This window comes from Uloborus diversus, chromosome 1, assembly GCF_026930045.1.
Source record: "Uloborus diversus isolate 005 chromosome 1, Udiv.v.3.1, whole genome shotgun sequence".
In the NCBI taxonomy this organism is placed as follows: Eukaryota; Metazoa; Arthropoda; class Arachnida; order Araneae; family Uloboridae; genus Uloborus; species Uloborus diversus.
In genome coordinates this window covers 102,814,158-102,886,246 of record NC_072731.1, presented here as the reverse complement: position 1 = coordinate 102,886,246, position 72,089 = coordinate 102,814,158, and the positions used below count along the sequence as shown (strand labels likewise).

At 33.3% G+C, this 72,089-nt stretch overlaps 1 protein-coding gene across 1 annotated transcript; it reads left to right on the top strand.

The window, feature by feature from the left end:
* The first annotated feature begins 36,702 nt into the window (after positions 1 to 36,702).
* LOC129234150 (uncharacterized) lies at positions 36,703 to 63,515 on the top strand. Its single transcript, XM_054868053.1, has 8 exons — positions 36,703 to 36,824; positions 54,224 to 54,431; positions 59,999 to 60,216; positions 60,313 to 60,460; positions 60,573 to 60,719; positions 61,338 to 61,469; positions 61,590 to 61,757; positions 63,223 to 63,515. The coding sequence occupies exons 1-8, from the start codon at positions 36,703 to 36,705 to the stop codon at positions 63,511 to 63,513; spliced, it is 1,434 nt and encodes a 477-aa protein (XP_054724028.1). The 3' UTR covers positions 63,514 to 63,515.
* The last annotated feature ends 8,574 nt before the right edge of the window (positions 63,516 to 72,089 follow it).

The window sequence follows — 72,089 nt, the reverse complement described above, 5'->3', positions numbered from 1 at the left end:
TCATGTGAGGGAACTTATAATGAAACTTTACTCATCAATCGAAATTATAAGCGAAAATATCACATTTTTAGCAATTAATATAATCATACAATTAACTTTGAATTTAAGAAAATTAAAAACTCTTATACACTTAGTAACACATAGGTCGAAATGGTTTACGATCAGGTGAGTGTCTTTTATCAATTGAGAGAACAACATAGTTGAGAAAGAGCGCTCACATTTCATATTAGAATTTATAAGTCTTTAAGGTATTTCTCCAATATTGAATTCAGTATTAATACGTATGAATTTCAACATGTGAATGTGACTGTATATTATTTTTCAACCCATTAACTTGTTTAAGGTTCACTATCATAATTTTCAACTTTTTCTTAACATATGTTGAAATATTTTACGTGTGTCAATCTATTGAAATATCACAAAAATCATATTCTCACTCAAACTTTATTACAATACCATACAGTGAAACAAACAAAATACAGCCATTCTAAAGCTTGCTTACAAGAAAACGCATGTAGAAATATATGAAAGATTAATTTCAAAGCACAAATCATCAACTATATACAACGCAAAGCAATAAAACAAGTTTAACTGCCTTAAAGGATAACAGATACATTTTGAAGGATAGAGGTAATTCATTTATAAAACTTATTAATTTACTACTTAGCTAAAGGTGCGTATTTCGCAGTCTGAACTTCCACATTGACAATATGATCCAACGTCCACCCAGATCCAAGTTGTATAAACACCTCTAAGGCGTTTTCAACCTGACCAATAGCATCATTCAAATGTTCTAAGATAGTGTCCTTAACAAGTTCTATTCGCATTACACTTCTAAAATAAGAAGTAATCAAATTATCATCATCATCATTATCATTATCACCAACATGACGACTCAGCACTGCCTTCATTACTATGCACCATTTAATGCTTCGTTTTTCATCTATTTCATCCTCCAATATTTGAATAATTTGGGGTCTTAACTCATCAAAACACATTTTTATGTCTTGAGAATTTTGAGGAGCAGGTGTTACAAACTCCGTAGCAAAAACACCGAATGCAGTTTGTCGAGTAGGTTTTAATCTCTTTGGGACATGAGTTTTCACTGTAACTTGCTTCACTGCACTATGCATAACACGAACGTGATGCAAAAGGGTAGATTTACTAGCAAGCACTTTTCCGCACTGATCACATGTATAGCTTCGTCCATGTATCAGGATATGCCTTTTCAAACTATCCTCTCGTTTAAACTTTCTGTCACATTTCGAACATGCAAAGGTGGTAGTAGAATTATGAATCTTCAAATGACGATTCAAAGCAGATTTCCACTTGAATGACTTTCCACATTCTTGACATATGAATGAGGGACCATGCTCCTTAATATGTAGATTCAAATGCTTTCTTTCATCGAATAGCATGTCGCACTTTTCACATCTATAAGACTTCTTTCTAGAATGTATCTTTTGATGACTTCTCAAAGTAGACTCACGCCCAAAGGAAGCATTACATTTCATACAACAAAATGGTTTCATTCCTGAATGAGTCTTAAGATGTTGATTCAAATTTGAATTTGAACTAAATTGCTTCCCACATGAAGCACATACCTGTAAAAGATATAAAGGAAAAATAAATCAAAAATTATCAGAAACTTTTTTTTATTTAAGTCAATTCTATCATTGAAAATAGCATTTAAAACACTAGCACATATGAAGTTTCGTGCTATATACTTTCTCAACATCATTTCATCATCTAAATTTAAACTCAAATGAAATGTAAATAAATACATAAAACGTGAAAACAAAACTCCTGTTTACATCATATTCAATTCTTTTAATAAGACAAGAATCCGAAAGTTGAAATTTTATAAAAGTTCATTTAAAAATACAGCACACAATATCGTTTACTGTTCCGCTACCAAAATTCAGCATGTACAATTTTTCCACTAAACTAACAAGCTTCTTTAGAATATTAAAGTAAGATGCTTATCAAATAAGCGCAAACCTTCAAGTAAGCACATTCTATGAAAATATTAATCAATTTTCATGAAATGAATATTTCGTACTCACACTTTTGAAATAGAAAAATTGATGAAATCTTTACCCAAAATCATTTATTATATTATTTTCATACTGCTTGAGCCCTCAAATATTTCAACAAAAGAATTATCACATAACACACTCAAAAATAAATACTTACATGTGATGATAAAACATCTTCACGACTCACACCACCATCAACAATATTCGAGTTTTCCCTATGATTTTCCATTAGAAAAGCTCTAAAGAAATTCGAAACACCAAGTTAAAATTTTCAACTGTTCGAAAAAGTTTTTCGATAGAAGTTAACTTCAGCACAGAAAACCTCCCGTCACGATCGGAATGGAATCCAAACCACCAAATGATCTTTCGAAGTAACCACATCAAATTTATACTTTCGAAGGATGCGTTAAACAAAAAGGTGAAATTATCAACCAATGAGAATGCTAAATGAAATGGATGAGAGAACCAATGAGCTTAATGCATCTGTTTGAATACAATCCTTTCACAACAGTAAAAAATAAAACAAAATTAATAAATAAATATGGATTGAATTTATCTGTATTCTGTCAATGTGGAAGTTCAGACTGCGAAATACGCACCTTTAGCTAAGTAGTAAATTAATAAGTTTTATAAATGAATTACCTCTATCCTTCAAAATGTATCTGTTATCCTTTAAGGCAGTTAAACTTGTTTTATTGCTTTGCGTTGTATATAGTTGATGATTTGTGCTTTGAAATTAATCTTTCATATATTTCTACATGCGTTTTCTTGTAAGCAAGCTTTAGAATGGCTGTATTTTGTTTGTTTCACTGTATGGTATTGTAATAAAGTTTGAGTGAGAATATGATTTTTGTGATATTTCAATAGATTGACACACGTAAAATATTTCAACATATGTTAAGAAAAAGTTGAAAATTATGATAGTGAACCTTAAACAAGTTAATGGGTTGAAAAATAATATACAGTCACATTCACATGTTGAAATTCATACGTATTAATACTGAATTCAATATTGGAGAAATACCTTAAAGACTTATAAATTCTAATATGAAATGTGAGCGCTCTTTCTCAACTATGTTGTTCTCTCAATTGATAAAAGACACTCACCTGATCGTAAACCATTTCGACCTATGTGTTACTAAGTGTATAAGAGTTTTTAATTTTCTTAAATTCAAAGTTAATTGTATGATTATATTAATTGCTAAAAATGTGATATTTTCGCTTATAATTTCGATTGATGAGTAAAGTTTCATTATAAGTTCCCTCACATGATTGAACAATAACATGATAATTGGATATTTGAAAGCTTGAGTGAATGATTTATAAGTATCTTAAACATTACTATTATTTGTAATGCATGTGTGCTAATTAATACTGAGAGCGCAAAGAGTAAATGGATTAACAATAGTTGTTATTAATACAAAAAGTAAAGTGATTGCTAGTTTTAAAATTAATTAAATCATTCTGTTTGAAGATTCAGTTGATTAAATTTATTTTTGTAAATTTGAAAAAAAAAAAAAAAAAAAAAAAAAAAAATAGTTTTGTGAAAAAAGGTTGAAAAGAAAAAAAAAATAATATGTTATAAAAATATTATTTTTTGTTTTGAAAAAAATATTTTTGCGGAAAAAATTATTTTTGTAAGATTAAAAATTTATTTTTATATGATTGAAAAAAAAAATTGATTTTTTTTAATTAGTGGAAATACATTACAAGTTTGAGAAATTAATTCTTAAAAACATTTTATATAATTGAAGAAAAAAAAATATTTGATTTCATTTTCTAAGTAGAAAAATATTACAAGTTTGAAAAAATATTGTTTTGAAACAAAAAAAAAAAAAAGAAATATTCTTACAAGTTGAAATTTTTTTTATATGTTAAGACCTGCAATTATTCATTCAAGGTTGATTGCTACACCATGTACATATGTATAACTTGAATAATGCATTCGTTTTAATATGACAAAATACATTCGAAAATTTCTAAGGAAATTGAATTCGCTGTTGTAAAAATAAAATCACTAGAAATATTTTTTGGAAATGTGAAAATCGCTATGTTTTTGGAAGAATAAATAATTGTAATGCTTAATTGGTGAAAACTATTAAAAGAATAAGAACGCACTGAAAATAATCTCCACAGTGAAATAATCATTGGAAAACAACTCAGTTGAAAAAAGTAATAACTATGGTCTTTTTGAAAATGTAAAATGTTATGGTGGAATGATTGCGAATAGAAAAAATTAAGTCTTTAAGTGTGTGTGTGTGTGTCTGTGTGTGCATGAGAAACGAATAGAATAGAATAACTTTGTAGACAGTTCAAGTTCGGGAAAAAATAAAAAAAATAAATAAATCGTCGACAGTGGTTTTGAAATTAATTAGGAAATTAGTTTCAAATAAAGATTTAAATCGATGTATCTTCTTTAATTAAGTTTTTGGGCGATAAGATTATTACAAATGGTTTTGTTGTGATATCTAACATTTTATCAGCGATAAAAGAGGTCACATGTGTTTACAGCCGTTAGTATTGAGTTGAAATCTTACCACGTGAATTCCATGACTCACTATGATAAGATAAAATCTGAGATAAGCCTATGTTTCATCTTTCATTATCCATTGTGCTTTCGATGTGGATGGACGCTTAGCGAAGAGAGTGTTGGTTGCAGTCAGAACATTCTAGGAAGGCATGGAAATGAAGTTTGGATAATATTACATTTTATGCCGTTGTTAAATTTAAAATCGACGCATATTTTGTAATATTATTCATTATCTTCAATAATGCATCAATGCATAAGTATTGGAGGAGTCTTTTCCTACAAAGGTTGGATTTTTGACTTTAAAATATTTTTTTCTTCGTATGATAAATTTACTATTGTTTCCGGGTTTTTTTTTTTTTTTTTTCACGAAGATTGTGTGTGTCTGTTCCTATCTGTTTATGTTGATCATGAACTAGCATTAAATTAATACGAAGTTTAATGAAAATTCTTTAAAAGGAGCAAATATAGTACTTGTGATAGGTCTTAAATTGTGTTAAGCCAACTTTTTATTTTATTTTGTTGGGGATTTTCTATGAGTGTGTATATTCCTGAAATGATTTGAAATTTTGTAAAAATATCTTTTGTAAGTCTTGGTTGTGATGTGGGAGTGTTTTGTTGGAAGCTTCTTCAGTTATACAAAATTGAAGCCGACTTGAATGAAATTTGCGACTTTGAATTTATTTGCATGCGAATGAAAAATTAATAAATAAAACTGAAATTTATAAATTGTATTGAAAACTCTGTTAATGAAATTAGTTGGCTGTAAAGTAATAATTTAGAAAAAACTTGTTAACTTTCGTCTTGGAAAATAACTATATTGAAAGAGTTGTATTTTGAATATAATAGCGGGAACATTTTTCATCACTTTGGTAAATGAATGATAAATAGTAAAACGCGTGAGAATATGTTAAAGTAAAATAAAATATTATTGGGAAAATGAAATAGTCAAAGTGATTCAAATTCATGAAAATTTTGTTTTATTCTAACAAGAGTGCTTGTATGAAAAAAAATAATAAAGTAAAATACTATGCGATGAAATGACTAAGTTAAATACTAATCAAAAAATAATTATTGGAGTTGATTAAATAAAATGTGATAAATTAAATGAATCTCTTGAAAAGCATATGTAGTGATGAAATGTAACTTGAGTGCGAAATTTGCTTACTGGAAAAAAATTAATTAAGTTGATTTGTTGGGAATTCCAAATATTATCAATAATTCACGTTTATTTTGATATATTTGGCATTAATTAAATCCCCATTTTCTTTTATCTTGCAAAGTCACGAATGCTAATTTCAATGTATGTAACGTATTTCCCGATCTTAGACACGTGCGTGCCTTTCGTCATGAAATGACGAAGTTCCTTATCCATTTGATTGGCCGCCGTTCTAACATCGGGAAATGCGCATTTCATATGCAAACGACTCTGGCTGACTATATATGTTGCTTCTGTAGCTCAGTTGCTCTCTCTCTCTCTCTCTGTTAAGGCGCCGTATTTCAGTTTCATAGTCAGCCAAGTCGGCTGCTAGCCGTTATGCTCTCGAATAGGCATTTTATTACTGTAAACTTTATCAGCAAACCTTAAGTTTAAATAACTGTGACTTCAATTGCATAAATGATTCTTCATTTGTCATAATGCAAATTACAAATAATGGTTTTGCCTGTTTTACAAATCTATCTAATGCTTCGAGAGAACTTACTTTAACAATATCATATTTCATATGTAAATAGTTCGCCAAGGATACCACTGTATAATATCACCAAGGAGGAAATAAAGCCATAATTTCAAATACAAGTATTATTTTCTGAAAAAGGACTCCAGTTACACTCTGCAACTAAAGATGCACTAATTAAATTAGTCATCGGTGCGATAACTTCATTGACAAAACCTCATCGAACAACAGGGTTATGGGCCCAGCACGCTTCCACTGCGTTTTCCAGTTGGAGTTTATGAATGAAACTGGCACTTCCTGGTGATTTATAAAATTTCTCAGACGGCGGGCCCTGAAAATTCAAAATGGAAATCAGAAAACTGAATCGGGACAACTACGCCACGTGGACCGAAGATATGAAGGCAGTCCTGATGTCCAAGAACTGTTGGAGACTAATTTCCGGAAGCGAAGTAGAGCCAGCAAAAGATTCTGCCTTACTTCAAGATTTCCGTAAAAGAAGCGATAAGGCGTACAGCCTGATTTATTTAAATGTAAGTTCGGAGTACAAACCACTAATCAGTGATGTAGAAATACCGAAAGAAGCTTGGAAGAAATTAGAAATTCATTTTAGACCTGATTCAAGAGCGAGAGTAATCGGCCTCACAGACGAGTTTTTTTCATGCCGAATCGACGAAGGTGAAGAAATCAATATTTACGCTTCAAGATTGAGAAAAATAATGAAACAACTTCAAGATGCCGGTAAACCAGTTTCGAGTTACTATGAAGCTTTTCAACTTATCAGATACTTGCCTGCTGAATTCGAAGGAATAGTTCAGTCTATATACCGATGGGAAGACGCAGATTTCACATTCGACAAAATTCTCGAGGAACTTTTAGCCGAAGAATCCCGGTTGCAACAAGTTCAGAGAGACCGCAGTGAATATTCAAGTTCTGCATTAGCCGCCTCCCGTAGGACTTTAAATAGTACGAAAGTCAAACAGTGCAAGTACTGCCATAAAATTGGGCACACAGAGTCAAAGTGTTTTAAAAAGAAGAGGTCAAAAGAAAATAACTTCATATGTTCTGCATCAGTAGCTGAAGAGGATCTAAAATTGTGCTGGGCTGTGGATTCGGCATCTACAAATCACTTTTGCAACAACAAGAGACTGTTTCAAGATTTCCAACCTGTAAAAGAAAGTAGCATGGCAACCGCTCTTCAAGGATCCAGCTGCAAAATCGAGGGAAAAGGAACAGTGATCATGATCCTGAAAAACAAAGGTAACACAGAAAGAGTGACATTGAATAATGTTTTGTATTCTCCCAAATTGCGCAGAAATTTAATTTCAGCTTCATTAATTGACCGTGCTGGCGATTCTTTTTATTGTAAAGATGGTAAATTTATTGTGAAATCTAAATGTAATAGTCGAATCGTTCTTACAGCTAAATTGAAAGAGGGTCTTTATATTGTTAATCCTATATATCCTCATTTTAATGCTAACTGTGCACTGAATTCCCAAAATGATAAAAGTAATGAATGCATAAATGCAATTTCAAACCTTAAAAATGATGTTCGTAAATCTGAGACTTCGGTGAGAAAAAGGAAAAATAAGAAGTTCACGAAAAACGATGTAGATTCAAATCCTGACACCAGTAACTTTAACGAGAGTTCGCAATCTAGTCAATCCGGTGATATTAAAAATTCTACTGTTTCTAAAAATGTTTTTACAAATGTTAAATTTAATGGTAATTTAAAAATGTGGCATGAAAGATTTTGTCACATAAACACGAAATACATTGTTAACACGAGTAAAAATAACGCTGTTATCGGACTAGAAAATCTTAAAAACGGTGATTTACATTGCGAGCCATGTAAAATTGCAAAGTCCAGACGAGTATCTTTTAAATCCTTAAACAAAGTAATGTCAGAAAAGGTTCTTGAGTTAATTTTTATGGACGTTGCTGGACCATTTCAAAATACTGCAATAGGGGGGTTTAGGTATTTTTTGTCAATCACCGACGATTTCTCGCGAAAAGTAACAGTTTTTCCCTTAAAAGAAAAGAGTCAAGTTTTTGAATGCTTTAAAAAATTTCAAATTAGAGAAGAAAGATATCTAAATTCAAAAATTATAAATATTCGTACGGATAATGGTATGGAATTCTGCAATTCAGAATTTGAAAAATATCTAGAAGAGCAGGGCATTCGACCACAGCGTACGAATACTTTTTCTCCTGAAGAAAATTCCCTAAGTGAACGTTTCAATTATACGGCGGTGGACGCGATAAAAACACTCTTAAAAGACAGTAACTTAGGAAATGGTTTTTGGGCGGAAGCCTTGTTATGTTTTACATATGTTTGGAATCGCATTTGTCACGGCAACCAAACATCTACCCCTTTTGAGCTTTACGGGGGTCGTAAACCCTCTGTCCATCATCTGAGGCGATTTGGATCGCAAGTTTTCCTGGGGATCCCAAAGCAATTGAGAAAAAAACCCGATATGAGAGCGAAAAAAGGGATTATGGTTGGCTATGCCCTCAAGACGAAAGGATACCGAATTTGGCTACCTAATGAAAGAAAAATAGTTGAATCTATTAATGTACGTTTCGCTAAAGAGTCAAATAGAGGTGGGGCAGTACTGGACCCTAATTATGTTCTAGACTCATCAGAATCGGACAATGAATCCGAAAATGATATTTATTTTGAAGGCCAGAACCTTGATATCACTCCTGCACCAGGTCCTGAATTAGGAGAATCGAGTTCTGCAAGTTCGAGCCAGATTCTGCATCCCCCAAAAATTGTCTGGGTCAGAAAAGCCGTCACTCGTCCTGATAAATCCCGTACGGACATTTATTATTCTATCGAAGGTTCAAATGCTAGGTTACGCTCACACAATGATGTGGAAAAATTCTGCATTTCACATAATATTGAGTATATAAAAGAAAATTTTAGTTTTTGCGGTAAAAATGACTTTTCTGGAATTGTTGATCCAATTGCGGCAGAATCTTCTCAATTATGACTGCAACCTCAGATTCCTAAGAACTTTAATGAAGCACTAAAGACTCCAGAAGCTAATAAATGGCTTGAGTCTATGTCTCAAGAGATGGAAATTATTAAGAAAAGAAATGTTTGGAAGTTAGTGCCGAAACCGGTCAATTCAAAAATAATTGGATGTCGTTGGGTTTTCACTGTAAAACAAAATGATAAAGGGGAGGCAGTTAGATACAAAAGTCGCCTCTGTGCCCAGGGAAATCGGCAAACCAGAGGGGTTGATTTTGACCAGGTTTTTAATCCAGTAATTAGTTTCTCATTAATCCGAATGTTCTTTTCAATTTTTGTATGTAAAATGAAATGGTTGCATAATCAGTTTGACGTAAAATGCGCATATTTATACGCTCCTTTAAAAGAAACCATTTATATATCGCAACCACAAGGGTTTAAGGATCCTCAAAAACCTGAATATGTTTGCAAATTAAATAGGGCACTATACGGATTACACCAATCAGGAAGGGAATGGTTTACTGAAATTCACAGTGTGCTACTGAATTTAGGTTTTCATAAATTATCTTGGGCAAATTGTGTATATACATTTGAAAATAATATTGTGTTAATTCTTTATGTTGATGATATTGTTGTGTTTTGTAAAAATGAACAATATTTAAATACTGTCACTTCAAAACTCCAATCTAAATTTGATATAAAAATGCTAGGAAAAACTCGCAAACTTCTAGGAGTTGAATTTGAAGAAAGCAACGGTAATTTGTTCATTCACCAACAGACATACATCAACAAAATATGTGATACTTATAAGAATTTCAATTTCCCAATTGTATCATTGCCTATAGGAGTTGGCACAGTTCTTTCAAAAACCCAATGTCCGGATTCAAAAGAAGAGATTGAAATGGTTTCTAAATTTCCCTATCGTAACATTTTGGGCTGTATTGCTTTTGTTGCGAGTAGAACACGGCCGGATTTAAGTTACGCCGTAAATATCTTGTCTCAATTTCAGTCGAATCCAGGACTTATACATTGGAATGTTCTACTTAAATTACTCGGGTATTTATGCTATACATGCTCGTTAAAACTCTGTTTATCGAATGTTTCCGATTTGAAAATTGAATGTTTCAGCGACGCTGACTTCGCTGCAAATCGCGATGACAGAATTTCAATCGGTGGAATGATTCTTTTTATCGACAAATCTCCCATAATTTGGAAAACATTCAAGCAAAAATGCGTCAGTTTATCCACTATGGAAGCAGAGTATGTGTCGTTAACCGAGGCAGCGAAAGAGCTTATCTGGATTGTTCACATTTTGAATGAAATTGTAAATTTAAAGTTAATCAACTTGAAACCTAAATTCAAATTACTCTGTGACAATCAAGCTGCAATTAACTTTTCAAATTCTTCGATAGAGAACTGTAGAACTAAGCATATTGATATAAAATTGCATTTCTTGAGAAATTTAATTGATAAAAATTTGTTTGATTTAAATTACGTTAATACGAAACAAAATTTTGCGGACCTTTTCACGAAACCTTTAAATAAAGTAAAATTAAATTCTTTTTTGAAAACCTTTTTGGTTTAAAAAAATTTCAAAGTCCAACAACACTTCAGTGTTTCTTGGCAAATTTTTCTACAAACAAAACTTTCTTAAACAAATGTAATTACTTTGTCTTTGAAAATGAAATTTGGTATATTTGTACTTGTTCATAAGTATTTTTGAATTGTATCTTTCATTTTCTCGTATGCCTACCGGACATGACTTTTTGGAGCAAAAAGGACTTTTGAAGCTTCAACCTATTTCCGATGTCATGCCAAGGATTTCACCATTTTTTAAAAGTTTAATTGCATTTGTAGAAAAAAAAAAATTTGTTTGTAATGTTTAGATACATTGTGCTTTGCAAGAGGCGGGCCCTGTTGGGAATTCCAAATATTATCAATAATTCACGTTTATTTTGATATATTTGGCATTAATTAAATCCCCATTTTCTTTTATCTTGCAAAGTCACGAATGCTAATTTCAATGTATGTAACGTATTTCCCGATCTTAGACACGTGCGTGCCTTTCGTCATGAAATGACGAAGTTCCTTATCCATTTGATTGGCCGCCGTTCTAACATCGGGAAATGCGCATTTCATATGCAAACGACTCTGGCTGACTATATATGTTGCTTCTGTAGCTCAGTTGCTCTCTCTCTCTCTCTCTGTTAAGGCGCCGTATTTCAGTTTCATAGTCAGCCAAGTCGGCTGCTAGCCGTTATGCTCTCGAATAGGCATTTTATTACTGTAAACTTTATCAGCAAACCTTAAGTTTAAATAACTGTGACTTCAATTGCATAAATGATTCTTCATTTGTCATAATGCAAATTACAAATAATGGTTTTGCCTGTTTTACAAATCTATCTAATGCTTCGAGAGAACTTACTTTAACAATATCATATTTCATATGTAAATAGTTCGCCAAGGATACCACTGTATAATATCACCAAGGAGGAAATAAAGCCATAATTTCAAATACAAGTATTATTTTCTGAAAAAGGACTCCAGTTACACTCTGCAACTAAAGATGCACTAATTAAATTAGTCATCGGTGCGATAACTTCATTGACAAAACCTCATCGAACAACATGATTTTTAAAATTCGTGAAAATTTCTTAATGATAAGTGTTTATTAATGCTAAGAGTAAATTGATTCCAAGTTTTGAAATGAATTTCAGTAGAAGTTATTTTTCGGTAAGTCTATTTTTAAAATTTGCTGACATGAAGTTTTGATACTCGACTTATAATTTTAACATTTCTTGGGTACTTCATTGATGTTTAACATTTTTGTGTTATGTGTTTTATTTTACCGTAGGTAAAAATAATTAAATAAAAGTGAAATTTATAAATTGTAATGAAAATTCTGTTAATGAAATTAGTTGGTTGTAAAGTAATATTTTGGAAAAGCTGTAATGAATGATAAATAGTAAAACGCAGTAAGTAAAATAGTAAAGTATGGTAAAGTAAAATAAAATAGTCAGAGGGGATTTAATTCATGAAAGTTTAAAAATTTGTTTTATTCCATCAAGAGTGTTTGCATGAAAAATAAATAAAGGAAAATATGATTAACTTAAATATCGATGATAAAAAATAATTATTAGAGTTAATTAAATGAAATGCGATAAATTAAATGAAACTCATGAAAAGCATATGTAGTGATAAAATATAACTTGAGTGGGAAATTTGGTTACAGTAAAAAATTATTTAAGAAGATAATTTTTTAAAATTCATGAAAATATTTGATAGTGATAAGTGTTAATTAATACGAAAAGTAAATTGATTGTAGATTTTCGAAAATTAAATGGATAAATGTATAAAAATAATAACGTATGTGATAATTTAAAATATTAACAATGAAAAAAGAATCAAAGACGATTAAATGAATCTAAATCGTAAATGAGTTGCTATTTTAGTAAACTCAAACTAGAGTGAAAAGCATTTTAGTAGGAACATGTTAAAATCTCTTGTGCTAAGAAAAATAAATAACTTTTAAGCATAATTTTGTAACTGGAATAAATGTATGATAAAATGATTAAGTTAAGTATTAATGAAAAAGTAATTATTAGAGTTAATTAAATGGAATGTGATAAATTCAATGAAACTCTTGAAACATATATGCAGTGTTGGAATGTAACTTGAGTGCGCAATTTGCTTACTGGAAAAAATTAATTAAGTTGATTTTTTTAAAATCTGAGAAAATTTGTTAATGATAAGTGTTAATTACTACTACGAGTAAATTGATTGCAAGTTTGACATGATTGCAAAAATTGAAGACATGATAACGTTTTGAAAAATTTGAAGGTTCGATTCCTGTCACTACTTGTGAAAAATTTCTAAGTTTAAAAATATCGGGAAAAAAAAAAAAAACGATAAAGTAAAAACAAGCGAGAAAATGATCAAACTCTAAAATATACTAAAAAAAAAAATCGAAATCACGAAAAAATAATCTAAGTCTGAAATGCTTGAAATTAGTTAAAGACTAAAAAGTTAAGAAAATAGTTAAAGACTGAAAATAATTGAAAAACGCTAAAATAGTGAAAAAAAAAAAAAATCAAAGTGCTAAATGACAGGAAAAAACGTTAAAGTTCAAAATGTGTGAAAGAATATTTAAGTTAATTATTTCTTTGAAAATTTAACAAGTAAGAAAAAATATTTTGTTGTATGAAAGTCAAAAAAATTAGTTAAGAAAATTATTTCTTCGAAATTTTTACAAGTTAGAAAAAATATTTGTAAATTTGACAAAGAAAAATGAAATTAGTTAAGAAAATTTAACAAGTTAGAAAAAATAAAAATGATAAAGTTTGAAATGCATGAAAAAGAAAATCAAAGTTTAAAATATATTTCAAGTCCACAAAGCATTGAACCAAATCTAAAATCTCGAATGGGTTGTATTTAAATAAATCTTTACTTAAGTGAAAACTTTGTTATTATGAAAAATAATAATAATGATGATAGTTTCAATTATGAGCTGAAATTCAGTTAATGATATGCCATGATTAGTACTAAAGAGTAAATTAACTGATGGTTTTAAAATTAATTTAATTGTAATATTCGTTGTCATGGTACAGATTCACATTAAGACTGAAAGAGTAATGAAAAATATAGCATAGTGGTTAGCATACGTTTTTGCTAACTCAAAGTTTGGGTGTTCGATTCCCAACTTCAACACTCTGTGAAAATAAAAATAATTAAATTCGTAGAAATAAAAAAAAAATAAAAATAAACCTCTCAATAGATGGCGCCATGAACGTTAAACACCGCATAAGTTAAAGCATAGCAACAGGTGTTGCCAACCGAAAACTAAAAACTCTGGTTGTCATGACAACAAGTGTTGCCATTCCAAAACCGAAACTCAAACAAGTGTTGCCATCCAAAAAGTAAAAACTTTGTGGATACCATGACAACAAGTTCAAAATATTCTAAGTCCGAAAACGCGGGAAAAATATCTAAAACGCGGGAAAAACCCTCGTCACCTTCTACGGGTTCTCGCGGCGGCCCCGGTCGTGGGGAGGGTCAACCCCAAGGTCGGGAGGGGGTGGGGAGGAGGCGGTGGGAGGAAGAGTGGGAGGGGGAGGCGGATTGCAGATGCATACCACCGACACCGCCTCCTGTTGCAGAACTCTCATAAGTACCCTACTATGGACATATCATAAAAAGCTATTTGTCATCTTTCTGTTGATACCAGCCATTCTATTAGATCTCCAAGTATAATGATATTTTTTATTTAAACTTTCTATATAATTAAATGCAAGCATTCTGGCTTAAACATAGGACAGGTCATATTGTACCTATTTGAAATGATTCTTTAAGGTACGAAGGAAGACATATTTGTCAGGACACACGTAGACTTCCATACTTGAATCCAAACTTAAATGGGGCGGATTATCCGCGAGCATTCACACTTTCAAAAAAACTGGTTATTAACTGAATGTAGGCAAACGCACACATTTGAACCTAACATGTATGCCTACAAAATTTCTTTTAAACATTTCTATTTCTTCCCCCCCCCCCCTCCCCTTTTTCACAGTTACAGAAACCAAACTAGTTGAAAACTCATTTTTAGATCTAGATCACTTACTGATTTGGATTTATACTATTTACTGATTTTTAAATTTATGCTACTTCGGACATAAACAAGTGACCAGACCATTCTCGGAATTCTATTCCTTCTATGCGCTTTTGGCATAACCTAGCTTGATCCTGATGTAGTTACAATAAACTCCCGATTATCTGCGGAATAGGGTGGCACGGTAACGATGGATAAACGAAAACCGAGGATAACCCGAATAATTGGTAAAAAACGATACTAGAGTATACAATAGCTAAAAAATACGAATAACACTCACACACACGTTTAAATTATAGCTAAAAAGATTGTTACATTTCATCTACTAATATTGAATGTAAAAAATGCATGTGAAAGCTAAATCAGAAGCACAATCAGAAGTTTCAAAACATTTAATGGGAGTTAAAGAAAAAACAATGTGAAAAGACCCGCGGATCATCCGACCGCCGATAATCAGGAGTTTACTGTAATGTGTTTTCACCATTTGCTTGCATATGTGCGTAAATTCAGTTTATAAGAATGAGTGATTCATTTTTTCTTCTTTTTGATATGCATTTTTTACATACACTGGTTTTGTTTTAGCTCTGTTACATATGTATACGAGTGTTAATAATCTTTTTAAGCAATTGCATATGCTAGGATCTTTTTTTTTTTAACTTAAGTTGCGAATTTGCCTATCTGTGCCACCCTATTCTGTGGAGAATCAGGAGTTCACTGTACATGGATAATACACAAGCAAAGAATAGAAACAAGTCTTTGTTAGGTACTTAAAAATTACTTTAAGTACCATATTTCTTCAATTTTGTGCAATAGTACAGAATTCAATTGAATTTGAATAAGCTTTAACTATTTTATGAGTAATCTTCAAAAAGAAAAAAAAAATTTTAGCATGAGTTATACCCAGGGTTGGCAAGTTTCTGCCAAGGTGGTTAAAACCACTGGTAGAAACCGGTTAAAACCGGCATGGCAAAAACCACTTTCTGCCAAATTTGCGGCAGAAACTGGCAATAACTCACAAAATGATAAATTAATTCAAGATATACAACAGAAAATGCATGGAAAAAATAATTAATGGTTAACCGAAGCACTGTAATTTTATTACAAAATTATCACAATTCAAATTCAAATGTTACATTGTTGGGACCCTAAAATTGCCTCTTCGAAAAGGTGGTTTCAAAAATCTAAACAGGTTCTCAATTTAATATGCACAAATGAGAAACTTTAGAATATTCTTGAAACAGAAGAGCTAGCAGACAATGCATCAAGGAAGCAAGCAATGTTTGTGAAACTTTCATCTATTGTACAACAGGTCCACCATGTAGTAACTGGGGTTGTGGTAAAAATTTGACTAGAAAAATAAGTTTTGAGTAATGGGCCAATTTGTTTTACAAAACTGTGGCATTAGGTACAAAATTCTAGGCAAGTAAAATTCTGGCACTTTCTTCTTAAAAGTACATGATAATTTCAATCACAAACAATTTAGAGGAAGCATATAAGTGAGCAAATTACAATCAGTAATGCCCGTTTAATTCTGTATGTCCCTCCTCTTTCCTGAGCAACTCCGTATGATTTTTTATCCTTTGTTAAATTAATCCAAATACTACGAGCCTCTGCAATTGAAAAGTTCCCTTTCTGAACTAAATCAAGGGCACTAGCATTGGATTTTATTTTTTTAAATGATGAAATGATGTTTAATTTTTTAGTTGACATAAACAAATATCATTTATTAATTACTTGAGTTATTGAAAGACACTTTTAAATTTTTGCCAGTTTCTGCCGGTTTTTACCGGTTATAACCAGTTTCTGCCACTGGCACGGCAAAAACTAGTTTCTGCCTTCAGAAAGCCAACCCTGGTTATACCTTTTGTTCATATTTATGTTTCATACTGAATACAATCATAGTTTACCTCTTCTTCTTTTTTTTTTTACTCTGATGGCATCGCGAAATTCACACTAGATGCTTCTCTGCCAAAAATTAACTAAAAAAGATAAGAATTTCTTATTTAATAGTTAGGACAGTTTAATATTTTAAATCGAAGTTAGTGAGTTATTTTATTGTTATTTATTCTCCACTTTCTTTTGTTCTGAATTCGAAGTATTAATTAGAAAAGCATTTCACTAAAACAGTGCAAACTTAACCTGTGGATTACTGTTTCACTGATGCAAGTTAAAATTTTAGGCATAAAAACATGAAAAGTATTAGAATACAGTTAACATTACTATAATATTAAACTAGTTACATCCAAGAACCATAAATAAAGCAGATCTAGCTTTGCTACTTTGGCAAATATGAGCAAAAATATTTTGCCAGTACAGTTTTTACTCTTTCTTTTCTATCTTTGGCTAAATGTGCCAAACCTAATTTAAAAAAATATATATTTGCCTCAATTTTTATTATTAAAAGAATTGACTTATAAAGAAATTTACAATGTTATATTGCAACATTTTGTAGTGGTGATTTAAAATAATTGCTTTTGTTACTAAATGTAAATTTTGCAATTTATAAATAAATATAATTAATAATAAAATTGATATCTAAAATTATTTATATACATTCTATTAAGATCATTCCAGCACCTATAACTAACAGAATTCAATTCAGCTTTCTTTGTAATTCTGTTTTTGCCAATTTTACCACTGTCTTGGAAAAAATACTTTTTTTTGCCTGCAAAACGATTCAGCCTTATGTATGTTTTCTCAATATTGCCCTTTGAAGTGCAATAATTTAAAATACAATTTTCTGAGTCAATTGCACTGTTTTTTTTTTTCATATATTCCCCCCCCCCCCCAATACCTGAACCTGACATTTAAATAGTATTCCTTTATAACTGCATGAATTAAATATACCGCATGTTTTTACAATGGACCTTGAGCAAAAGTGTGATTCTTCAAATTTTGAAACAAGGATGCATTTAACTGAACGCAATAGTGCCATTCCTCGGAAAACGGTCATTTTGTCCTCTACGAGACGCCTCTTGTATTTCATTAAAAATAATATTTTTAAAAAATTAATGAATAACTCCCTTCTATCCTCCTTGGCAGCAATAGCATTAAAAGAGGAAGGAAAGAAAAAAAAAATAGTGTAAAATTATACTAGAGTTGTACCTCCGTATTTCGAAGCAGCAAATTGTCGGGGGGAAAAATCGATATACCTTATAGAAGCGATCTTAGCTTATCCTCAATAGTTCCAAAAACATTAAAATTAAAGCTAAATTTCGTGAATGAAACTCAATTTCTAATTTATTTGAAAATCGGATTAAATGAAAGTAAGAATTTGGAAAAGAAGCACTTTTTTCAACCTTAGGATTACTCAAGCAGGGCCCCTTCAGTCCAATTGTTAAAATTGCTTTAACCAATAATCTAATAAGGCTAAAATTGTAAAGTTTGACTATAGCGGGACCCCAAAAAACTATTTGGCCTACAGGGTCTTCCATTACCTTAATTGGGCCCTGCCTTCAAGCCCGTACCTGCTGACCCCACAGTGTAGGTCTACGTCCTTAAGGGCCCAACGACCCAAGAAATTAAAGAAAAAAAAACTAGCTCTAAGACTTATTAATGTTTCAAATATACACTGCTGGCTTTGTTGCTGGGGAGCTCTAAATTTAGATTTGGGCCTGGGTCTCGTTAGACAGCCTACAGGGGCGGACTGGCCCTAAACTTTTAATGTGGAAAAAAAAATTCATGCCGGCCCTATCCAAAAAAGTTTGGCTGTAGTTTTCCAAACCTAAAAAGTTTCTAGTGTGTTTTTTCCAAAAATATAAAAGGTTCCTCCAGCACCCCCCTCACCTCTCTCTCTACCCCCCCCCCCCTGCTGAAATACCGAGATTTTTATTTTTTTTTTTTCAGAAATCCTTTTTTAACTTTTCATTTCAAGCAAACTAGTGGGCAGATTGATTTAAACCAAGCATACAGCAAACGCCCATTATATACAGATGATATTTCAAGGATCTAACTTTCTCAAAAATATTTGCAAGCTTAAATTACTCTACGCAATAAAAAAAAAACCTTTGTGAAAACTTGTGGCTTCTTTGAAAATCCGCATTTAAGAGTATTTCGTTTATGTAAAAGCGAATAAAAATCTTATTTTAAACAAAACGTAATACATTTGAGGCAGTGAGAAGCAAAAGGGTGTAAGTAGACATTTTCAAGTTTTGAGTAAAACTCGTATAAAGATTACATCCTAGGTAGGCTTTCATTGAATTTTTTCTAAATCATGCTGTACAGCGGCACATACCAGGGTTGCTATTACCAACTTTGCTATTACTATATCTTGCCCCAAGACAGAGGAGGGGTCCACCAACCATTTGTACTGGTTATCTCCAAATTTTCAATTTCTCCTCTTGCATCCCTTGCTTCTCACTACCTCATATTGCCATGAGCGGTACTATTTACCCTTTAGAAAAAACTCTTTTTTTTAAAAGTCTTTTCTTAAAATTGTATTGTACGTATTCAAACTAATGAATAATTCTCAGCAAATAATTAAAATTTATAGCTTGTTTCAGCTTTAAAATGCTATTTATTTCAATAGTTCTTGGGTAAATCATTATAAAGTTAGCCTAAAAGCATTGAAATTTCATTTTATAAAGTTTTTATTGTTATCATTATTTTTGAATCATTAGAACATCCAGTAAAGAACAACATATTTAGTCCTTAGCAGAAAATTGTAGCACGCGTAATTCTGATGTAAAACCTTTGTGTGGAAACAATCAGTAAACGTACTGTGTAACAAACAAACATTTGAAAAAAATATTGCAACACATGTTTTGAGGCGATAAGATAATCTTTTAATGCATAAGTTGTAATCTTATTGTTGTAAGTAATACGAGTCAGCAGTAAGAGGGGGCGGAAGTTAAATCAAAACACAATTTGGAAAACATTTTCAGGAAAATTTTAGTGCAATAAAAATAAAAAAAATAGGCAGAGAAGATCGGATGAGGAAATATTTCCGTCTTATACGCTTTAAATGATATCATATCTTAAATAATAAATAGAAACTTTGAATAAGTTGTAAACCAATGATCCATGTGTAATTAAATGTTAAGAGAGAAAAAATAATAAAAACCTTTAATGTTTACGTTTTAACAAATTTTTTTTTTGTGCAGACAACATTTTTTGCGTTAATGAATTGAGTGTCATTTGTCTAAATAACTATTTTAATGTTCCATAAAACTGTTAAATTTAAAAAAAAAGAATTAACAATGTTTTTTTCCTTTCCTTTATACTTGATTTTCTTCGTATAAAACAAAAAACTAATTCAAATTAAAATGCAACTTCAAGATCTAGATTACATACCTGTGATAAGTTGAAATTGAATTACTTGAATTACATACACAACAATCATAATTAGTAAAACTAATATATTTCCTTTCTTGAATTAATTTTTTTTACTGAAATGCATATATTGTGTCGAATGTGAAAGTATGCAAGCAATTGTAAATATAAATATTAAATTCTTAAATTTAAAATGCACCATAGAAACTAATATTAAACATAAAAAAATATATTCTTGATAATTAAATATAAAGCCAAACTAGGAGCCAAATTTAGCGTTTTTATTTCAAAAATTCGTTTGCAAAACAATGAAAACTTTTAGGTAGTGAAAAAAAAATGAAAAATTTCAAACACAAATACTTAAAAATTTTTTAGATACTTTAGAACAATTCTTGAACAACTAAGAATTTTATGGAAAGTAAGGCAACTTAGACCCGTTGAAGCTTTAAGCCATATACTTTTTTCTTTCTTTGTTTTGGTAATGGACATTGTCCTGCGCATATTCCACACGAGTGTCCTTTTTTTTTTTTAATGCACTAGTGTTTTATGAACATTAAAACACAAATACAGCAACTGGAAAATTTTAGAGCAAAAGTGAAGGTTGCTGGGAAAAGCTGACGTGCAATGGTCGGATTTGTTCTTTAGAAACAACTTTAATGCTCGAATTACAAATAATAATAAATTTTAAAAATCGCATTAAATCTATTAAACGCTGTAAACTCAAAATCTTTTGAAATATTTTCATTTTTAATTTTCATATCAATCAATGGTGTATTATTTTCCATTTTACATAAGAAGACATCCTAATGTACCTAATCTTATTAGTTTCAATTTTTATCATATATAGTATTGTAAATGGTAATTTATTTTTAAATGCCAAAACGAAATATACAACTTCAAAGACGTTTTTTAAATTAGTTTTGAAACTTTAAACTTCTTTATCGCAATCCGTAATTTTTACAGAATGAAAAAGTATTGACGAGAAAAAGTTCTTCTCATATAGCCGCACCTTTTATTTATTTATTTATTTTTTTTAATGCCTAGGTCTGAGATTGCATGTGGCTTTCAATTTATTCAGTGCGAAATGGTTCCTCATCCCTCTCATAGATGAGGGGGTGGGGGGATAAATTGGATTTCGTTTAATGTATTTCTGCTTTAAAAATCGGGAAGACATTATTTATAATGATAAATCACTGTAGTTGCTGGTATTGATTCAATTTATAAGTGCTGAGCCAGCTGAGCTTCTTTAGACTTACACTTTATTAATCTGTTGTAAGAATTCATTAAGATTGCTTATACGCAAAATAAAACACCAACTAATATAGGAAATTATGATTGGTTACTGTAGCGTAAACCCTTCCTCACTTTCTCTCTCTGTTTTTTTTTCTTTAACTAATTTGTTTATTTAACAGCAAAACTAAAATTTACTTCAGGAATGTTACTACGTCATAAAATTTAAAGCTAAATGTAAAAACAATCCGTGTTATATTCGTGAATTAAATAGATGTATCTAAAATTGTAAGACATTTTCTCTTTAAAAGTCAAAACAAATCACATAAAAGTTTATGGATAACTTTCAATACGAATTACAAATTCTATAGCATAATTGCTGATTGTCAAGTAAAATTTTAAGTTGATATTCATTTTAAAATTAAGTCTTAAAGAGAACGTTATGAAAAGGATATTTTGTTTTTATTTCTAATCAAGTGAAATATCCAGTATATTTTAAATCAGTGGTTTCCAACCTGAAGCGATTACCCCCAAAAGGTTGATTTGGTTACTTCAGGGGGCAATGAACATTCAAAACAAAAATTTAAATGATAATAATAATAATAAACATAAGTAATAAACATAAATCATTATATTTTTTCAATTTTTAAATTCTAATAATTTGTGTTTATTAATAATAATAAACATAAATCATAAGAATTTAAAAACTGAAACAAAACAGCAGATATTGAAAGTGAAAACGTATGCAAAATCGATGATCCAGAGTTTAGACAAAAAATCATGAGTTTAAAAAAGAAATGAATTAAGTTCAGGAGGGCCATGCACATTCTCATATCTTGGACAAGCAGACGAATTGTACTCAGGGCAGGTTCTGGATATCGGAACAAACCATTCTCTCTCTCTTCTTTTTTTTTTTCCTTCAAGTTTAAACTGCCGAAGTTTTTCATTCTTCCAAATCCTAAATTTTATACCAAAAAAAGGGAAAAATGTTCTGCTGTCTTTGAAAAGTACATTAGTAATCTTAGTTTATTATCTCGCTTCAAATATTAATTACTCTTGAAAAAAAAACATAAAAAATGTGTGTAACAATAATTGGTACAGTTTTTAGTCTTTAAATTAAAATTAAGTACAGTAAAACCTGTAAAGTTGACCACTCTTGTTAGTTGACCACCTGTCTATGTTGATCTCTTTTGTCAGGAACGGAATTAGTCCTATCTTATATAATGAAGGAAAACCTCTGTAACTTGACCACCTATCTATCTTGACCACTAATGTTCGCCAAATTTCGTTTGGAGTATTGTAAAAAACCCTTTGTATGTTTACCACTTTGTTTATTTTTAAAACTTTCTTCAGTAAATTATTTTATTATGAATTAATTTATTATTATTGTATTATTATTATTATTTGATAGCTTTCCAAGAATGTTTTTAATGCTTTGATGACGGACTAGCATTTTACTAACTAAACAGCAGCATACAGCTTATGCTGCTCTTTATTCTCCAAGCTTGTTTTTCATTTGTTGTTCTATTTGAGATAGTTCTTCGTACTTTATTCAATAAAAATAGGTGTCAGTAGAAAAGTACAAAGTGTTTTCTTTCAGTTGCAATAGGTTGTGGCAATACTGGAATTGTGCTAAGGCCCGGATCTGTACATTTTGGGCCCTCTGCAGCAAAATGGGTAGGGCATTTCCCTAGTGGCCAGTAGTGTCTATTTGTAAAGTTAATAAGTCTTAATGCTAGTTTTTTTTCTTTTTTTTCTTCTATTTCTAGGGCCATTAGTCCCATTGACATTTTAATTTTGCCTTCATGAACTGAGAGAGTCGAGGTTGTTGCTAAATGTGCTATAAGTGTTACATAAAATTGGCTTCAAAAGGGAAGTTAGTTGAACTTGAAATTAATAAAGAGTATGAAATATTCAAATGAATTGAAAAAGGAGAAAGCCAGAGAAAATTAGCTGGCACGTATGGAATTTCTGAAACTACGGTGTCTAATATAGTTTAAAACAAGGAAAAAACAAAACTATTTGAATAGTATTTTTAATTATGGTTTCACTTTCAATAATGTTAAACAATGAAAGTTAGTTGAACAGAAAGAGTAATAAGGGTGAATTCCTCGAAAAATGAATACAAGGTGCGAGAAATGACAAAAAATATTTCAAAAAATCATTACTGTCCTTTATAAGTTGACCATCGGTCTAAGTTGACCACCAAAGTACTGCACCGCGAGTGGTCAAGTTACACAGGTTTCACTGTATGCAAAAAATACCTAATATCGATTTTACGTTGTTCTAAAATTTGCTTTTTTCAAGGAAAAAGGTAAGGAGGGCGACAGATAAAAAAATGTTGGAAATCACTGTTTTAAATATTTATACTGTTTGTACTTTTGTGAATTTTATTTTTGCTAAACGAAAATAGATGAATTGGACGGTGTTATACAAAAATGAGTTATCCAACAAAAATTTTCAAAAAAATAATAAGTTATTCACATAGGTTGGCAGATAAACTGATACACTACGGGGATACAAAGTCGATTTAAGCCAAATTCTGAATTAATATTCCATCTATGTATATGAAGTTCAGCTTAGAACTCAATTTACTCAAAAGTACTGCTTGGTGGGTTGACCCATTTTTGTGTAAAATCGTCAAGTTGTTATAATTACAACCGATAGTTCAAGTTCTTATTAGTTAAAGTGCTGATGACAAAATAAATAAATAAATAAATAAATATATATATATATATATATATATATATATATATATATATATATATATATATAAAATAAAAAAACACATGATGATTAAAAATATTAAACTTACCTAAAAAAGATTCTTGTCACCGTTGGATTTAAAACACATGCAATCCCATTGAGCAGTCAACACGGTGTATAACAAATGACTCGTTTTTTTCCTCGGAGACGAAATTGGGGTGATCTCAAAATTATCTAATTGGTTGAGAAAGTCATGGATCTATCTTTTGCAAAGTGCTGGGAAACATAACAAAAAAAAGAAAAAAAAACGAAGGATGAAAAGGGGGGAAAAAAAGCTTTTTAGCAGACGTTTTGCTCCTATACATTCTATTCTTAGGATGGCGCCTTTCAATTATTTCATTAGAAAAAGGTTCAATGTAATCTTTTCCCAGACAGTCTCAGATCGTCTCAGATGGCCACAAAAAAAGATCGCCACCCCCAATAAAACTCCTTACCAGAATTCCAGGAAACATCAATCCCGAACAGATACGAGAGATACCCATGGACCCTGAAGGCTTCGCTTCGAACGAAGACCACCCAACAAAGACATTGTTTCGTTTTCCCTACGTAACAAGATACGGTAATACAGGCAAGGAGCGGCCGTCCTCCTCTCCCCTCCCCCTCCCCCACCCAAAAAGACCCAAAGAGCAATTCTGGCTTTCGCCCTCGACACAAGAACGGCCGGCCTAGTTAAGAACTTTTTTTTAAAAAATAAAATTGAGGAAAACGGTACGTACACATTGAATGCACAGAAAACGGCCCGAGTTAAGGACGGCCCATGTGGAATTTTCCACATCTCACACGTGGCCAGTCCGCCCCTGACAGCCTAACTTGCCTATTTTGTAGTTCTGAGGTTGGCCCTTGGCCAAGACATTTTATGAAGCTCCCATGCAGTCAAACCTTACACATTTAGGCTTTGGCTAAAACGATTTTAGCTATTTGGGGGCCCCGAAAAAGCAAGGGCCCTAGGCCACAGCATAGTTGGCCCATTCAGTAATCAGACCCTGATCCTCGCAAAAAGCATAAAAAAGCAGATCGAAAGCGTTACAAGGAAATCAAAACACTTTTATCATTTTTCGCTTTAAAGAAAAAAAAAATGCTTCGTTTGGGGGCCCTTCCCAGCGGGGGGTTCTCGCAATCGCCAACTTGCTGACCTGGCCAGTTCGGGCCTCATCCGACCCCACCCCCCTCAAAATATTGCATATGGGCGCCCATGCATCCTGTAAAATTATTTCCGGACAAAATAAATGAATCCATTTTATATAGTACTCTGTGTTTCTCAGGATGGAGGGAACTGGATTTAGATATATGTGGTTAAGTCTAACAAACACCATTTCAAAGAGGAAAATGCACTATGTCTATGATTTCATCTTCTATGAATGTTCACATATATTATAACAGTGTCACTTTGTGAAGTGTTGTGTAAGTAATTCCATGTAAGTAAGATTCCATTTGTATTTTATATAGTGTGCTTTGAGTATGTCATATTACATGGTTGGGGGCTTCTTTTTAATAAATGAATACAGTACACTCTCGATTATCTGTGTAATAGGGTGGCATGGTAAGAGTGGATAAGCAAATTCACGGATGATCTGCAAACTAGGTAAAAACAATGCCTGTGCATGCAATAGCTTAAAAATATCAATAACACTTGCATACATTTTAACTATATTGTTAAAAATAAGTGTATGTAAAAAATGCATGTAAAAGTTTTAAAAGCATTGCTCATTATTAAAAGCAGATTACACACATACATGAGCAAATCATGTGACCAGGTTACCTGCAACTGATGAAACTAGATTGCAAAAATCACACAGGGGAGGGAATGGAAAATTTTTATCAAGACTGATCCAGTTACTCATGTATATGCATCAGGGTTGTTTGGTTTAAACCACGTTGGTTTAAACCATGGTTTTAACCATGGTTTAAACCAATTGGTTTTTTTAAAAAAAACCATGTGGTTTTTTTTAAAAATGGTTTTTTTTTTAAAGCCAAAAAAAAATCCATTTTACAGGTTTACATTGATTTCCCCACACATATTGAAAAATGTAAAATTCCATTTATGCTAAGTTCCTAGCTAAGTTGCAGAGATAAATACTAAAATTGCAAAGTTGCTTTTTCAAAATGTATTACAAGCTTTAATCGAAAAAAAATATTAATATATTTTTTATTTCATATATGTGCTCTAAAGCAGATTTCAGTCAACTTCCATCATTATGCTTAATTTGCATGATTAGTTAAGATTTACTAAGATTGAATCTTTTATTGTAGATGCAATCCATTATATTGCTCACTCCTGTTGCAGGGGTGTGACATTTTTGCCCATTTATTTGCACTTTCCTGGAATTTTAACTTTGACTTGTAAGGTAATCAACAGTCTAACTTAATTGTTTGCACCTAAAAATTAAGATTTGTTCTGCAGGTGAACACAAATAATATTTTTTGAATCAAATTTAAAAAAAAAAAAGTTTATACTTAACATATTATGATACATAATAGTTCCTATTATAATGTAGGAAGATTAAAAGACAAATTTTTAAATTCCCAGAGCAAAATGCAAATGTATGTGTAAAAATTGATTGAGAAATATATAAATCTTCACATATAAACTACACTCTCCATTGGTGGTTTTTTTTTTTTTTTTTTTTTTGATTCTGTGTGCTCAAAAGATTTTGATTGGCTATACTTCTATGTTGCTTTATGACTATTGGGTGCAGATAATTCTTAGTATTTTTCCCCCCTTTTGTTCATTGGAATTGGGATTTTGGTATTTGCTTTGCCTTAGTTAACCTGTGCAGTTTACAAAAGTTACTTACTCATATTGTTTTAAAAAGAATGTCTAATTCTGGTAGAAAAAAAGACCTAAACTGGCTTTCATTTGATGAAATCAAAAATGAAGCCAGTATTTCGTATCATAAAGGGTCTATATATACATGCATACTAATATATTAATCAAGTCAAACATTTCAATCAATATTTCCCCGCAGAAAGCTATTTTAATTATTTAATTTAGTTACAAGATTTGTTCTAATCTCTTTAATTAATCAAGAAATTAGGTATAATGTGACTATTGAATAACTGTTAATTACATGGAACCTTAATTACCTTCCGAAAATTGTTTTTCTCGCAAATAGTATTTAAACCAAAAAAAAACCGGCTAAACCAAAAAAACCTGGTTTAAACCAAAAAACCGTTTTTTTTACCAACCCTGATATGCATAAGTACGCATCTATAATTCAGTAAGTAGTGTAGATCTAAAGCAGTAACTGGTGTACATTTAACACAGTAAGTAGTGAAGATTTAAAAAGTAGTTTTCATCCAGTTGTAGTTCAGTAATCTTGGAAGGTTTGACATTATTGGAAGATAGGGAAGAATGAAATAAGAATGTCTATACATAGGTTTTACGCTTGTTAAGCTGGAATGTAAGCATTTCTCTATATTCGGTTAAGATTTTTTATTATTAAAGTGTGAAAGACCGTGGATAATTCAGAGTTTACTGTAGCAATCAAAGCAATGTAGATATTTGGGTTTTCTAAAGAAATTTTTTGTTTCTAATATATATATTATGATATGGATTGTTTAGGTTATATCTTACTATAGTAAAACTGTCGGCAGGTCCAGGTGTACATTAAACGTTTTCAATTTGTCTATAAATGCTATACCATTATCAAAAGTATTCTTGTGTTTGTTTTTTGCTGCATATAGGAAGTTATTGAGATTTAAAAAAAACATCTTTGCCCAACAAAATTAATTTGTTAGCATATGCAGACCCAGACAACATAGACAAACACGAATGCTGTTCACAGAAAATGTACCGTAGTTACAGGTGACTGTTTTACAGTTTCAGTACATTTCCAACTGTAATTACTCAACATTCATTCAAAAAAAAAAAAAAAAAAAGCAGTTGCATTGTTATTATAGTTAAGGACCTTGGCTTTCGATTCCGACCCTAAAATAATTTGAAACTTGACCCACACCCCCTCCAGAGCAGGGTTTTTTTTTTTTTTTTTTTTTTTTTTTGTATTATTCTCCCCTTCTCATTGCGGGTAAGAATGGTACAGCACATATTTCAAGGTTTTCATATAGGTTTTGGTGGTTTGTGCCATACTCTACTTCTCTTATATTTTAACAGGAGAGTTGTAGATGTAAGTTTAAGTTATGCTGAACATTGAATTTTGGAGAGTCAGGTACATCATGAAATCGAGATAAAACAAAGGCTTTATTTTCTTCATAATTTTTGATACCAAATCTTATCTTTTTTTTTTCAGGCCACTGCCAAAACTTACTTCGCTTCTACATTGTTGAAACTTCCATTGTTGAAACTTCAAACTCACTTGCATCTACACCTGTGATTTTTCCTTCGTACTTTTTCCCCCGATAACCCAATGCACCCTCCAACATTTCAATTAATTACTGTACCACACTCACCCTCCAAAATGTAAACTTTACACATTTGTAACTGTAGAAGCATCAAAATATTTTAATTTTGAATGAAAATTGGAGGAAACTTTCTTTATGTAATATGAAAACGAAAGGTGTTTATGAAATTTTGATTCCTTCTGCACTAAAAGTCCACCAGCGTGAATTTCTGAGCTACCTACAAACACGTAGCACCAGTTGCTCACAACATAAAAAATTCACAATCACCAGGTTATTCGTCTGGCGGGCCGTTTTGACAGTAATAAGAACTCTCTCGTCACCAGAAAAGGTTGCACAATAGTTTCTATTGAAACTGAGCTAGCCCAGAATACACTACGCACTCTTATTACGTCAGAACTAAGGTTTGTATCATTCTCACCCACTTTTACGGTATTTAAAATTGCAGACATTTTCAATATTTTGAACCCTCCCCCTCCCCCCTTTTTTTACCCTAGTTTTCTTTTTATAGCATTTCTTGATTTTGCTAATAGCCTGGGAATACCTTTTGTTACGTGTGAAACTGACACATTTTAAAAACATTAATGATGATGTTTTCGCTACCATGCGAATCTCATAGTGTCACTCATCTTGTATATAAGTTAACATTTACTTTTGGGCAATATAGGATAGTAGGTGGAGAGTTTTTCTTTTCTTTTTGGTTTTCGTTTTGCAGAAAATTTTAAAGAAATTACTTGAGTTCACAAATAGTTTTCCATTCTATCTAAGTAGTACAGACGTATGATACAATTTTTTTTCAACCTCTAGCCTTCTCCTACTTATTACTGATTAGAATGTTGACATACAGAGGCGAATGATGCAATCTGTGCTGAAAAGTAGCACGTCAAAATTGGAACACATTTCCCAGGAGTTGAAGAATTTCAAAGCTCTCTCAGTCGAAAGTCGGTGATTCTTTTTAAGGTGTTTACGTCTTATTACTCACACAAAAAAATAATTCAACTTTCTTTGTGTGAATCTCGGTGTGATTTTCTGAAATTCATTCAGTTTTCAGTTTTAATTACAGTATGATAGTTCCTCACTGAGTACACAAAATTCTGTAAATATTTTTCATTTTCCCTAATGTTCAGTAAACAATGAACAATTTGTGTATAAAGTTTTCTGGACTCTGTTAACTTACTTCAAATTTTTTATACTTTATATGGCATTCAAGTTTATATTGTATACTATTTTTGGTCAATAAAAAAAACTTATTTGTATCTGATTTTGTTGCTGTCTCACAAAATATATTTAAGCATAATTTAAAACATCAGTGAAATTTGAAGTAAATTGTACAGACTTGCTTAAGTTTCAAGAAGGAAACTTTACTTTGCGATAAGTGTTACATAGTGTATTAACAAGCAGTGGCGTCGCTGCGGGGGGAGGAGGTCTACCCTGGTTGTTACCCGTCTGAGGGGGGGGTGACCCCCCAAAGTGGAATTGCAAGTTTTTGAAAAATATGAAGCTGAAATGCATTATTAAGACTACAAATTTGAAAATGTGCTGCAGAAAAACCCTCAGACCCCCCCCCCCACTTTCACTTGTTTTTTGTACATTAGCCAGCTTAGAGTGTCGTTTAACACAAATGTAGTTGTTTCTGAAAAATGCATGAGTTTTATCATTTCTTTTTCTTTTGAATTTGTATTGGGGAGGGCAGCCAAAATTACCGCCCCGGGTTTTACCCGTGCTAGGTACGCCATTGAACACAAGTACATGTTCAAAATTCATTTTAATAATATTAAAATCAATTTCGAACATGTAATCAACCTTTACACTTATCAGAATATTGAATACTCTGATAAGTGTAACGTTCTTCAAGTGTATTAAATAGTTCTTTGTCAACGATGGATATTTGGTACTCGGCCCAGAGTGCAACTCGATAGGACATAACTTAGTACTTATAAATGTTTAATTTACAGCTACACTGAATTGCCCTAGTCAAAATGTAGCCGATTGATGTATGTAGATGCTCGATTAATTGGCCTGTTACTTTCTGACCACGAGTTGTATGGAAAGGCAAACATCCGGTTTACAGGCGCAAATGGACACATCTATTGGTTTTTAGGGATGTCAGCATTTGCAGATATAAGTTAGCCTCTAAATTAAGCAGATTCTCATTCAAGTGAGCAGAACTCGCACATCAAATTTTTGCTTTCTCCCCCCCCCCCCATTCAGATAGGCTTGTCTTAACTAGACATTTGCAAGTTCCATATAATCCGTGGTTGGACTGTAGACCCAGTATTTTCCAATTACTCAGTATAGCACTACTTCAGTTCTTTTAATGCAATAATCCGAATTTTATGCTAGTCAAATGTCTTAAAAATAATAAAAAAATGATGATGTTTTCTGTAGTTTTGAAAATTGAATTTTGACACTAGCTGGGTTTTAATAGTTAAAATTTTATTTTGTCATTTTAATGACCTTGCTGGTTGCAATAGAATAACAACAAATCAAAAGGAAAACATAGTGAACTGAAACAAGTAAGACTGTTGACAAGTGCATCAGCCAAAACAAAAACACAAGAAATTTCGCAAAGTGTTCATTTTATTATGCAGATCAAGGATTCTTGACCGGTGGTTTAGCAGAGCAGTAACTGATCTACAGCAAAATTTAACTGGTCCTCAGAGGTTTTTTGTTCAGCCATGTTTAAAAAAAATATCAAGAAAGAAAGGGAAAAACATCTAGCGTCCAGCCCCTGGGATTGATATTCGAGTTTCGACCTCTTGAATTCAAATTTATGCTTTTCAGAGTTACAAATAACGTTTAGATCCTACTTCTTTGGTTTCTTGTTTCTACAAATGATTCCTATGGTAATCCTAATTACGAAGAACATAATTTAATTTTAAGGTGTAAAAATTCAAATTAATGCCAGATGTTGTGTGCTGGATTTTGGATGTCTAAAAAGGATTATGTGAAGTCAAGAGGGTCGGGTATAAATGAAATTGATTCTGGGGAATATGGACAGTGGTCGCCACAACCCAGGAGGAGCACTCATGCACGGATGTCGGAGTAACTCAAAACAGATAGAACACCGTTCAATGACCAAGTGAAAACTATTTTAGCAATTGCTTTTATGAAAAAAAGAAAAGAAAATACCCTATTTATAATCCTATGTGACATGTTTTACATTAATTTTGTGATTAATTTTCGTAGTTTTCTTCTTTTTTTAACATGGCAATGCTTATTACATATGTACACAGTCCAGTCACATTAATGTGACCATCTGTCAAAAGCCAGAATAACCAACTTTCGCAGAGCGGACTGCTGCGAGACGTGCATGAAGAGAGTCATTTAGGTCCCTGAAGGTGTTCTTTGGGATGTTGAGCCATGCCGACTCTAATGCCGTGGCCAGCTGCGCTAGATTATGCGGTTGAGGATCCATGGCGCGAACTCGATCGAGATGGTCCCACAGATGCTCGATTGGGTTTAAGTCAGGTGAGTTTGCTGGCCAGGGGAGGATGGTAAACTCATCCTGGTGCTCTTTGAACCACGCACGTACACTGTCAGCTGTATGGCACCTCGCATTGTCCTGCTGAAAGATGCCATCATCCTGAGGAAAAACAATGCGCATATAGGGGTGGACATGGTCCGCAAGGACAGATGCCTACTTGTATTGATCCATCGTGCCTTCCACAATGATCAGTGAACCCAGAGAATGCCAAGAAAACATTCCCCAGACCATAATGCTCCCGCCGCCAGTTTGGACCGTTCCGGCAATCCTTGCAGGGTGGTTCCTTTCAGAGGTTTCACGCCTTATACGCCAACGTCCATCTGTCCAATGGAGCATAAAACGCGATTCATCTGAAAACGCTACCTGTCGCCACTCAGTGGACGTCCAGCTGCTGTACTGGCGTGCAAATTCTAGCCTTCGTCGTCGATGAACAGCAGCCAGCATAAGTGCATGAACCAGGCGTCTGCTTTGGAGGCCCAGACGCAGCAATGTTTGCTGAATAGTAGTTTGGGAGACACTTTTGGTAGCCCCTTGGCTCATTTTGGTGGTCAGTTGCTCAACGGTAGCTCGTCGATCTGCCCGAACGTATCTCCGCAACCGTTGTTCGCCTCTGTCATCTATGGCCCGTGGTGCACCACATTTGCCACGTCGCTGATTTTGGACAGTCCCATTTTGCCATGCACGGTACACTTTTACCACAGCGGCACGCGAACAGTTCACTAACTCAGCCGTTTCGGAAATGCTTCCACTCTTGGCCGAAAGCCATTGATCATGCCCTTTTGGACGTCGGAGAAATCGCTTCGTTTCTGCATTACGCCAACGATTGAAATGTTTTCCGAAGCCCTCACGCACCCTTTATGTACGCTCAACTGCACTGTGCTGCCACCTGCCTTCTGTGATTGGTTATTTAACTCTGATGTGGAAAGTACGTGGTTGTCACATTAATGTGACTGGACTGTGTATAATTAATTATATCAGAATAATAACTCATGTTATTCTTAATATTTAATTGCTTTTTATCATAGTTCTTTAAAACCAGGGCTGTGGAAGGGAGGGTAAATGACCGACTCCGGCTCTTTTACCTCAAAATCAGTCCGACTCAAACTCTGACTTTGCAAACACAGACAGAGTTACAAACTTAGGGAGAAAATTCGTGCCTCTTGAAATTTCAAACCTTCAACTCCTTTACTCCAAAATCAATCCAACTCCACAGCCCTGTTTAAAACAAAGTAAAGTTTTATTAAAATATTTATCAATTTCTCTTCAGTTTTATTTTATAAAAAAGGACCCCCACCCCACCCCCAAATAATGCTTATCACTCTTCTTAACCCTTAAAGCGGTCAATTATTTTACCAGAAATGCTTCCAAAAAAAGCATATTTTTTATTGCACTTTAGCATATTTATTTCTCTTCCACAATTTTACTCATGAGTGAAAAATCAATGAATGTTTCATAAAATTGTAGAACATCAGAAGTGTCGTCAAATTGTACGTGCACAGAGGGAATACCAGAAATTTAAATCGAGGACACGAAACAGGTGGATTTTTCACATCAACCTCGGTAAAAATTCTTCCAGAAATCAAATCTTCATCAGAGTGAGCTCACTGCACGAGTCATCTTGGAAATAATCCCCGGGGGAAGTTATTGCGTACATAATTCACCAAAATGTTAAGAAAAGCGTGAGTTAAGCTATTAAATTTGCATCAATAATACAGGGATGCCCACCAAGGTGGGGTCATGGCGCAGACTGCATCATTAAAATTTTTAGGGAGGGGGTGTTTTGAGGGGTATTTTTCACTTTTTTGGAGGGGGGGTCTTAGCTATATTTAGGGGTGTAAGCCCTTGCTCTAAGGAGGGGTGGGCACTCCTAACTCATATGCTCTCAAATCTAAAAACTAGCCGAAAAAATTTTTTGTACTTTTTTTTTCGCTTTTAATTTTGTTGCTGCCGCTACAAATCCTATGTCTTTTCGTTTTGTTTTTTGCCCATCCCCAGCCACTTTTCAGTTTCAATCGCCGCCTCTGGGTAGGAGTGTCCACCGGAGGGGGGGGGGGGTGCGCCGTTGCTGTTAGGAAGGATGGGCACGCACCCCTAAACCATACCATCGCTTCAAATTTGATTTTTTTTAATCAGTTGATGTAAGGGTGACATCAGAATTTTCAGTCAAATTATGACAACACCATGTCGCTTACGATATCGTCACAATGAGCGCAAACGACATACGGAGATATCAGAGCTATGGGCAAAAAGATGACGCTTGCGTTATCGTTACAATGACGCGTAAACGATATAAAAAGACACCGAAACTATGGACAAAACGTTGACTCTTAAATTATTATTGAAATATCGTAACAAGACATCGTCGTTATATCGTGATCCGATAACGCAACCATATAGTATTGGTAATTTATATGATATCGGTGTACGTGTGCCACTAGGGTTATGTTTATTAGAAGTTTTAACAAAGAAAGGTTAGAGCCGGCCTTAGCAAATGCAGGGAGTTGTTCAATTGTTTTCTTTTTTTTTCCCTTTCTAACCTACATTGTCAAGGAAAAACGAAAAAAGTATGTTGAGTTAAATAATTCGTTTCAACATGCAATGACATTTATTACTGCAAAAATCTCAAATAATTGGCACCTCTAAAGTGAATGTGCTAATCGATATAGATGAATATTAAAGCATAACAGTCTCATTCGATGTTCTACATCAACTCTTACCAAATTTACTTAAAAAACACCACGAATTCGATCGACCTCATAGGTAGTCAGACTTACTGTCCCAAGCAATCCCAAATATGCTGCATCCAGGGCCCGATTAACTGAAAGCGAGGCCCAGGCCCGCAATGCTTTGGAGGACCCTTCTCCTATTCGGTCACTCTTTTGTTTATTATTTTCACAAAATACATGATTTTTTAATGCTCTGCAAAAGTTTTTAAAAAAACTCGGCGCCCCAGGCCTATAGTTGGCCTGTGCCTCAATTAGGCCCTGTGTGCTCTATACTTTTCACTCCAGAGTCGGTCTAAGGAAGATTAGGCGCCGAACACAATAGGCCCAATGTTCCCGGCACCCCAACATGCTCGGCGGCCAATGTTCCCGGTGCCCAATTGACGGCGCCCAATCTTCCTAGACCGGGTCCAGCACCTCCAGAGGTATCGTTTCACTTGGAGGACTTTGTGACCACGAGCATATTTAACGTCACCCAGTCACCATTAATGAAGACGGTGGATCTTCGACCAGAAGAAGATCGAACCCGGGACCAGACGCCTTACCGATCAGGCCACCACGGCTTTTGTGCTCTATACTGTATGATACATGACACTGTGTATGATCGAACATATTGTCCTGTTAAAAAAGTTACTCATGGGAGTTTTGCAGTGAGTGCCAACTCGTGCCTGCCTGAAGCCTGACATATTAGCAGGGTCGACGCCAGGGGGGGGGGCTACACACCTCCAGTTTTTCAGAAGTGGGGCCGCCGATTTCCTTTTAGCGATGCAACAAACGAAGGACAGGGGAAACTCTTCGTTGTTATAAAAAAATAAAAGTAGTAAATTTAAATGAACAATTTAAATAATAGTGACAAAAAGTATTTTTTCTGTAAAATTTGAATGGAAAATGTAATCTTAAACTACAATTTAGGAACATCCAGGATTCTTTTTTATTAAGTTTATCGAAGTAAGGGCCGCGGAAATGTGCGCTTCAAACATTTGTTAACGAAAAAAAAAAGTATTCAATATGCACTATTCACTAGGCCGCACAGTGGGAATGTCAGTCAACTCGGAAACTATGTGCCAGGCTCAAATTAAAGTATTGTGCATAAAGTAAAATTAGAGCATATTGGGAGGGAGGACCGGCGACAAAACTTGCACGCTTTGTGTCTCGGCGGACCGGACGCCATTTTGAATCCGTATGTGTTGGACGCTCAATGTATTGCTCCGACTTCATTTTACCACAAAGCCGGAAATAATCCAACTAGAGAGCTGGTTCTTTTTTCCTCTTAAAGTGCTTAATTAGAGCTTTAATTTGAGTGTTCATATGCCTAGCTCAATTAACCAATTCAAGTTCTAGATTTTTGCTAATTTATCAATACGAAAATGACATAGCAGTGTCGCTTCATAAGCATTGGAGCATCAAAGAAGCCATATAATCGTCTCTTTTCAGCAAATCATCAAACGAATTGCATTAAAGGGAGCCTGAACTGTAGCTTTTTGAAGATACGAAGAATTACTGGACAACCCAAGGGAAATCGGGAAACATCTTACATCAAAAAGAAATGTTGTCAACTTTGGTAAACGATTGCGCCATCACTGATTTCATCTCAAGATGCATTTCTCCTTTCAGTGATTCCCGATCATCGCCTTCAACGCTCTTGGACCCTCACGGAGTAAAGGAGTAAAAATTATATATATTTTCATTTATTAAACTTGTTTCTCCGTTAAAAACTCAGCATTTGGTTTTGAACTTCAATTTAAATATCTTTAGAACGCCATATTGTTGGCGATACTGTTGCTTTATAATAAGTCTAGAGTGATTTAGCTCTCGGTATTTCAAACGCCAATTTCTGAACCAGTTACATTGTTAAAATATTTTACTTGGCATAGTTATTACTTTTAATACCACGTGACCAGTGCTAAGTGTTATGACTAATTTTCGCTGCCATTTTATTTTACAACAATATTTCAAAAAACAATAATAATAAATAACTGTTAATTGATATTAGGCTTAACCAGTAAATAACACAATTTATACTCGATTTATAATAACTAGTGCTAATAATGGATGAAAATAATCGCGTCAAACCTCCTCTTGATCCAGTTATTTCAGATATTGAATCAGTACCTCAATCTTTGGGAAAAGTGAATGGCAAAGCTAAAATTATGAATACTCCAACAAAGAGGTATAATCTTAGAAATACTAGCTTTTCGTCAATTACTTCATCGGACCAAGTGATAGAGGTCCTGGAATCACAGAATGCTAACGATTTGATTGGTCCATTTTCAGAATACTTTCACAAAGATTGCCGTCCAACTGAGAATTATCTGTCGCCCGATAGTCCTAACGACGATTTAATCCAGTTTCTAAGAGAATTAATAACTGGAAAAGACCGGAGAAATAGGTTTTTTATGAGCCAAGAGCTACAGAAAACATCCCTCTTAGTTGTTGAATTAATAGAAAAAAGGCTTCATGAACAAGAAAAGTCTCGAGTAGGAATGAATGATAATATCGAACCTCTGTTGAACTCTCCAGTTTCAGTGCAAACAGAACCAGAAGGGAATCAAGATCCAAGATCATTCCCACGTTCTAAAACTGATTTCCCTATACTTGAACACACTAATGTGCATTCTAATCTGAATCACGATATTACAGTCCCGATGCAAAGGCCAAGTTACGCACAAGTAACTCACGTAGAAAAACACACACTGCTATTATATCCTGCGAGTACGAAACAAAACCCACGATCTACTGATTTGAGAAATACTTTAGAATCCAGCTACAACCCCTCAAAAGATGGAATTTCTATCAATCGAGTCAGGTTTATTGGTAAAGGAGCACTTGCCATTGATGTTCCGTCGATTCGTAATTTGAATTTTCTAAAGCAAAAAATCGTGGAACATCCAAAACTTTCTCAAGAAATTACAGTACGTATTCCATCAAAACGCAAACCTAAAATAATCATTTATGATTTGTCCAAAGATTCTGAATGGGAGGAAATTGCCTCAGCCTTTTCGCGTACTTATGGTCTAAAAACGGAAGATGATTTTCAATTCTCATTTAAACTTAGTGGAAAAAGAAATAGGGAGAATTGGGTGTTAGAAGTCACTCCTCAAGCATTTAATATTATAATGTCATCTCCAAAAATCAACATTTCGTGGAGAGTTCATTCTTTAAAAGAATTTATTGGAATAAAACGTTGTTACAAGTGCCAAGGTTATGGCCATATTGCCTCAAAATGCTTTTTAGAGGGCATATACTGTGGATTTTGCTCAGAATCCCATAATGTAAACGATTGTGATTCACACAACGCTAGCTGTATTAACTGCCATATTTATGATAAGAGGAACAAAACTAATAACAATATTGAACACCCACCTTCTTCCACTGATTGCCCTTATTACCAAAGGGCTGTTGCTCTCTATCGTAAAAATATTTGCTATGTCTAGTGAGATATCAAATTGTTCCTCTAACCCTTTGACTTTTAGAGATTTTTCATCATTTTCTCATGCTTCTTCAACGCTTCTTAACACTACAACTCAAACATCAATTAAATTGGTTCAAATCAATTTACAAAGAGCATATGCACCTACTTCCAGTTTAACTATGTTCGCAAATGAAGAAAAAATTGATATTTTTCTGGTCCAAGAGCCATATTTGCACAATTCAAAAATTTCGGGTATCCCATTATCTTGGGGAAGTATTCTTTCCAATAGTGGCAGGGCAGCGATTGTCTTTGCAACTAATCAAATTACTCCGTATGTAACATCTGTTTCTTACGATTTTGTTTCAGCAAAAATTTCACTAAATAACTCTACTATAATTTTAATTTCCGCTTATTGCTCTCCTTTGGAACCTCTTGAAGAACTTCTGATTGAACTTGATGATTTCTTAACTTCAACTTCTCCAACACCTTTAATTCTTTCAGGTGACTTTAATGCTAGATCAAGATCTTGGGGGTATCCACATAACGAATCAAGAGGTGAATTATTATTAGATTTCATAGCAACCCATAACTTGGACATATTCAACAATAGAAATTTTCCTCCGACTTTTGAGACTCCACATGGAAAAGGTTGGCCTGATTTAACGTTCGGAAGAAACTTTCGCCTCCCTATCTTATGGTCAATAAGTCAAGAAATTTCTCTAAGTGATCATAAATATATAATAGTTGAAATCCAAGCTGCTTTTTCAAAATCTCGCTTCATTAGGTATAAAACTTCATACAACACAGCTAAATTTAGAAGATGCTTAAAACAAAAAATACCACCAATAATTCCAATCTTACCAACAATTCAGAATACCACTGAACTTGATAGTTACGTATCTACTTTAGTACAAATAATACAAGAATGTGCAAATGACTCTTTTAAAAAGAAATATTTTACAATCGCAAGTCCAGCAACATGGTGGCACGAAGGCCTTTCTCAACTAAAAAATCAAACTAGAGCAGCAAGAAGAAGATTTCAACACTGCAATGACCCAAATATGCTCATTTACTATAAAAATAGTTATAAAAAAATATTAGCAAAATATAAAAAAGAAATCCGTCTTTCCAAAAGAAAATCTTGGCAAAATTTCTGCACAAACAGCAATAAATCTTTTGGGAAACCATACAAAATAGCTTTCGGCAAATATTTTACTCCTGTTCAGATGCAAGAAAGATTCCCTCAATATGAGACAGAAAACTCTTTTCTTCAAGATCTTTTAAATCATTTTTATCCAGCCTCTCAAGATTCTTCAGCTATCCCAATAAATAATCATAGAAATATTTCACATGGATTATCAACTCCCTTCACAATACAAGAAATTGATTATGCATTTAAAATTATTCCCAAAAAGAAAGCGCCGGGTAAAGATGGACTTGACGGAATTATTTGGACTACCTTTCATGAGACTTTTCCATATTTTATTAGCAATTTATTCAACACCTGTTATACTCTAGGTCATTTTCCAACTTTATTCAAAGAAGGCGTACTCATTTTGTTCCTTAAAGATGAAAAAGACCCAAGAGAATTCTCTTCTTTTCGCCCTATTATACTATTACCCACTATCTCGAAAGTCTTGGAGAAAGTCATGCTTTTTCGGCTCCAAAGTTATTTAACCCTTAACGGATATCATCATCCAGATCAGTATGGTTTTGTACCAAGAAGATCCACTGAACATGCTTTAGCTAATTTTTACTCTAACATTCAAAATGGTATTCGTTCCGGGGAATTAATGGTTGCAATATCAGTTGATATTGTATCAGCATTCGACAACCTGCCCTGGACCAAAATTTTATTCTATCTGCTTCAAACTAACTGTGAATCATCAATTTATAATCTTTTTTCTAGCTTTCTCTCAAATAGGTTCATTTTCATAAATTCCACAAATGGTTTTCTTAAAATTCCACAAACAAAAGGTTGTCCACAGGGTTCTTGTAGCGGTCCCGAGCTATGGAATTTAGTGGCAGCCTCGCTGTTATCAGCTCCATGGCCGGAACACACTAAGGTGCAAGCCTTCGCTGATGACTTTCTCCTTTTAGTCTACGGACGCACTAGGGAACTTCTTCAAGCTAATGCCAATTTTTCTCTCAAAATCTTCCATAATTGGCTCCTAGAACATAATCTCAAAGCTTCCGAAAGCAAAACTATGGCTCTTCCTTTTAAAGTTCCTCGCAATCTGGTTCGTCCCCCCCATTTTACGTCTGGGTGACAAGTTTATTAAACGAACAAAAGTTTTAAAGTATCTTGGCCTACATTTTAATCAATATCTAACGTGGAATGCCCACATAGATTGGATTAAGCACAAAACTTTCTATAAGCAAAGCTGTCTGCAACGCCTAGCAGGTAGAAACTGGGGGATTCGAATGGCAGAAAGAAGACTGATTTACACTCAAATTTTTGAAAGTACAATACTTTATGCAGCAGGATTGTGGGGTAGATGTTTACCAGTTAAATTAGAAAAGCAATTACTAACTCTTCAACGCAGGGCACTTCTCACTATAACCGGAGCATACAGAACTTGCTCGCACACCGCTTTGCAAACCTTGACTGGTATTCCTCCAATAGAACTAACAGTAAGGGAAAAAGTATGGATTTGGAAAATGGGAATAGAATCAACAGAGATTATTCTAGATGGAACTACTTATTCACCTTCATATTTTGAAACTCCTGCACCTAAATGGTTTTCCAATTCACATTTACAAATCAAAGAATATCCAATCTCAATAAATTCCAATTCTACAAATCTTTCCTTTCATCGCTTATACACAGATGGTTCTCGCACTTCCACCGGTACAGCATCAGCATATGCTTATTTTGAGGGCGAAACTCTTTCATCGTCTTGGAGTATCCGACTTCATCCCGATAATAGTATTTTTCAAGCTGAATTATTTGCTATTCATCAAGCATTAAAGTTCTCGGATTCACTTAACGCTGATTCCATTCAAATTTTTTCGGATAGTCAGTCTTCTCTCTTAGCAATTAAAAATCCTCTTCAACGGAATAAATCAGTATCTGATATTCAACAGTCATTATTAGGTAATTCTTCTGTCTCAATTCATTGGGTAAAAGGGCATTCTGGGGACGTCAGCAACGATCTGGCTGATCGCTTAGCAAGAACTGCAGCTGACGACCCGCAGTTTCCTTCTTCATCTATTCCTCTTCCAAAATCTTCACTAATTTCATACATTAAAAAACAAACATTAGATGACTGGCAATTTAGGTGGAATGAAGCGTATACTGGACGTAGAGTCTTCGAATTCTTCCCCACCGTTCGTTTTTCTCCCCGCATTAAAAGTAGGTTTGAGACAATTTTCTTTTCTGGCCATGGACCATTCCCACAATATCTTCACAGATTTAACCTTTCTGATTCTGCTAATTGCTCTTGCGGCGAATTAGGTTCTCCGGAACATTACATTTTTTTCTGTCCACTAACATCGCATTTGCATATCAGACGTAATCATAGTCTTTCACTCAATAAAAACATATTAATTGCCTGTTCACAACATCATACCCGCATCAAACTTAACTCAATTTTCAGTCTATTGTCTAATGAAGGCTTCATGTTTCAAGGCGTTGATTAATACACATATTTTTTCTTTCTTCAATAGTTAATACCGTTTAAATTCAGAGTTTTTTCTACACTTTAACACGTTATCATCTGTAACGCAACAACTCTCTAATGTGGTTTATGTTTAATTTATCATTGTAAAGCTTTTATGCATTGGTTTTGTCTACTTTATTACATATAATAATGTTAAATTACCAAAATTTTTGTCAAAAGCAAATCAAAATTGTAACAGATAACAATGTATTTTTCCTGTATTTTTATGTAATTAAATAAAGTTCCTCAGAGACCCACTTGCTCAGATTTATCTGAGCATTTAAAACCGATAAACCAAGTAATTGGTAGGTGCGGGTGGTCTCTGAGGGTGTCAGGTGTCTCGGCGGACCTGGTTATACAAAACCTTGCTTCATGGTTCTTCAGTAAAAAAAAAAAAAAGATAAATAAATAGGATGGCTTCAAGAGGTCGCCGAAACATTCCATATGTAATTTTTTTGATGAAAAATGTTGTCCTGAAAATGTCGTAAGTGGAGAAAAATGCATCGGTTGCCGAAATATATTTGAAACAGAAAGAAGGGGAAAAAAACAGTTTTTAATGCTAAGAGAGATTCAAAGTATTGTGATGACTGATGAATACGCCATGTTTGAACGTAAAAATCGTAAATAAATCAAAGCTTGATCAAGAGATGCAGGAGACACATTTAAAATAAAATGAAGTGGTATAAATAAGACCTAAGGTATCACAGAAAATTACCACATCCGATCAAAATGTTAAAAGTTCGTTTTCTGGGGCCGCAGACGCTTGTATTTCAAGAAAACAAAAATATTAGGCTGTAAATTAAGAATTTTACAATGGGAAATCCAAGCAAATAATCGTTCTTGGCAAAGGAAAGTTGGAAGAAAGTATTAGCACAACATGTTTATCAATAATTAAAATTTAAAAAGAAGATAGGGACGTAACCAATCTGAGGGTACAGTGGAAAACTCCAAATCCTTTTTTTTTTTTTTTACGCCCCAAGTTAGCCTAAAAATGAGTTTTTAAAACTTCGGATTTGAAAAAAAAAATCCGAGAAAACGTTCTCAAACCCCTTGCTCTTTCGTCAGTAAAGATGGCCTACACATGAGTATTTAGGACTGCACTTTTGAAAAACCATAAGAGTGCTCCCAACGTTAACACCTTTCTCTCTCACCAACATCATCGTAAAACGTGTTAAATCTCGCTTTTAGTGCTCTAATTAAAAATCATTTCTGTGCGCGAGCCCCATCAAAACTCCCCGCCCCTCCTTTTATTGAAGGTTGGCTTAAGTTTCGTTTTCGGAGCCAGTTTCTTAAAATTATAATTTTTTAAAACCGCGTTTTTAAGGTTGCAATTTCAAAAACGTTTGGGGAGATGGCCCAACATCTTTTTCCTTAATATCACCATAGTTCGTCTACAACTGCATTTTTCGAACTACAATTTTCAAATTTTTCCCGGGGAAGAGCCCCGACCCCCTTTAACTGTCACAATCAGAAATAATTCACAATTGCGTTCTTGGAGTTTAAAAAATTATCGGGGGATGACCCCGAGTCTCCCTTAACATCTCCATAAGTCATCTAAAACCGTGATTTTCAAATAATAATCTTGAAAATTTTTCGGGGGAGAGCCCCCTTACCCCCTCTCAATACGTAATCAAATATAAAGAACGATTGTGTTTTGGGAATTGAAATTTCGAGGGATGTGGTGGATTATCGGGAGAAGCTATCGGACCTCGTCCCCTTTTCCTCCCCAACTTAAACTTATAGTCACACAAAAACTGCGTTTTCATATCTTCAATTCCGAAAAAATACCAGGAGGAAGCCCTCCGCGACACCCCCATTTCTGACTGAATATTATTCTTAGGATTAAATTTATGTTGCTAGTACTAAAAGGTCCAGTAATATGACTATCCCTGCTAAACTAGAAGCTGAGTCTTCTTCTCTGCATATGCGTGGAAAAATTAAGGGGCCGCCAAATGCGTACCTCCCCCCCCCCGTTTTTTGACCTAGCGACGACCCTGCATATTAGGGGTGACAATGTATCATCATATGACATGACACCTGATTGTATCACTGCAGGTGCGGTGTGCCACTGAGAACAGATGTAGGATTAGGGCAGTCGTGGTTTCCAACCTATGGAGCGATCGTCGCCGAATGGGACATGTTCCCGAGAGTAAATCGTAAAAAATAATATTAAATCCATGAACAATATACTTCTGTTTTTTAAAAGTACATCAAATATGCAGCTTCCCAAGCAAAAAGAATAGCTTTGTGTTGCTGCTGAAGTACGCACCAGAACCAGTTCCGGATGGTTTGTCTTTGATTCTTCAGTAAACCAAATTATGGGTGCTTTGCCGATAAATTTTATAAAAGCTACCCCCCTCCATTGTTTTCTTGGAGAAAACAATGGAGGGGGGGCATTAAGACTGAATTGTTTTAACATCCAGTCAGAACGTATCATAAAGTAAGGATGCTTGCGATAGTCTTTGTGCAAAGTTTATTGCAAAGGCCGGTTATGAAGGGGCTTTACTGACGCCCACACTCTTAAAAGTGTACCTCTTAAATATAAGGCACATGCGCATTGTGCCTTATATCAGCTACAAATAAGAGGCACAAAGCGCAAGTGCCTCTGACATTTTCAAAGCTCAGCGAGATGAACGGCACGGGCAGGAAAGCGAAACTTCTTAGAGGCACACCGGATTAAGCCCCCCTGTGCTCGGCTAGTGGAGTAGAGAAACGATTATTCCCCATTTTCTAACAACCAGTTTTGAAGGAGTGGTTTACTTTTCCACCTGAGGTGTGCCCGGCTGGCAGTGGAGTGGAGATCTAGGAAGTTGGACCTAGCCCATATTTTTCTTTAGGAGGGGAAGGGTGTTGACCAATCGTGGTCGCTGAAAGTGATGTCATTCTTTTTGGAGCGCGAAAATATCCGAATCCTTTAGCGTCGCATTTTTCATTGCATTGGAATTGGAAGTTGCAACTGTTTTTTGTGAAGGGGAAATGGCAGAAACGAAGCGCGTTTCAAAAGAGCAACTCTGCATAATGCTGGATTGGATGAAAGACAATAATAAGTTATTTACTAACCAATTAACAAATGACTTCACCAATCAGGACAAAAAAAAGATGTGGACTGCATTAACCGCCACTTTGAATGCACAAGGAGGGTGCAAAAAGAGCACAGACAAGTGGATGAGGGTAAGTACCTTAATTGTTTTCTTTTCGTTAAATTAATTGAAAATATATGTAATAGAGATTCACTGAGTATTCGGCAGACAAGGCCGAATGAAAATTACAATACAGTACCACAGTAAAAAATTAATTTAAACAGTTGCTTATTAATTTTATCACATTAAAAGTAATTCTCATGTAAAAAAAAAAAAAACTCCAAAAGTTTAAAACTTGTTAAGAAACAACCTAATTTAAATTCACCATTGACTTCAAAGTTTAATAATCCTTGAATTTCATTTTTCAAAATGATGATACACATATTTATCAGTTACCAAAGAGATTCACACAGCAGAAAACCTATTGAATAATTTGCATTTTGCAAGGTCCTTCATCTATGATATAGCATGTTTTGACCATGATTATCAGATATCAAATCATCTCTCCCGAAAGAAATTATTGTTCTACTTATGCAGCCATATTCCAAACTTAGGACAAACGTAAACTGAATTATATTTACTATGTGCATTTACTTTTTATTTTGGATGAATTTGGTTTGTGTATAACAACTACAGCAAAATTCCTCTAATGCGGACACTAACGGGACAATATTTTTTGTCCGCAATAGAGAGGTGTCCGCAGGACAGGGGCTTAATAATGTTATTTGCATTAGAATTAAAAATTGTCTGCATAAGAGAGGTTTCATTGTATATGTAATCTACTTGAAATACACCGCTAAAATTATGAAGTTTAATAAAAAAATGTATGTATTTTTTTTTAAAGTAGCCAAATAATTTATGTTTTAAATTTGGAGAAAATTCAAATATTAGTTTGAAAAAAAATTAAACAAGTATTTGGCCAAATATTCAGTTTGAATTTTACTGGAATATTCGATGTTCACTGAATCTCTACTCTGTAATAGAAATTAATCACATTATTTTTAATCACATAATAAGCTTCTATTGTTCTACATAGTCAATCATTATGTTAAAAGCTTAATAATCCTTAATTTTTATTCTTAGATTTTTAAAATGATGATACACGTACAGTGAAACCTGTGAAAAACGATAATATCTAACAAAAATCTGTCTATAACAATATTTTTTTTTTGGCCCAAGCAAAATGTCAGCATGAATAATCTAACTGTCTATAACGATAACCTGTCGATTGATAACCTGTCTATTACGATATTTTATTTAGGTCCCAACAGTATCATTGTAGACATTTTACTGTATTTATCAGTTTCCAAAGAGATTAACATAGCAGAGAACCACTTGAATAATTTGCATTCTGCAAGGTTCCTGATGAATTTTAAACTTATTGGAGTACTAGTATAGACCTCCATTACCATATAATAGATTTTAAAACAAAATTCCAGATGAAATTTAACTACACTATTTAAAAAATTTAGTTTGTCAAAAACAAAGCAAAAGTTATTTTAAACATTAACAATAAACAATGAAATAAAAGGTATGATTTATCAAGTTGTAATTAAAACAAATTGTATCAATCTAATACAGTTCTAGTCAAATTTTGTGCAATAATTTCTATTATTAAAATATTTTTATAGCATTCCCGCCCCCCCCCCCCCCCCAAGTATTTTTTTACCCAAAGTCACAATCTTTTTCTTACTCCTAAAAAATTATTCAATTTTATTTCTTTTCATTGTTATAATTATGGTAAAATTTGAATCTGCAAAAACTAAGGTTTTAAAAATTTGCAATCAAGTTTTCAAGTGATTAGGTTACGATATGATTGAAAGGGTTTTTTGTTATGAGTCAATGAATATTCATCTTAAGGATCCCTTAGAATGTTCCTGACCAAAAGTAAGTTGTCCTACACTAATATGTGATACAGAAAAAGTACATACAATACAGTCAATAACAGTGGCGCAGCGAGGGGGGGGAGGGTTTGGGGGTGAAAACACCCCCCAGAGACATTGGTTTGAACATAAATGCAAATTCTAATACATTAGTTTATGCATATGAGAGGGCTATTTTGATCAAAAAATCACCTTCAAAAGGTATTTTTGATCACCCCTTCCCCTCCAGAAGGTGGTTTTGATCAAAAAATCCCCTCCAGAAGGAGTTTTTGATCAAAAAACCACCTCTAGAAGGTATTTCTGGCTGCGCTAGTGGTCAATACATAGAAGACAGTCTTATTTTATGAATATAGCAATTTCAAATTATTGCAGTTATCATATGCTTGCACTTTTTATCAATTGTAAAATGTGTCTTGAACGATATTTAATTTTTGCAACTTCTTGGTATTGACTGAGTACCAAGTGCTCGGTAAATTTGCAGAGTAGCTACCGAGTACTCAGTTACCAGGGTTATCATACATCAAATAAACGCGATAATAAATCACGAAAGAAATTAACAATCAATTTGTGCAGAACTGCGCAGAAGCATAAACTAAATTAGCCAATGACTATATTTGCTTTTGAACTTCTGATTGTGTTATTCGTTTTTAGCTTTTACTTTTTTACATTCAATCTGGGCATTTTACATCTTTCGTGGTTACAATGCCACCCTATTCCGTGGAAAATTGGGAGTTTACTTTACTGATTAATTACAAAAGCACAATATAAATGCAAATTCCAACGTGTGACTAAAAAAATAAATAACTGTAATCATGTAACATCACGTAAATCAAATGCATTAATTGTTGAACGCATGTATATTCTTTCACCTGCAAGCGCTTGCCGTTGATAGTAATGCATTAGCACTTGCACAGGAACGGAAAAAGCCATTTCTCTACTGCTCCGAGGCAGTCGGCAAGTGTAGCGACTAAAAGCAGTTCGGCCGCAAGCGCGAAACAACCAATGGAAGAGGAGCACACCCCAAGTCGAGAGAGAACTGGTTAGCAGGGAAAAATAGGGAAAATTTCTCCCTTTCGGCCGATTTCTCCACTGGCCGTCCCGACTCCACTAGCCGAGCACAGGGGGAAGGTGCCGTTTAAATTCCTACTTGGGAAGTTTTAAGCGATACGCCGCTGGCGTGAGCGATACGTCGCTGAAGTTGTGACGTCACAATATGGCGGCTGGGCAATAACAAACTTTGTTTATGCGCCCAAACGCATTGTAAATCAGTCTGTCATCGTGAATAGTTTATATTTAAGAAAATGGTGCTTTATTTTGCAGCTTGTTGTAATCATCAAACTGTAAAAAATCAATGTTCATTTTTTAGATTTCCGAAGGATAGAAGTTAAAAGCATTATGGACAAATATGTCTAGGTGTGTATTGCATGTCTCGATAAGCTTATATGTACGTGCTTTCTTGTATTGAGTTTTAGTAAATTTAAATGTTATTTGTTATTAATTTCGACTTACGTTTGTAAAATGTGGAATAGTCTTTTTTTTTTTTTTCGAATTTATTTTGTGTTTAAAATTAATATTAAACTCTGGTAATTAAAAATGCGAACCAAAAACTTATTTCTGTGTGCAAAAGCATGTAGGAACAACTTCAATATAAGCGGACTACCCTCCGAGTTAATTTTTAGGAATTATTTATTTATTTAAATAACAACCTACTATTATGCATCAAGAGAAAAATTATAGAGTACTCTGCACATTTATATAACCATATGCAGTCGGACCTCCATATATCGAAGTAGCAATTTGCCGGAAAAAAAATTCGATATGTTGAAATGATCTTAGTTTATCATAAATTTTGGCCAACTGTAATGCCCTTTCATGTTTTTGAGTGCGTCAGATATTACAAAACTAGCACATTAAATGTATTTATCGATTCCTACCAAAACCGAGTATGTAGTATCCCGCATTGATGCTTGTACAGTTCCTCGAATATCTTCCATTTCGGGATCAAAAGAAAAACTTTGAAGATGAGAAGATTTCAATGGTTTTCCCCTCGTTCAATTAATTTAATATTTTCGGAAAAAAAGACGGTAATATCGTAGAACGAAGCCATTCTCGACAAACACTGCGGTAGTTTCAACACACTAATCGTTTGTTGTTGCCCAGCGCCATGTTGTGACGTCAGATTTCAGCGGCGTATTGAGCATGCGCAGTAACTTTGCGCGCGTAGCCGCGTTGTGACACTTAGAGAAGCTTGCTTTCTTCATTGTTTCCAACGGCGTTTACTTTTGCTTAGAATAGTTTCACATTATTTTACACAGCGATCGATTGTATTTATAATGTTTAATAAAGATCTGAAAGGCTGCGTCCGGGGGAAGTGTTCCTGTGACGACTGTGATGAATTTCTGATGAGAAATCCGGAGGATTTTAGTCACAATGGATGGTGTGTTTATTGCAATCATCCACCTGTACAGCATGAACTGCTAAAAAAGCCGGAATCAAGATCAAGTAAGTGTATTTCACTTTAATGCTGTTGTTTTTCTGAATATAGAATAAAATCTGAAACTCTTGAAGCTTTCTGTACCTTTGTAACAAACATTTATACGTTTCAAAATTACGAGGATACCTATGCATCAGTTGAACTAAATCCCCGGTTTAAATCCCCATTTAAATCGACTCATTTCTTTAAAAGTCACTACATTCCAGCTTTCAAGTATGTTTGCTCTTTGATATAAAATTGTTCACGTATATTTTTTTGAGATATTAAAATAATTTTAAAGATAAGTTCGAAAATCCGGAAACCTCTAAAACTGAAATGAACATTTCCTGGCAAAAGCTCCAAGCATAAGAGAGGACATCAGAAACAGATTTTGCTTTTAAAAGTACAAATACTTTTTGACACCAATTAAAAAGAGATAAAGATCGCTCATTTTGAAGAACCAATGCTCAATAAATTGTCTAAAAATTGATAGGTACATTATCATTGACAAGTGCTACAATTCATATAAAAGTTTGAATTGAACCCTAAAAAGAACTTTGTATATTTTTTCTCCAAATCAAAATATTTCAAAGTAATAATGTCATCAACAGAAATGTTAAAATCAAAACCTCATTTAATGCATAAAATGTGACAAAGGGGGCAACTTGCAAATTTGTTCTGCATTACCAGTGGTCTGTCCAGGATTTCAAAAATATTTTTGTGAAAAATCAAATCTTTTTGTGAAAATTCAAAATGGAAACAAAAAGTTATGCATCAATGTAGATTAGATTTCTAATTGGTGTCATTTATTACAAAATGAGTCTATGAAAGGTTAGATTTGGTCAATCGAAATTTAGTGAATGATTCATTTTGGGCAATCACATAATTTTGTGATGGGTCCTTTTTAACCAATTAGAATTTTGTGAAGTTGGGTATTTTTGATCTTGCCAGATTCTTGATTACTACAAACTTTTCGTGAGGTAAATAATTTTTAAAAAAGTGGCTTTTGATCTCATTTCAGGAGAAAGCTGCTTTGTAGCATTTGAAGAGTTGAGGGGATGTGCCATCAAACTTGGGGGCAACCCTGTCATTGTTGTTGTATTTAATTGCTTACCAGATCATGTTAGAAAATCAATCTGAACTTTGCCAATTTCCTGACCCCCAAGTTGTACTATTCTAATTTTTGCCTTTTTTTTTTACATGTCCTTCTTTTGAAGCATTCTAGCTCTATGTCTCTTATTCTTTCTAATGATGTTTTCCCCATGTCTCCGATAACAGGCGAAATTAAACATTTACCAAAGTAAAAATGGTACAGCTTTGCATGTGAATGATCAAACACTGCGGAAACTGGTTTACACACCCGTGTTACTATCCATTTTCCCATTTCCACAGAACAGAATCCCTTGCAGCAACTGAGATTTTATTAAAATATCTGATCTCAAACTGTAAACTGAGAGAGCATTCCAGCTTTTCCCCTTCTGTTACACATTAATGTCTCCTCTGTTACTGATATATTTCTTTTACTTACTAAAATCTTTTCAAAAATTTTACGAAACACAGTCATGCTAATTTATTTATTTCTATTTTGTAGTTTGAAGCTTTTTCAAATTTTGAATGCAGTTAACTTGTGAATTTTTTACAACAATGGGGACAAATAATTTTCTGGAAAGCTTTTAAATTTAAAAAATAATAGAAAATCTTTGCATGAAGATAATAACCAGACACATATACAGTCGAACCTTGATATCTCGAAACTCCTTATCTCAAAACCCTTGATGTCTCAAAAAACAAAATTTCCCCTGTATTTTGTATAAAATCTCTTATACATTTTCCATAGTTATATCGAAATATATTTTTCGAAACCCTTAATATGTCAAAATTTTTGTCGGTTGTGGTTTTGCTTTGCCAATTTTCATAGTTCCAGGGACAATTGCTTAATGTTTTCTTGCTTAACGTTTCTTCGACAATTGCTTTTTAATTGCTTCGACAATTGCGTTTTAACGACAATTTCTTAACGTTTCTTCTTCTGCTCTTGTTGGAAATTTTGTGAATATGGGTTTGAAGCAAGATAATAAGAAAGTGTTGGTATGAAAAGGGGCATTGTGTTTTCCCCAGAGTTTAGAATCTTTGTGCATTTCTCTCGAACATGTTGTCCACTTTGAGGAAAGGTGGTCGATTTTTCGTTCATCAGTTTTCAAGTGAAAACGGAAAATGCCTTCCTCATACCTCATTTTTATCATTCTGCTTTTTTAACTCGTACAAAATGGCTGCTGAAACTTTTTGAATGTACTAGGTAGCTACTGGTTGAAGATAAGAATTTTTTTAATTTTTAAATGAAAAACCAAGTTGAAATAGCTGTTCATTTTAAAATCTCATCCTATGCACTTTCGACAATTAAAAAATTGCAAATCTAGTAAAATATTAAAGATTACTTTATTGATCGTAATTCAAACTGGTACTTATATAAATGCATGTGTGTATAATAATGAGTTTCCTATGTAATTTTTTAAAAACCTTAATAACTCAAAAACTCGATATCTCAAATTTATTTTCTCGTCCCGAGAGATTCGAGATCTCATGGTTGTACTGTACTCAGACACTATGAACCTTCATGTGTAATTTTAAACTATTTTAAAAAATCACCATACTTTAAACAGTTAAATGCTATTTAAAAAAAGCAACATATTCAAAGTGAGAAATAAAAAACAGAAAAGCTTCAAAAAAAAAATAAAATAAATAAATAAAAATGATCTCATAATAAAGATTTTGTTAACACTTCAAGGGACATGGAGTGAGCATTTTAAAAATGCCAAAAACAGTCCATGCTCCATCAAAGGTTAACTTAAAAAAAGAAGCAGGATGCAGCGCGCTTCTTAAACACCTGAGAAAAACACAAAATATGCATGTAACTTTAAAATCATAAAAAAGTAACTTCCTTTTTAAAATCTCCCTATTTACAAAAAAAGGTAACCCATGCAGGAATTTTACATTTAATCGAAATAAAACGAATAGTTGGCGCATATTCATAGTTTCCTGCTTGCTGTCATAATTTAGAATAATTATTTTAGTGATTTTTTTTTAACTCTACAAATTTTATCCGTATAAATGGGGGCTGTATAAAACAAGGTTCTGCTGTGTTTACAAGAATTACGTCTTAGTCAAAATTAATTCTTGAATGATCATTAAAATTATTTGTATTATTTTTGGTCTTTTGAACAAAGAAAGCTACATGCTAATTTCTAAAATAGGTTTAAATGTTTGGTGTGTTTTTAAAATCTTTTGATCTTTTATGTTTTCTAAGAAAATAGAAATAGTAAACTATATTTTAATTTATAAGAAATCAATTTTTCCAGAATTTTTTACTCCCCACCTCCTCAATATTTCTGGAAGTTTTGTTTCTTTACAGAGGGGACAATTTCCCCCTTGCCCCTGCCCCTGGTTTCGAGAAATTAATGTATTTATGCCCAAGCGTTCATGGGTTTTGTTGTTTCTTCGAAACAAGTTATTGGCAGTTCGAGCCGTTCTGGAAAGTTCTTCTCAAAAGTTTGTAACCCAATAAAAACCGCAAAATAAAGGACATTTTGTTTAATGAATAAAATTTGCATTGAGTGTACACCTTTTGCTCCCCACCTCTAGAAAAATTTGAAATGATAGGCTTGTCCTAACTCATGATAAACAACATCTAGCTACATTAGGACTTTATTCACCCAATGTCATCATCTATCCTGCATCAGGGTCAACAAGAGGCCATGTCCGCCTAGTGGGGAACTAAAAACCCGACTTGGAACCAAGCGGTGTAAATTTTATAAATTTTATGTGGGGAGGGGCCTCAAAACACTGAGTAGTCCCTGAATTTTCTAAAACTAGCCTACAACTAATATCCACATCACTTTTAGTTGGTTCTTCTAATACTAATTGGATTTCCAAAACTAGAAACTCGCCTTGTAGGGCTACCACCTCAGCACATTTTGTGCAAATATAATTCCTTTCAGTACTTAAATCAGCATTTGCATTTCTCATATCGCAGCAGATTCACTCATTCCCTCTCCTAACGTCTTCCATTGAACAAAGGACAACTGTAACTAAATTATTAAATCCACTATTAGGAAAGGCTTAGTGCAAGAAAACCTAAGTACACCACACTTTAAGATTTAAAACATGGTAGCAATCAAATAAAAATAACTAAACTGAGCAAAGAATACAATGTAGGATGCAAAGAAAGATAAAACTTCAGTACTTTAGCAAGCAGTAGTCAAAATACACAAAATCAAAACCCTCAAAAGTAAACAAAACTAAAACACTCACCTCAAAATTAGACTTGGCTGAAAAACTGAAATAACCCACAAAAGCAATGAAAATTATAATCTGACCCTCACAACATAGTAGTTTGTAGTTTACATAGTGAACTGCAAAGGAATTTGAAATAACTTCACAGACAGCACCAAAATATACATAAAAGTACTTATTTGTGCAGGAGCTAAGAATACAGCACACAGCAGCTGGCCCCCTGGTGGTCAAAAAAAATCATTCCTAAATAAATGATAAAACTGTACAACAGTTTTGAACAAAATCAAAATTTAAAATTTTATTGATCATATTGATTTTGTGAGAAATATGTTCTGTAAAACTCCTTGAAACAAGTCTGGTTTCAGCCTTGATACTAGTATATACAATAGCTGAAAAAATCAATAGTACTTACATATACTAAATCCTTAATTTATGTATTCATTATATATTTTTTTTTTTTCCATTTTTATACTTGTTACAATAATTTTATTGCTCCTCTAGATGCATCACATGAGTCATTTGTCCCTGTAGCCGAATCTACAAGAATTGATTCCCCATTGGCTACAACATCTCAAGATAACACCCAGGTGAGTAAATGCAACAGCAAAATTCTGCATAAATGTAATCCATGTGCATTTCAAACGCAAAATTTTAATCTGTTTAATTGGCATGTGAATAAATTTCACAAGGGGAAATATTTTTTGCAATGTGCAAATTGCAATAGAAATATATACAGTAAAGGCTCATACAGGTTGCATGTGAGCAATTGCAGTACAGAAACTGTTCAAAGCCTTTCCCAAGTTCTTCCACAGTCTGAAGATGCAACTACTGATGATGCTTGTGTGTCAGATGAGCCTTTTGAACGTGAAGTAAAGCCAATGGATATTATGACAGAGCTTTGTATTGACCTAGAAGGCAAGCATAGAGCTCCCAAAGTACTAATTGATACCATTGTGACTAAAGTCCAAGACCTTCTGGAAGTTTGTGGAACTGACCTCTCCCTAAAACAAATAGCTTCCAACTACTCATGTAAAAAATACTACTCAGAGCTAGGATTATATGTCAAGCCTGAAGAATGTGTGTTGGTAGACGCCCCATGTGTGAAAAAGGGTTATTTTGTTCCTCTTAAGAAATTGATTTCAAATCTCTTGAAAAGCCCAGAGTATACTAAGTATTTTTTGGAGCCCTATAAAGGGGATGATCTTGTGGAAAATGGAGTTTTGCTGGATTTTTTTAGTGGTGTCGGATACAACACACATCCTGTTCTGATAAAACATCCAAACAATGTATTGATTGTTATGCTGTATCATGATGATATAGAACTTGCAAATCCATTAGGTATGAAACGTTCTAGAAAAGGGAAACTGACTATGTTTTATGTAATATTTTTAAATATTCCCACACACCTCCGTTCTCACCTAGCACACATCCATCTTTTGGCAGTTGCAGAAGCCAGTTTAGTGAAAACTGCAGAAGCCAAGTCAAAATTATTGGGGGATTTTTTTTTTCCACATTAAATGATCTTGCACATGATGGCATAATTTTTCCTACACTGGAAGGGCCTAAACAATTTCACGGTTGCTTGTTGTCATATACTGGTGACCCACTGGCCTGTCATAATATTGGCGGTTTCAAAGAGGGTTTTTCAGCAAATGTGAAACAACCATGCAGAACCTGCAAAATATCTCAGAATGAGTACAAAACTTGTACTCATCACACAATGTGCACATTAAGAACAGATGTAGAAATAAATAAACAGCTGGTACAGTTAGAAAATGCAGAAAATGCCACTGAACGGGACAACTTATCAAAAGAATTTGGTTTGAAGTCTCGTTCGATTTTCTATCAGCTGCCATATTTCTCAATAACAAAGGATTTGTTATATGATCCAATGCATATTTTTTTAGAAGGTATTGCGCCAAAAGAAACCACCTTATTTCTCAAAGCATGTGTTGAACAACGGTATTTTAACCGCTCCAAGTTAAATAATCTGTTGACTAACTTCAAATTTCACAGTTCGGTCAGCAAAACTTTGTACCCACGAATGTTGGAAGCTAATTTACAAATTAATGCATCAAGTAGTGCATGTTTAAATTTAATTTTGCACCTTCCTTTCATTTTGAAGGACTGTTTTCAAAATGAATCTCCTGATATTTTAGTGTGTTATGTACAAATGGTACAAATTGTTCAATATATTTTATCCCCAATGATTCATGTTGAAATGCTGGAAAACTTGGAAGAACTTATTGCTTCCCATCAAGATTTATTTATTAAGTGCTATGGCTCTGAAAATCTGATCCCAAAAATGCATATGAGCATTCATTTGCCAGAGCAAATTAGACAGCATGGCCCCACCAGGCATCACTGGACTATGCGCATGGAGGCAAAAAATGCTATTGCTAAAAATAAGAAATTCTTTAATTTTAAGAATCTTTCTTTTTCAGTAAGTGAATATTTCCAAATGCATTTTGCTGCTAATTTTTGGGAGACGGAAGGAAAAGTTAAGGAACAAATATTCCAACCACATTTTCAGTTCTCTGATATAGGGAAACAAACCATTGTTATTGATAAGTCGTATGTAAATAATGATATTACTGAAAGTGACTTGGGTAAGAGTTGTGTGTCAATACCAAAAGTTACAATTAATTCAGCATTCTTTTCAGTTGGTGATATTGTAATAACAAATATCATGATTTCAGATAAAAATTCATTTTATAAAATTGATAAAATTCTGTATTTTAATGACACAATTTTTTTTTTATTGCAATGTACTTTACATTAAACAATTTCTAAGAAATATTAATGTTCTAAATATGAAAGCTTCTAAAATTTATGTTACTTTCAAAGTCACCAATATGTTATACCCTTGGCCTCTCTTGAGTTACATTGTGGATGAAAATCTGTATGTTATACTTTCTTGTATGTACCATTGCAAATATTTATTTGATTAAACGATCAAACAAAAATAAAATGTATACTAATTTAAAGCACTAGGCCATTTTGTGAAAAATACAAGTTACAGGCTTGGGCCCAGCTAGGCTGGTCCAAATCAGTTTATTAGACCCCTAAGGAGATAAAAATATTTAAGTTCATAGCCTATCAAATTTTGACACCTGATAAAAGTCATGTAAACATCTGTTGATTGTCCACTGTCTCGTTCATTTTCATATCATGTAAATATGGAATGTGAACCATTACACCTCTAAGTTAGTTTGCATTTTTAAAATTTTTTGTACATTGTAGAAAATAATGTTTTTTATTCATTCTGTACTTTTCAAACCAAGTTTCCCTTTCATATAGTGCAAAGTTCATTCTTGTGCCTTATTTGCAATTATATTATTCAGTAACCAACAATCGTTATTTTTGTTCTTCACCATGCAATTTTTTTCCTGTTTTTGTTTTTCTCAATATTCTTATTACTGTAGAAATATCACTGTTCTCATGTACTGGTAGGATATTTAAAAAGATATATCCTCAATAACCCTGCTTTGTTTGCTATGGCTAAGTTATTTGATTGTCCGTTGTCTCGTTTATTTTCATATCATGTGAATATGGAATGTGAACCATTACACCTCTAAGTTAGTTTGCATTTTTAAAATTTTTTTTACATTGTAGAAAATAATGTTTTTCATTCATTCTGTACTTTTCAAACCAAGTGTTTCTTTCATATAGTGCAAAAGTTCATTCTTGTGCCTTATTTGCAATTATATTATTCAGTAACCAACAATCCTTATTTTTGTTCTTCACCATGCAATTTTTTTCCTGTTTTTGTTTTTCTCAATATTCTTATTACTGTAGAAATATCACTGTTCTCATGTACTGGTAGGATATTTAAAAAGATATATCCTCAATAACCCTGCTTTGTTTGCTATGGCTAAGTTATTTGATTGTCCGTTGTCTCGTTTATTTTCATATCATGTGAATATGGAATGTGAACCATTACACCTCTAAGTTAGTTTGCATTTTTAAAATTTTTTGTACATTGTAGAAAATAATGTTTTTCATTCATTCTGTACTTTTCAAACCAAGTTTCCCTTTCATATAGTGCAAAGTTCATTCTTGTGCCTTATTTGCAATTGTATTATTCAGTAACCAACACCCGTTATTTTTGTTCTTCACCATGCAATTTTTTCCTGTTTTTGTTTTTCTCAACATTCTTATTACTGTAGAAATATCACTGTTCTCATGTATTAGTAGTAAATTCAATATTTAAAAAGATATATCCTCAATTATCCTGCTTTGTTTGCTAAGAACAGGTTATGGCTATGTCTATTGATTGTCCACTGTCTCGTTCATTTTCATATATAAATAGGAATATGAACCATTACAACTAAGTTTGTTTTTATATTTTTGTACATAATGGAAATTAATGTCGTTAATTGTGTCCTTGTTCATTCATTCTGTACTTTTCAAACCAAGTTTTCCTCTTTCATATACTGTAAAATTTCTTCTTGTGCCTTATTTGCAATAATATCGATTACCATTAAGTAACCAATATCCATTATTTTTGTTCTTCATTGTGCAATTTTTATCTTATTTTTGTTATAAGTAATACTATTATTACTGTAGAAATTTCACTATTGTCATCATGGACCAGCAGGAAGTTCAATACTTAAAAAATGTATGCTCGTCACGCTGCTTTGCTTTTTCAATATGAAGGGATGCATTATGGCTATGTCAATTAATTGTACACTGTCTTGTTCATTTTCATATCATGTAGATACGGAATGTGAACCTTTACAATTAAGTTTTGTTTTTCTCCTCTTTTTAATATTTTTACGTATTTGAAAATATTGTCATCCCATTTTTATACCCTAATCATGTAAATTTAACAATTTCAATATTTATGAAAATGCTTTGTTATTGAGTGTATACTTGTTATGTTCAACATGTAATGTAGAAATTTTTGCTTTTTGTCTATTGTTTAGAGAGATAATAACAAACAGATATGAGAAGGTCATTTCGTTACCAAAAATTATGTGATCTCAAAATAACCATTTTGTATATCTTATTTAAAGATCGTTATTTTCATGTTGAAAATTACTGAAATGTTTTCTGGCAAATATGAACACAATGCTGAATTCATATTAACCATGGTTTCAATTAGTAGAATTTTTAAATTAGCATTGAGTGTGGCTGTATCCATGCAATAATACATTATTCTATTACAACAAAAAGGGTTGCATTTTCAAATGAAGTTTAAATGTATTTTCAAACTGATTTTGTCTTAAGGACATTAAAGAGTTTTTGGTTTGCCAAATTTTATTTTCATAATTAAAATATAATGTTCTGTAAAACATATTATGAATGTACCAGTTGTATTGGGATGTTCCATTATTATTGGCCGCAAATAATATCATCAGTTCGACCCGACAACAGATCATTCCGATAAGCCCAGTGAGGGATGAATCAATGTACACCTCTACAACGTGACATGGGGCAGTATCCATACTCTATAATTCAGATTTGGCTCGCTGCTAACATTTAAGGATATCATAGAGCAACGGGCTATGTGACTGATTATTCTGTGCTAATTTTGTCTTGGCCATTTGGTGGCCGCAACAACAGTCAACAGAAGCAAAACATGTGGTGTGCATACTCACTGGACAGTCCGTATATTTCTTGCTAAGTTTTGTAGCCGCAACTTGAAGATTGAACACTAACTTGCAGTAGGTTGTACTATGTGGTGTGTTGTGTACTGCTAATGGCAAAAAGTTGAGACCCAACCATCAAATTAATGACAACTTGGAGGCAAAACCTTCTATAGCACAATAGACAATCTCCGGACATATGGCAATAATGAACATGGAGAAAAGGCTCGAAACATAGGTACCACATTAATTAACTGAGGTACAGCATTTCGGCGCCTGGAGACTTGCTAATTGCTACAGAAACACGAGACACCCGATTTTCTTGCACTGTATCCTCACTCTCTGGTGGACTGCCTCGCATAAAGCAACTAGAAATTATTAATATGTCTGGTTCCATACTCTTTCAAGATGGAGTAAGTCTTCATGTCTCAATTGGTGGCCAGCAAAAGATTCAGGCATTGGGTGTGAACTTCTACTGCATTCACCTTATTCTCAGGATTTTACTCCGAACCATTGTCATATGTTTTGCCAATTGGACAGATTTGTGAGGAAAAAACAGCTCCCGAATGCGGATCCTATGATTCAGGGAGTTCGGGATTTTTTCTACCAATCGCCTACTTCTGCCACTGAGGCATTTTTCTCATAGCTCCTTGAGAAAAGTATTTTTGCTGATGGTGGATACTTTATTGAATAAAATTCATTCCTTCAGTTTGATGCCTGTTTTCCTATATGTTTTGATTTTGGCCAATAATTAAGAAACAACCCAATATTTCTGTTGATCACATAATAATTGAGACTTCTTATAATTTTTAAAATATATTTTGATGTGTAAATAATTGAATAAAGGGAATGTTTGTGAGTGTTTTTATGCATCGTCTAAAAACGCATGGCAGTAGTATAATGCTGCAATATGTTTTCAAATTAGTAATTCTTTTTATTATCATGCTTTCTTATAGCAGGACTTATTTTCTGAAGAGATGACGTCATTAGATGAGGCACAGTTAGACAATCCTCCATTAGCATTGGGAAAAAAAGAAAATTCTAGGCGCATGAAATTAGAGCTGCCAAAGTTATCCAATGTTTTGCAGCCTTTGCTGAATGGAGACATTTTGACAAAAAAAGACCATTCCCAGCTGAGCTCAATTTTAAAAGAGGAGTTGATTACATTTTTGAAGTAAGTTTCTTGATTTCTCATATCTTATCTCAACTGGTGTTGTATGTGATTAACCTATATGTTCTTGAAATAACAAAATATTTGCTTTACTTTCAGTCATGAAGATTTGATATGCAACGGCAGCACCTTGCGCTGGCAATATAGGGACTTGGGAGAGGCTTTGGTAGAAAAGTATCCAAACATGTTGTGGGACGTGCCAAGTGAAAGGCAGAAGAAGGATAGAAAAGAAAAAGCTCCCATTTATGTAATTTATAATTTTATGGAATACATAATTGTATATTTGCTGAAATTATGTGTTTTATAATATGGATAATGCAAATAGCACATTTTAAAAACATACTTTGCAATTTTTTCAGGCTGTTTTTATAAGGCGCCTCAGTCAAAGAAGAAAAATGCAGCGTTTGCGTCTAAAGGCCAAAAAACAGATAGCAGTAAACAAACCTTCTATGGAAGCAGCAAGGGAAAGTGAATTGTCTTCTGAAGATGCCGTGTCTGAATTAAAGGTTCTATTCTTGTTTCAGTTCACCTTTAGCATTTATTTTAAACTATTTTGTGAGATGAGGGCTTGACAAAATATTTAAAAATGTATGGGAGCCAAACAAAAAAAGTGAAGAGTTGACCCTTTTTTTTTTTCAAAATACTATATCATATTCTTTCACTTATAACCTAAAGCAATCAAAAACTATCCTCTAAAACAATAATTAGCCTATAATAGTTCTGAAAAATATTTGCTTTTTGAAGCTGATGTTACTAATAAGAAAAAAAAGGGTTACTATCTCATGTTTAAAACTATTAAATCCATGGTTTTAAAAATTGTAACTCAAGTTTGTGGTAAAAATATTACATGTTTTTAAAAAGATGTACACAAAATGAATGTATATGACAATTTGTATAGCATCAATTTTTTGTGCTTTTAGAGTTAAACTAAAGTTAATAATAGTAAACCATTTGTTTTCAAAATAAATGAGCTATCAACAAAATTAATTCCAAGTACCATATATAGACCAGTATCTCATTTTACCTATTAATTTTCTTAAGTATTTTTTTCTTCTAGGATTTGAGTGCAAATAAAAGTATGTACTGGTGTTCTTATAATTCAGGTTTTAATTCTTACATTTCAGTCAGTCACAGAAGAAGCTGCCAGGAGTGATGCAAATACATCACGGATACAGGAACTGCTAAAAAAATCGTTTGACATTCGCAGAAATGATGATGTCTCTGAACTGCCAACATTTCTACTAACACAAAAATGTGTAAGTTAATGTTGTAAAAAATGTATAAAACAGAGTGTTTTCCCTTGAACTTTTAAACTATCATGTTTAAATTTCAACTAAAAAAATATAACTTTTTAAATGTCATGAAATTACTTTCAGCTGGAAACAGAAGTTGAACTGAGACTAGCCAACTCAATGCCTGAAATGGAGCAGAAATTGATGGAGGCATTGAAAAATATGTCAAATGAATTTTCAGTTCCTGGAACAGTATGGGAGCTTGAAAAGATTATGCAAACTAAAAGAGCAACTTGGAGCGCAGTTACAATGGTATCTTTCAAAATATGTGCTCGTGACGTAGTAGAGTTTAGTTGCAAAAGGAAAAAGTTATAATTATTTTTAAACATTTATATAGTAATCTAATTTTTAAAAATCACATTTAATATTTTGTGAACTAAAATTCGACTCATATTATCAGTCATTACTCATTATTTTCAAACCCTGCTTCTTCCACACCGGTTGTATGTGGATAATAGGGCCTTCTCCAAGGGAACACAGCAGAGTTTCTAGATTATCTAGATGCCCCAGCTGGTACTCGAGTACAGATCCTAACAACTATCACAAAAATTGTATCCCTAGGCCAGTACTGGGTTAGCTGGGGGTCACGGCACACCAACGAGGTACGGGGAGATATACCGTATCCCACGGTGAGCAAGACCCACACATTAAGGGGTAAACACCCAGCTGAGCGGAAGCTCAGTATGGTGACCTTCCCCGGCGCAATAGGCACCAAGCCCGTCCGTAGCACAGACGACTATCGACCGCCGCGCCCAACCCTGGGGGGGGGGGGGTCCGCTACGCAGACCCCCCGTGGGATGGAACCTAAGACCAACGGCTAAGAGGTGGGGCGTGTGCGGAGAAAAGTACTGGGTTAGCTTTTCCATTGTTGACCGAGCTAGGTTGATACGGATCAGCCTACCGCTATGACTGCATATGATAAAGGGGGGAAGGGAAGATGTGCTGTTGCCTACTATACACACCTGCCAACCTGCTTCATCTTCATAGTGTGCAATCAGGGGTTGAAAAGGAAAAGCAAAAAACAAAAGAAACAGGCTAAGTATTTAGTAGTTTAAAGAAAATGAAATGGAGGAGGACAGGCTTAACATAAATCCTGTATGTTGATGATTAAAATATAATTTTAAGACGGTCAGTTCATAAATTAATTAGATGTAGAATTATTGAAATATCTTTAAAAAATAACTACATCCACACATATATATTTGTGTGTGTGTGTATAGAGTGTGTACACTAATATTTGTTGTTGTCTTAGGGACAGTTAGCTTGGGAAATTCAGTGCTGAATCTTCAATTTTTACAAACCAAGGCAAAAATTAAAACTTCCGCCTTTATCCTGAAATTTTATATTGAATTTCATCAGGGGAAAAAAAAAACGGATGAATTAGCCATCTCCCAGAAGCTGCTCTCCCTATATCCGGCATTGAAGAAACTCTCCTCTGTTCCTGGTTCATATTAGAGGATAATAGTAACTGTGGGATATGCTGCTGTACAGAACACTTTTTAATGGAATCCTGTTTACAGTTGGAACTTAGTAGGATTTTTTTTCAAAACTTAAAAAGTTCACTTGCATCCCTTTGTTTCCCGCAGCCTCAATTGTTTTGTTATTGTGCTAGCATAGATTCTTGTAGTTTTGTTTTTTCTGTTAATGTTTTAGAGCTTTTAGAGTTCTTATAGAAATTTGTAAATACTTCAGCTATTTTTTATACTTTCCTATCTAGGGTGATTACAGCTCTGATCAAAAAAGACCAGGACCAAGTCTCTTTTTTGGAAGTACGAAGACATTGGTGATCGGCCACCAAATGGTTCATTTAGATGAAAACTGCTCCCTGGAAAATGCATGTATTTTGTTGTTGGGGATTTATTTCATCCTAAATCTAAATTTCCCATCAGCATTTGGACAATTTTTAGGTGTGATCCAGAGCATTGTTGTGGAAAAAGAAAAATTCCCAAAACAATTTTCAACGAACCAGTTGCTGCAAGTAACCAAGAAGCTGTGTACAAATAATTAATAAACGAATTTATCTGTCTTTTATTTACTTTACTTCATAGTATTTTATAATGTTTGTATGCTGTTGAATTGGCTATCAAGGGAGGGAAAAAACTTTTAAAATTTTTCTTTTGACTGTTTTGTCAGAAAGTAGGGTTTTTTTTATAAAAGAAAAAAAATAGACTGCAAAAATAATATAGATTATTTACTTATACATTAATGAACTTCAAGTATTATAAAGTGCTATTATTATTTGCATTTCTCTTAGCACATAATTGGTGTGCACAATTGAAAATAGAGGCTTACAAACTTTGAAAACTGGTTACAACTATTAAATATTTCATCAAAGTAATATATCGTAAATATACTATTTAAAGTATACCTTTTTTCCCTCCAAATAATGGGAATGGAAATGAAGAATTTAGCTTTACAGTTTGAAAAATAAAGTTGCCTTTATTGTAGAAATCACATTTGAAAGATAGTTGCTACTTTTTAAACATTCAATTTCATGTATTCATACAATGGAAGCCATTTTTCCATTTATTCCACTTCGATGAGATTAAGAATTTAAAAAAATAACATTTTACTTGAATAAATTGGGTAACGTTGACAACTTAAAAATGTATCCAGCATTGTATTTTGAGTTCCATGTTCATAAATTGTGTAGAAAGTATTACTTTGTTTTAATATGTATGGTTAATTTGTGTGCAAATTCAAGTAGCCTTTTTGCCTTTTATCTAGATGATACGCAACAGTACCAAGTATAATATGTTATTTTTAAACGCAGTGCAGTGAATTGCTGCGCTAAAACGTCAAAATAAATTGCTTCTTAGCTTCACTATTGTCATTTTTTAAATGACTTCTTTCTTTCTCCTTTGAAATTCCATCCGAAAAGTTTTTAAAAAATCTTTTTGGGAAATAAACAAGATATTTTTAAAAAATGTTCCTATTTAAAGTTTTATCATTCATATAGCGATCAATTTCTGATCAGTTTTGTATTTTATTTATTACTGTTTTAGAGTTGTTCCCCATTACAACTTCCTTTTTTTTTTAAACCTAATCAAACATCAATTAAAGAAAGTTACAAGAAAAAATATTGTAAAATTACTGTTAAAATATAAGTTTTCAAAATTTTCACTTCAGAGAGCATTGTTTTGAAAAATTGTGCTGGAAACACTACAATATTAGGAAAAAAAAGTGATATAAAAACAATAAAGGTTTTTTTCTTGTTTTTTTTTTTTGTAATACCTCGGGGTTTTAAGAGCAAACGTAAAATTAATATTCTGTAAAAGCTCTTATATTCACTATAGCCTGTTGTATATAATAACAAAAGTTAAGCCTAGCATTTTTTTTTTAAACTTTGCGTTCTGTTTACATATAACATTCGAGTAATTTTCAGTTCGCAAAAGTACCAATATATTCATCTTTGTGGAAATAAGTAATGTGTCAAAAAATGTTTTGAAATAAAATTACTGATGCACAAGAATTCTACATTTAATTACTTGAGAAACATTTTGCTATATTTAATTATGCTGTCATTGATAATTATAACCCAAAATAAAAGTTTAAAACATATAGATAATGTGGTAAAAATTAAAGAGTCATTTCCTTAAGTGACAGGAGGAAACGCATCACTCATGAATTTAAGAGGCACAAAATATCAGGAGCTTAAGGCGATATAAGCACAGGATCGCCTCCATTTTCACTAGCTTTTCTAGAGGAAGTAAGCCCAGAAAAGTTCAAGGCTATGAAAAGGAGTTGTTCTCATGACACTAGTGATTACAGTAGTGGCTAATGCATCCTTAGTATTCTGGTGAGACTACTCTCAGCAGTTACATTACAGGTTTTATCCCACCAGGCAATTACCTATAGTAAATACTTTTTAGTGTAAACCCAATGTGCGATTTTTGGCGCAAACAACGCCTACAAGACTAAAAGATCCTCTCGGCCTTATCAGTAACTAGCTTTAGGTGTTCCATGGCTAAGTTCTGTCAAAAGATTACACAGGCATGGGTGCCCATCCCCTGTAAGAGCAAGTCCCCCCTCCAAATGAAAAATACCCCTCAAAATACCCCCTAAAAATTTCAATGGTTCAATCTGCGCCTTGAGCACCCCTGTTATAGGAACTTGGCCTCAAGGCAAGAGGAGAAGAAACGAACTCAATTTTCTGCAAGTCTTTGAGTTATTTCCAAGTGAAGAGAACCAAACGAGTCTTTTATTCGGATTTACTGTAAGACACTTCTTTACACCAATTTTCAATTGTCCTAAAGACATTCCTTGTGTAATTTGTTACAGTAACGTGGAATTTGTCTCTTAAAACCAAAGTTATGTCATCTACATAGCCCTTGGTATAGCCCATACAGTGCAGACCTTTGTTATAAATTCTTTCCAGGTTTATCCAAACCCAAGCTCCAAGTAAAAGAGGAGAAAGAACTCTACCTGAGGGCAGCCAACGCTATTACTAACCATCAGGGTTTTATCAAACATGCTAGCTTTTGCCAAACGGGTAGTTAGTCGACAATTAATTAACCCAGGTATGTACTATGGCATCAATTCCCCAGCTTTCAAAGGAGTTATAGTCTCAGTGGGGACTTTATCAAAGGTTCCCTGAATGTCGAGGAATGCAGCTTGTGTTCCTCTTCATTTACTGCACTATCCAGAGCTGTTGTTAGTTCAGAGTGCAGTCCGTTTCATTCTGATAATTCCTTTTTGGAGCTTTAACTTTTTTGTTATAGTGTGTACAATGCAACGTTTTTCGTAAAAGAAAATGAAAAAAGAATACACATATTATTTTCAAAGAACCTAGTTCTACTTTTTATTTAATGAAATAACATTAAACATGAATTTAATAAAAACAAAAATTTTATACCAAACAATTACTTTTTTTCTTTTGTCATTTCTTTTTCTGAAATGTAGGGCGACAAATTCATCTAACACTTTCTGAGACCGAATCTATTCTGTGGTGAGAATGTAGTTTAAAGTAATACTAATAAAGAGCTCAACTTCAACAAGATAATATTCTTTATTATTATTATATTATTGTCGATTTTACATAAATGAGACAAAAACTATAAGGACTCCTGGTGTTGAAAGGATGAATGAAGGGAAGCTCTTCATATTGCACATTCCCATAGGAGGCCACGTAATTCACTTAAGGTTCCTTTTCTGTGAAAAAGAGAGAGCATTTTTAATTCAAACTATAATACATTAGCAGAAGGATAGGTATCAGGATTTGAGATGAATTGGCGGAGCAGAATTGATCAGGAAGTTCATACTGATCAAGATAGGTTAGGATGTTGGTGAGCAAATGAAAAAGTTTGGGAACTCCTGCTCTAAGTGCTTTTAGACTTTTAATGTTTGTACAATTAATATTTTTCACTATACATAAATGTATATTTCTATGCATACAGTAGATCTCTCTTAATATGATCACATTTCATACAAAATCACGGCTAAAACGAACATTTTATTTGTCAAGTTTGGCTTGCTATCTAATTACATTAGAAATTTCAAGTAGAATACGTACAATAAATTGAAAGTCTAGGCTAAGAAGAACAAAAATTGCTGACCTCTTTACTTGAAATGTTCGCGGTTGAATACTGTAATTTTCTTTTTTGGAAATTATTCATCATTTTGACAGGTAGTAGAAGTAACATTGTGTATTGAGAAGAAAATATTAAATATTTTGGATAGAAAATAAAGACCGTAACCGTACATTTGTTTACCCGTGGACATTTTAATTTACTCGGAGATAAAACTTCATATTCCTTTTTCAATATTTTCCAAAAACATTCATTGAAAGAAATAAGTATTTTTTCCTGAATGTACTAATAGATTACAATGTGTGTTTTAGTAGTAATATTTTCTAAATACATAGGCAGGCATTTCTTTGTTGTTTTACAGTATTTCTCATTCACGGCTGTTAAAAATAAATTCGTGGATTTTTGACATTTCGTATTAACCAAGTTCAACTGTATATATATATATATATGTGGTGCCGACTCTGGTACACCCTGGTACGCTTGCATAGCCCTTCATACATTTTAGCTTTCTTGTATGTAAAACTCGCCAAGAGATGACGACGTAGAGTCCGGCGACAAAACGAACAGCGCCAAGGGCGGTAAAACTTTTTGATTAGTGAATAACTTTGAGGAGACGAAAGACGTAAGACGTGATGTAAAGACGAGCAGCAAGACGGCTGCACTTCTGCATTGTAATCATTTTTGTAAATATTAGTTATGTGTAGTTTAGTTATTAAATGTTTAGTAGCTAAAAATTATGTCATCAATGAGTGCTTCTATAAGTGAATACAAGCATTTTCATAGTTATTACCAGTAGCTCGGCGTCCCACAAAAAATTCAGAAGTGGGATCTTGGATCGATATGAGGAACGCCTACAATAAAATTCTTTTGGAGTATAATGTTTGCAAGTGTGATTAACCGGAAAACTAATTGATACTGTTTCCGAAAAAAAAAAGAGAGAAAGAACTGAGTGAAATGTGACTGTGCCTTGTGAACTATCTGAAATTCTCTGTTGGATTATCTGATTTAAAGCATCCGGAAAAGGGGTGAGTGAATTTATTTTCTTCAAATATGCAGTTGAAAGAGATTAAAAACATTGACTTTGCGCTCAGAAACTTTAAGCGAGAAAAAATAGTGCTTCTCCACCGTTTTATATTTTCTGATAACGGGGATAGTTCCAATAGAAAGCGCTTAAGAAATTTTACGGGATTTGAATACAACCCAGAATCAGATGAATTCAAAAATAAATTAAAAGACATTGAGAAAAATTTTTCTCTTAACGAAATAATAACTATTGCAAATTTTTTGAACATTCCCTTGGAAGGAAATAAATCTGAGTTGGCAAAAAACATTCTCTCCTTTCTGACAGATATTACTGCCCTGGCAACGATCGCGGAACCTTCCCAGTCAGAAGATGACTCATTCTCGGATCATCAGCAGTCCGGTCAGAACGAGGAAGTTATTAGTGACGATTTATCTGCTGGAATTGAAAACAAAGTAGCACCGCCGCCTGTAATTAATTATTCTGATTCAGGCAATGTTTTGGCTACGAGCTATCTTTTACATTATTCTGATATTGAACACTCCCTGCCGAAATTTAATGCAGAACCGCATGAGAACATTTCTTCTTGGGTAGAAACTTTTGAAAGTGTTTCTAAGCTATTTAACCTTACTGAAGTTCAAAAATTTATTTTTGCTAAACGCTGTTTTGGAGGAAATGCCGCATTATTTATCAACACCGAACAAAATATTAATTCTTATGAAAAATTAAAGAAAGCGCTAATCAGCGAATATTCCACACAAGTTAATTCGGCTTCGCTTCATAGTTTAATGAGCGAGCGTAAAATGCGACATTCTGAGACTACGCAAGAATATTTTTTAAAGATGAAACAATTGGCTCTTTCTGGACGTATTGATGACATATCTCTTATCAGTTATGTAATAAAGGGAATTCAAGATAAACCGGAAAATAAAACAATTCTTTATGGAGCGCGCGATATAAATGATTTTAAAGAAAAACTCAAAGTATACGAAGTAATGAAAAATGATTTGGCTAGAAATGAGAAACCTTTCGACAGAACCAAGCAATAAAAAAATTTTGAAATAAAAAATAGAACCGACTTCAAAATTGCTCTAAAAAGTGAAAAATAATTTTATTCTTTAAACACCATCGATAATGCTTTTAAACATAATTTTTGAAGTTGGCGCAAAAACAAAACGTAAAATCCAGTGTAACCATGCTTCGTTCATATTTTTTTTCAGAAAAGCATCCAAAGTTACGAACGAAACGTTTATATCGCTATTCAAATATGCCGTCAACAATGCATAATGTATGTGATAGTGAAGAAACTGGTCCTGGTTAAATTAGTAGTTGTATTTGAGTTATGGCTGTGAATGATTTTATCTATCGTTTTTGCGCCAACTTCAAAAATTATGTTTAAAAGCATTATCGATGGTGTTTAAAGAATAAAATTATTTTTCACTTTTTAGAGCAATTTTGAAGTCGGTTCTATTTTTTATTTCAAAATTTTTTTATTTCATTCTTTTTAGTGTAAATGTAGGTATTTCAGAAATAATAAGAAGTTACCATCACGAAACTTCACATTTGTTTTCTAAAAATGCTCCATACTAAAAAAAAACTATTGACACGCGTTAAACTTTATGCGATTGGCACTAAAAACTTATCTTTGTTCTTCTTTGAAATTAATGTGTCGTTAATTTAATTATAACCATTTAAGTATTACGTTTTTGCTAATTAATTTACATTTCACAGCATTTAATTTGCTCATGATGCAATTCTGTATTTTCTTACTTAGTCCCGATCATCTGTTATCGGCATAGATGATAATGATAAAAATACTACAGAGTAGTTGAGTCAAACCTAATGGTAGCATTGTGAAGACTAAGCAGATCCTAATCACTGCATCACCTTGCTTCCAGGTTAGGTTTACCCTTACTATGGAGCAATAGCACTGAAGAAAGGAAGATTTTGATAATTCACATAGGGTTACTATAAATCAGCAGGGTTACTAAAATAAAATTATTTACGACAAAAATGAGACGACAGCACCAGATTCCCCATTATCGAAATATCCCTTGAAGAAATTTGATGCTTGCTTCAGAGAAGCCTTCATTCAAAATTATCATTACAATTACTACTAATGTTACTGTTATATGGCACCAAACTTTTATAACAATGAGTTTCCTATTGTCGCGTAGATGAAGATAGCGATGACAATGTGAAAGCCAAATGAAGCAAATACTCGTTAGTCTCAACTCGAGATCTTTATTCAGAACCACGAATGAACGTTACATCTCCTTATATACAACTTGAGAAAGTGCTGGAACTTTCCAGACTTGGAAAGATACAGAAATTAATAGAAAATTCGAGAAAATACGGGAAACAGTAGAAACGAAATTTTAGTAAAATTCACTTTTTCCTAGTCGGGATTTGAACTCGGGTCGCTCGTGTGGGAGGCGAGAATTCTACCACTGAGCCACCGTTATCCACGGATGAAAAGTGCGAACTTCGCTACAAAATCATTTAATAGGGAAATTGCATAAAATTTACTGTTTTTTGCCCATAACTTTTTTCTAAAGAACAAATATGGTCAAACAAAGTAATGGGACCTAAGTTGAGCCATCCCCTATCCATTAAAAAAAGAATCATCAAAATCGGTTCACTAGGTGAGACGCCATGAGTGGACAAACAAAAAAAAAAACATACATACGGTATGAATTGATAACCGCCTCCTTTTTGAAGTCGGTTAAAAAATGTCAAATGATGATCGCTTAAAAAAGAGTGGGTATACTTCCAATTTCAAAAGAGATTTAAACAATAAAAATAAGATACACTATGAACAAAATAATGAGAAGACGCGATATAACACTAACAACGAAAATTATAAAGAAAAAATTTGTTACAATTGCGGTTTGAAAAACCACATTTCGAAAAATTGTGTACACAAGGATAAGGGGCTTAAATGTTTTCAGTGCGAAAATTTTGGGCACAAAGCTTCTAATTGCCCTAATAAGAAACCAGACGTTGCTCATTTAAATGTTCCAAAGAAGAAAAATTTAAATAAAGAAGTAAAAATTGGTAACTCAGTGGTAAAAAATGCTATTGTCGATTCAGGGTCACAAGCCACATTAATCCGGGAATCAATTTTCAAAAAATTGAATTCTCTTGGTAAGCGATTTCAATTACTTCCTTTAAATACTGTTTTGTCAGGATTCGGTAAATGTCAAGTAAAACCAGTTGGAGTTTTTGAGGGTGACATTCAAATTGACAATTTTAAATGTAAAGCAGATGTAGTTGTGGTGAATAACGAAATAATGGCTTGCGATGTAATTATCGGACTAAATGTTTTGATGCAAGGAATAACAATAATTGATGATAATGGTGTTACGATTCAAGCTAAACCCAAAGATGCAGAACATTGTGAAGTTGTATCTGTCTTGCCAATTAATGTATGTGCTGAAGAAGTTGAAATGAATATTTCCCCTGATATTCCTCATGATTTAAGATCTAAAGTAAATACATTGATTTCCAACTATGTGCCTCAAAAAATTAAAACCACTAATGTTGAGTTAAAAATTTTGGTAAAAAATGACGTACCTATATCTCATCATCCCCGTAGGTTGGCATTCTCAGAAAAAATGATCGTCGAAGCTCAGGTTGCCGAATGGTTAAAAGAAGGTGTAGTGGAACCCAGTTCCTCTGAGTATTGCAGTCCAGTGGTTATTGTAAAAAAGAAAGATGGGACACCGCGCGTATGCATTGATTATAGAAAACTAAATAAGGTTATAGTAAAAGATAGATTTCCTCTTCCACTAATTGAAGATATTTTGGATAGACTGCAGGGCTCCAATATTTTTAGTACTATTGACCTCAAAAACGCTTTTTTTCATGTAAATGTAAGTGAAGAGAGCAGAAGATATACGTCATTTGTAACTCATGAAGGACAATACCAATTTTGCCAAGTCCCTTTCGGATTATGTAACTCTCCGGCGATCTTTACAAGATATATCAACACTATTTTTCGAGAATTAATTAATAAGGGTATTGTTTTGCCTT

Coding starts and splice junctions, on each gene's coding strand:
- LOC129234150 (XM_054868053.1), top strand. CDS start 36,703: ATGGATGAAAATAATCGCGTCAAACCTCCTCTTGATCCAGTTATTTCA. Junction 54,432..59,998: donor AAGTCCAAGACCTTCTGGAA/GTTTGTGGAACT, acceptor GCTTTCTTATAG/CAGGACTTATTTTCTGAAGA. Junction 60,217..60,312: donor GAGTTGATTACATTTTTGAA/GTAAGTTTCTTG, acceptor CTTTACTTTCAG/TCATGAAGATTTGATATGCA.